We start from the raw sequence: 72,089 nt of genomic DNA on the forward strand, positions 1-72,089 counted from the left end.
AGGTCATTATTCATGGTAGCCGGGTTGACAGTGATTGTGGGGTCCGGAATAGGTGACTGAAAGGTAAAAGAAGTTGAAGCTTGGTGCGGATCATTTATTGTAGGTGGCAAGTTTGGTTCTGAAGCAGGTTTATTCTGGGACATCTCCCTCATTAGTCTCATAAGTTCTGAGACCTGATCTTTCAGCTCGGAGACTTGCCCTTGTCGATTCTGTACTTGTTCCTGGTCTTCCATTATCTTCTTTGTTCGGGATCTTGTTAAGTACACTCGCTTGGGTTGAACCGTGTGCTTGGTCAGACTTGCCTTGTTTGAAGCAATGTTGATTTTCCGAAGGGAGCAAAAAGAAATTTTTAGCGAATCTTGGTCAAAATTAAATAGGGTCGTGATGTGGACAAAGGATACGGTGGCATCTGAGAGCCAGAAATGAAATCTGCAGAAGGATAATTGCATCACTTTTATCATGGCATCATTCGATAGTCTGGCGGTAAATGACTGGACTGAACACGCCTCTATGGTACTTGTCCATATGGCGCTTTCAATTTTTCGCGTAACCCTAGCGAGGGAGTCCCTACGGGAGTCATACTATTCATTCACAATTTTGCTAAACAGTAGCCCAAAGTCATTCCATTAATTGATTAGTTCATACATGGCATTCTTTACATTGGCCTAGGCTCAGGGAGGTTCTTTATAATGAGATTACACTTTCTGAGATACTCATATAACCTTTCTTCCTATCTGGCGGGGTCGAACACTTTCAGAGCATATTCGGATTCAGGTAGGAGTTCTTGTTTCCCTTGCGCTATCGTTTTTTCCAGCTGATCAACGTTCTCTTTCAGCTCTCGATAAAGAGCAGCTTGCTTTTCTTTTTCCTTTCTTTCTTTGGCACATTCCTTCAGAACGTCGTTGATGAGCTGTGCCTGTTCCTTCAGTTCAAGCCTCTTCTTTTTGTTTTCTTATTTATGCTCCTCTATGAGTATATCCTGATATTTCATCTTCTCCTGAAGCTCGCTATTCCGTACTTCTACTTCTTTTATGACAACTTGGAGGGAACTTCTTTCCTTTTCCCACTGTGCCTCTTGTTCTTCAACTTCTATCTTCTTAGTCCTAGCCTCTTCCTTGAGCCTCCTTAATTTTCTCTTAAGGATATGCTGTTGGCCCTCCGACTGTTCTATCTGTTTTTGCAGTTGCGAGTTTTCGATGTTTGCCTTCTGTAGTGAGTCAGTCAAGCGAGCACTAGCTTCTTCCGAAGGGACGTCTTGGCGTGGGTTGATATCCTCAAATTTTGTTGGATCTGCGGTTAGGTATTCTTGATCCCTGTCAGCCCGCCATTTGAGATAATCGCTCGTGGCAGTTGGGCCTTTAGGCGACCTTTCCATCATAGTGATGTTTTCCCAGGATTTGCGAGCCATTTTCAGTCCTTCCTCATCCTTGAGCTCGTGGTAGAACTGTCCTCGGTGGTATTCCTCCATGTTGATTCTGAACTGCGTTGAGCCGAACTATCTCATTACTAATGCGGGAGTGTAGCTTGTGCATCCAGTCACTCCGATCAAGGATACTGATTGATCATCCCCTGTGTTGACCAAAATGGGTTGACCTGACGTCCACAACTTCCTCCAGCAATAATCGTGGCTGTTGAAGCTTAGAATCTGCTCCCGCCACTGCTGTTCATTCTTCGGACTGATTACTAACCGGGTCATCTTCTCGATGAGAGGCTGGTCAAGGTACCAAGTCAATCCCTTTGTCTCCACAGGACACATATAACTGGTAATCCAGAGGTGCAACAATTGAGAACAACACTTAATGGACCCCTTGCCTTGTTGTCTGCAGTAAGTAAGGGTTAAGAAAGTCTCGGCAAGAATTGCAGGTATTGGATTGACCTTCTGTTTTTCTACTACCCAGAATATTTCTACAACACCACAGGTTATGATTTTGGAAGGTCCTGGGAATAAGATCAAGCCGTAGACTGCCAAAGCGAGCATCAATGAAGCTTGGTCCCACTGTTCCTCTCGGATGTATTGATCCAGCCACTTCTCGAGGTAGGTCCAATACCATCCATGCGTGTTCCCTTTGACAGTTTCTTTTGACTTTGCTTCTTCCGGAGGAATACCCAACAAATGTGTTAATCGTTTCCAGGTCTGCCTATGCTCAAGGTGTAGGTAGATCTGATTCTGCGTCGAGTAAGGAATCTCTAGTAACGCCTGGTATTCTTCCATGGTGGGAACAGTATCGACATCGTTGAAAGAGAAAACCCCATACTTAGGATTCCATACCGCCAACATGGCCTTTAATGCCGAGGCCTGAACTCTAACTCGCATCAAGGTTGCAATCTTCCCATACTTTCCCTCAAATCGTGCCTTGACCTGATCAGGAAATGACCTCCAACCATTAGACAGACCCTCGAGATTGTTCATCCTGACCTCAACTCTGCTCAGGTCCAACGAAGGCAATGAGCTAGCATGTGCTTTGGTGACATTATTCTGTGGGGGTACTGAGCTATGAGCTAATCTGGACCATGGTTTAGCATTTTGAACCTTCTCTGCCGACTGACTCGAGGATGCCATGCTAAAAATGATGCTTATCCTTTCACAGACTTTAATTTGGTGATGCCTGCAGGAAAAATTTGTTAGCAAGGGAAGTTCGGGTAATTTTGAATTATACTGTTGACAAAGTGCCACCCGCACATTTATCAAAGTAGGAAAAGTGTGTAGGTTTTTTTCAACAGTACGATTCAAGATTACCCTTAAAGTAAAAACAAAAGAAAACAGAAGCAGAGTAGGGTAAGGATAAGCATGCCCCTTTTGTCCGAAGATAGGGAAAGTCCTGATACCGGATGGGTGCTACCTAATTGGATAGTTCTATCTTACAAGGTAGCTTACTACGGCTTCCAGCTATCGTTATAGTTTAGCTCAAGGTCTAATTTTCTAAAAGCCACAGGTTCCCAAAATTCCCCTAATGAAAACAATAGAGCCTCATTCTATCCCCATGATACTCGTCTGAAAATTCCACGTATCACAAAGAATAGAACGAGTTTCAATCTGAGCAGAAGCCTTCACGGATACTAACAGGGTAAAACCCACGGGTACCGCTACATGACCCCCTCCTATTTTCCTAAAAGGGTAAGAAAGCCCGGGTATAAGGCTGAAGTGTGTGACGACTTCGTGTGAGTGTTCAGTGTGTGAAGGGACACTTTTACCTCTTCCCAGTATGGGGGAATCTTCTCTTTTTCCTTTTTTTTTTTAAATAAAGAGCGCTGCGAGAAATAAAACAAACAAGACAAACAAAACGGTTAGCAGGAATAACAATAATTAACATATAAAATATTGCCGAGTGAGCCCACCTAACTATGATTTGATCGGAAAATTAAGTCTACTTTTGGACCTCAGGACCGGGGTTAAGTTGTTCGAAACAAATATCCCCAGTGGAGTCGCCAAGCTGTCGCAAGGTGTTTTGTGGTCGCCTGGACGATCACTCACCGAAGTGGGAAAGAGTGAGGAGTCGCCACTTTAATTTTGAGGGAAACTAAAGAAAACCATTTGTGAAGATGAATTGAAATGACACCACTTCAAAACAAAGATTCTAGGTTCGGGGTCCGTAAACGGGTGGGGAAGGTGTTAGGCACCCCACCTCGTCCCTTAATGTGGGTAAGCAGATTCAACTTTACGCTCTTTATAAATTAAAATCGATAGTTAGGGGGGATCGAATGGAATGTTAGTCCTTTAGATAAAAGGAATGTTTGATTTTTCACTAATTTGGAATGCCCAGATACACAAGTAAATGAGACAACCTTAGTGAATTGACGTCGTGTATCGTTTTTGTTTTTGGGATTATTTTGCGTACAGGTTAAAATTTGGTTTGAGAATCGGATAAGAACCCTCCTCCGATCTCTATTAAATAATTATTAAAATTCTGAGTGGAGATCGGATAAGAACCCTCCTCCGATCTCTTTTTAAGTATTTATTAGAATTTTGAATTGAGAATCGGATAAGAACTCTCCTCCGATCTATTTTAAATTATTTATTAAAATTTTAGGTGAGAATCGGATAAGAACTCTCCTCCGATCTCTTTGATATTTATTAAATTTTTTAGCTTGAGGATGGGATAAGAACTCTCCTCCGACCTCTTTTAAATTATTTGTTAAAATTTTAGGTGAGAATCGGATAAGAACTCTCCTCCGATCTCTTTAATATTTATTAAAATTTTTTAGCTTGAGGATCGGATAAGAACTCTCCTCCGACCTCTTTTAAATTATTTGTTAAAATTTTAGGGGAGAATGGGATAAGAACTCTCCTCCGATCTCTCATATTTTGATGGGGGTCGGATAAGGACTTTTACGACCAATTGAAGTTTGATTGCAGCTACACATTATGAGAGCTTAAGACCAAGGGTTCTAATATTCACGAGTGCCAGGGATCGGAAAAAGACTTCTTTTAACTCCTTGATACCTCGTGACTAGACAGAGGATACTGAACCGAATTTTATCGACCTCCTGAGTGATCGCCTAGCCAATACCTTTTGATATCCGAATTGTTCTATTCATTTAGATAATATTTAGTTTTATTTCACTCTGTGACGTTTTCCCAATCATTTTCTATGTTGACCTAATACTTTACTATTTTCCTGACTTGTTATCCAGACCTTCTATTATTTCAAAGAAACGCTTAAAACACAGTTACCTACATTTTGTCTAGTTACTTCTACGCTATTCGACCGTAACTCTCAGTATTAAGAAGTAATAAAGATTAACCAAAGAATGGACTGATTAACAAAGAAGTAAACTCGAGAATGACCGCCTTCATGTTTTTCTTAAAATACAGTATAAACTTGGTGAAAATTACAAACATAAAAAGAATGAATAAAATACGTAAATAAAGAAGAGCATTTGATAAAGTAGCAATATAAGCACTCACCTGAAGGGAGCCGAATATACTAAACTAACTACAGAATCACAGAATGTAATAGGACTGTAGGTTGATAGCTGGGGGACTAATGTTCGCCTTGAAATGAAGGATTCTTTGCTAAAATGCAGTCAGGTCAAAATAACCGAGTTTGAATGGAATTGAGCTTGGACAACAGGAGTGGAAGTAAAAGATGACACAGACAGAAAGTGAGAGTGCCACAGGATAATGAACGAACTAAAAATGAAGAGTTTCAGTATTCAAAAATCCCTTTGCAAGAAAACACTTCAGAAAACTGGTTTCAAAAGTTTTTCTTATGAAAGCTCAAAAAAAAAAAATAGCAGAGTAACGAACTGAATTAAGTTTCAGAGCTCTTCCACTATAGTCACTGCCTTTTGTATTTTTTTTCGTCGCTTTGAACAGTTTTCATGCAGGTATTTATAGGAATTGGGTGCTCCATCTGAAGGGTCAAGATCTATTTTGAGGGAGATAGAGGGTCAGGATTTCAAAGGACATGATCTGAGGCTCAGGAATTAAAGAGAATCAGATCGGACGGTCGAGATCTCCTTCAAAATATTTGTCCTTTTCCTCTTCTAATCTAACGGTCACAAATTCTCTTATTTGGGGCGATCCGATGGCTAGGAATAAAAGGCACCGGTCTTGTCATCTTCTTTTTTGATCCAAAGGCTCTGGGCTCGTCCTTGTAAGTGAGATCAACGGTGGAGATTGGGATGTACAGGACTGTCATGACATACTCTGGCACCTGTCAGCATTTGTGGGCGATTCTTAGGCGTGCGGTGGAGATTTCGTCTGCAACGCTTTAACTACCTTGGCTCTGATTCTGACGACGGTTATTGGGATTTGTCTTATTCTCTTTGCCTTCCGATCTCTCCTCTTTCCTGATCTTCTTAACACGCTCCCTTTTCGATCTTTCATACCGATCTCCCCTCTTCTGATCTCTATCATTCCGATCCTTCCCTTAATCAGGCCCGGTCCGGTCAAAACATTAATTCCCCTCGATTCCCGAAGCGTCCGCTTCATTTTCTGCTTAGCAATAAATGCCTGATTCTCCCCTATATATACCCCTGACAGAAGAAACTTTCCTCATTCGATTTTCCTCTCTTCCTTCTTACTTTCCTGTTCTAACTGTTCCGGCAATAGTTCCGGCCATGATTGTGGCTTTTGATCCCTTTCCGATGGACTTCCTTATTCCCCGACTGAAAATTTATGATCCCGGTGAACGGGAAATTATGATAACTGCACTTAATGACCGTGAGAGAACCGGACTAACTTACCGATCTGGATCGAGGACCTCAATCTTATTGACCTCGAATCGTTCGACCGATACAAACGGCAAACTGATTTTGGGCGAGAAGACTGCTAATATTCCCCTCAACACCGGTGACTGCCCCTTGGCGTTCATCTGGCTCCTCTCCGCACTGGGTGTTCCGACAATGCCTTGCTGAAGCAGTAACATCGATGACGACGTCTCTCATCTTCATGGGAGTCATAGTCACCCCATCTGAGCTGTACATCTATCCGATGTCAACAGCCGGTCTCCTGGTCAAACACATCTTTTGACTCAGCCACGAGACTAGGCTTTGACATAGGCCTTTTAGATAGGATGTTCCACCGGTCTCTAGAGATCGCCCAAATGATGTAATCTTTCAATGTAATCCGATCTCTAGAGATCGCCCAAATGATGTAGTCAGACCTTTAATGTAATCCGATCCCTAGAGATCGCCCAAATGATGTAATCCGATCTTTTGGAAATAAAAATTTTATTTTGTCAATTATCATCTTATTATTGTTGCATTGATTATTTTCCGATCTCTAATGTGTTTATCCGATCTGGTTCCTAACTGAACAACCCTTAACTGATCCGCAATTCGAAATATTTATCTTAATATGCCGCTCTCTAGTTAGCCGATCTCTTTATGGAATTTTGGAATATTCGAGAGACGTGTCAGAACAGTTGGCGAGTCCCGCTAACCGATGCATTGCCTGGAACATCGTGAACATTAAATGCTCGGACGAGTATAAATAGGGGTGGGGGTTAGCCAGTTGCTCTCTTATGCCATTTTCAGTCTCTCGCGAACAACTCCAAAATTCTCTCGTTTTCTCAAGTTCTTCCGACTCCGATCAAGCTCCGGTAAGGGTTTTGATCCTTCTTTTAGTTTAAATTCTTTATTTCCTTTGAAAATGAGCGGCGCCGAAGGTCAGAGAGCGGAGAGCCCCCTTTCCGTTCACGTCTCGTGGTCATCAGACGAAGTCGAGGTGGTTGGACCAAGCGTGCGATCAGAACCTCCTAGGGTCTCCGTTCCAGCTCGGGGGCGGACCGCGCCATCAAGGCTTGTGCCTTCTTCAGGGAGGGAGAATCTTCCTATGGACGAGCTGCCAACAATCTTGCAAGAAACCGACCTGCAGTCGTTCAGCCAAGAGTACAACATCGAGCCTGAATTATACGAGCTCATCTGGTGTCACGGCGATCTTCGTGCCGATCACTTCTTTGAGGAGGACGATATGACCATGGTGTACGAGGAACAATTAAAAGCAGGGCTGCGGTTCCCTCTCGATGACTTCTTTAAGGAAGTCCTAAAATATCACCAAGTGTGCATAGCCCAGGTTCACCCGATTCTGGCGATCCTCGGTAGCTTGTGGGCCTTTGCCGAGCCAAAGGGATCAGACCTACAGCTAAGGTATTCGCCGAACTACATCGGCTGACTCGCTGAAAAGATGACGAGTATTGGTTCTTCCAGGCGAAACCCCATTGTGGGCTTTTTACCGACCTGCCTTCCTCCCTGAAGAATTGGAAAAACCGCTTCTTTATCTTGAGGAGCAAAATACCGAATGACTTTGAGGGTTTTCTCACTGGCGTGGCACTGTGGCCCCTTACTCCCGAAGCGTATCACCCTGAATAGAGAAGAAGGATTAATAGTGATGGAGCTGAAGGACCAGGCGGGCCGAGAGAAGTTTTCTTGTTTAGATGCAGTGACGGCCGAGCTACACCATTGGACTATACAGCTGGTCACCGGCCAAGATCGCGGGCTTCAGCCCTCTGACCTCGGCATCGGTATTTTCTATATCTCAGATCTTTGGACCTTAGCGATCTCACTGACCTCTTCTTTGTGCAGGTATGGCAAGAGACGAAGCCTCCAAGGAGAACCGGAAGTGAAAGAGGGAGATCTCCCGGAAGGTACGGGACATGAAGCGAGCTGAGGAAATGCAGACACACAGGCATGAGCTCGGGGAAATACAAGAAGGCCCGCTTCAACCTTCGGGACCGCCGATCGTAGAAGCTGTCCGATCTCCTCCTCACCGAGAAGAGCCGCCTCCACCTCCTCCATTTGCTCTGAGCGCAGAAGGGGGTCCTTCTCAACCTTCTGTCAGGCCCCTTTCTCGTGGCGCTCAAGTGCTGGTCGCTTCCCTGGAGAAGAACTGGACTGTTCGGGAGAACCCAGGTTTTGCCAAAGTCTTGGGATCTTCCATCTGCCTTTGGGAGGATCGGGACAGGCTGTGCTTGGTAAGTACACTCGCTTGGGTTGAACCGTGTGCTTGGTCAGACTTGCCTTGTTTGAAGCAATGTTGATTTTCTGAAGGGAGCAAAAAGAAATTTTTAGCGAATCTTGGTCAAAATTAAATAGGGTCCTGACGTAGACAAAGGATACGGTGGCATCTGAGAGCTAGAAATGAAATCTGCAGAAGGATATTGCATCACTTTTATCATGGCATCATTCGATAGTCTGGCGGTAAATGACTGGACTGAACACGCCTCTATGGTACTTGTCCATATGGCGCTTTCAATTTTTCGCGTAACCCTAGCGAGGGAGTCCCTACGGGAGTCATACTATTCATTCACAATTTTGCTAAACAGTAGCCCAAAGTCATTCCATTAATTGATTAGTTCATACATGGCATTCTTTACATTGGCCTAGGCTCAGGGAGGTTCTTTATAATGAGATTACACTTTCTGAGATACTCATATAACCTTTCTTCCTATCTGGCAGGGTCGAACACTTTCAGAGCATATTCGATTCGTAGGAGTTCTTGTTTCCTTGCGCTTATCGCTTTTTCCGGTGATCAACGTTCTCTTTCAACTCTCGATAAAGAGCAGCTTGCTTTTCTTTTTCCTTTCTTTCTTTGGCACATTCCTTCAGAACGTCATTGATGAGCTGTGCCTGTTCCTTCAGTTCAAGCCTCTTCTTTTTGTTTTCTTGTTTATGCTCCTCTATGAGTATATCCTGATATTTCATCTTCTCCTGAAGCTCGCTATTCCGTACTTCTACTTCTTTTATGACAGCTTGGAGGGAACTTCTTTCCTTTTCCCACTGTGCCTCTTGTTCTTCAACTTCTATCTTCTTGGTCCTAGCCTCTTCCTTGAGCCTCCTTAATTTTCTCTTAAGGATATGCTATTGGCCCTCCGACTGTTCTATCTGTTTTTGCAGTTGCGAGTTTTCGATGTTTGCCTTCTGTAATGAGTCAGTCAAGCGAATACTAGCTTCTTCCGAAGGGACGTCTTGGCGTGGGTTGATATCCTCAAATTTTGTTGGATCTGCAGTTAGGTATTATTGATCCCTGTCAGCCCACCATTTGAGATAATCGCTCGTGGCAGTTGGGCCTTTAGGCGACCTTTCCATCATAGTGATGTTTTCCCAGGATTTGCGAGCCATTTTCAGTCCTTCCTCATCCTTGAGCTCGTGGTAGAACTGTCCTCGGTGGTATTCCTCCATGTTGATTCTGAACTTCGTTAAGCCGAACTGTCTCATTACTAATACGGGAGTGTAGCTTGTGCATCCAGTCACTCTGATCAAGGATACTGATTGATCATCCCCTGTGTTGACCAAAATGGGTTGACCTGACGTCCACAACTTCCTCCAGCAATAATCGTGGCTGTTGAAGCTCAGAATCCGCTCCCGCCACTGCTGTTCATTCTTCGGACTAATTACTAACCGGGTCTTCTTCTCGATGAGAGGCTGGTCAAGGTACCAAGTCAATCCCTTTGTCTCCATAGGACACATATGACTGGTAATCCAGAGGTGCAACAATTGAGAACAACACTTAATGGACCCCTTGCCTTGTTGTCTGCAGTAAGCAAGGGTTAAGAAAGTCTCGGCAAGAATTGCAGGTATTGGATTGACCTTCTGTTTTTCTACTGCCCAGAATATTTCTACAACACCGCAGGTTATGATTTCGGAAGGTCCTGGGAATAAGATCAAGCCGTAGATTGCCAAAGCGAGCATCAATGAAGCTTGGTCCCACTGTTCCTCTTAGATGTATTGATCCAACCACTTCTCGAGGTAGGTCCAATACCATCCATGCGTGTTCCCTTTGACAGTTTCTTTTGACTTTGCTTCTTCCGGAGGAATACCCAACAAATGTGTTAATCGTTTCCAAGTCTGCCTATGCTCAAGGTGTAGGTAGATCTGATTCTACGTCGAGTAAGGAATCTCTAGTAACGCCTGGTATTCTTCCATGGTGGGAACAGTATCGACATCGTTGAAAGAGAAAACCCCATACTTAGGATTCCATACCGCCAACATGGCCTTTAATGCCGAGGCCTGAACTCTAACTCGCATCAAGGTTGCAATCTTCCCATACTTTCCCTCAAATCGTGCCTTGACCTGATCAGGAAATGACCTCCAACCATTAGACAGACCCTCGAGATTGTTCATCCTGACCTCAACTCTGCTCAGGTCCAACGAAGGCAATGAGCTAGCATGTGCTTTGGTGACATTATTCTGTGGGGGTACTGAGCTATGAGCTGATCTGGACCATGGTTTAGCATTTTGAACCTTCTCTGTCGACTGACTCAAGGATGCCATGCTAAAAAAGATGCTTATCCTTTCACAGACTTTAATTTGGTGATGCCTGCAAGAAAAATTTGTTAGCAAGGGAAGTTCGGCTAATTTTGAATTATACTGTTGACAAAGTGCCACCCGCACATTTATCAAAGTAGGAAAAGTGTGTAGGTTTTTTTCAACAGTACGATTCAAGATTACCCTTAAAGTAAAAACAAAAGAAAACAGAAGCAGAGTAGGGTAAGGATAAGCATGCCCCTTTTATCCTAAGATAGGGAAAGTCCTGATACCGGATGGGTGCTACCTAATTGGATAGTTCTATCTTACAAGGTAGCTTACTACGGCTTCCAGCTATCGTGATAGTTTAGCTCAAGGTCTAATTTTCTAAAAGCCACAGGTTCCCAAATTGCCCCTCATCAGAACAAGAGAGCCTCATTCTATCCCCATGATACTGTCGGGAAAATTCCACGGGTATCACAGTAAATAGAATGAGTTTCAATCTGAGCAGAAGCCTTCACGGATACTAACGGGGTAAAACCCACGAGTACCGCTGCATGACCCCCTCCTATTTTCCTAAAAGGGTAAGAAAACCCGGGTATAAGGCTGAAGTGTGTGACGACTTCGTGTGAGTGTTCAGTGTGTGAAGGGACACCTTTACCTCTTCCCAGTATGGGGGAATCTTATCTTTTTCTTTTTCTTTTAAACAAAGAGCGTTGCGAGAAATAAAACAAACAAGACATACAAAACGGTTAGCAGGAATAACAATAATTAACATATAAAATATTGCCGAGTGAGCCCACCTAACTATGATTTGATCGGAAAATTAAATCTACTTTTGGACCTTAGGACCGGGGTTAAGTTGTTCGAAACAAATATCCCCAGTGGAGTCGCCAAGCTGTAGCAAGGTGTTTTACGGTCGCCTGGACGATCACTCACCGAAGTGGGAAAGAGTGAGGAGTCGCCACTTTAATTTTGAGGGAAACTAAAGAAAACCATTTGTGAAGATGAATTGAAATGACACCACTTCAAAACAGAGATTCTAGATTCGGGGTCCGTAAACGGGTGGGGAAGGTGTTAGGCACCCCACCTCGTCCCTTAATGTGGGTAAGCAGATTCAACTTTACGCTCTTTATAAATTAAAATCGATAGTTAGGGGGGGATCGAATGGAATGTTAGTCCTTTAGATAAAAGGAATGTTTGATTTTTCACTAATTTGGAATGCCCAGATACACAAGTAAATGAGACAACCTTAGTGAATTGACGTCGTGTATCGTTTTTGTTTTTGGGATTATTTTGCGTTTTAAAATTTGGTTTGAGAATCGGATAAGAACCCTCCTCCGATCTCTATTAAATAATTATTAAAATTCTGAGTGGAGATCGGATAAGAACCCTCCTCCGATCTCTTTTTAAGTATTTATTAGAATTTTGAATTGAGAATCGGATAAGAACTCTCCTCCGATCTATTTTAAATTATTTATTAAAATTTTAGGTGAGAATCGGATAAGAACTCTCCTCCGATCTCTTTGATATTTATTAAATTTTTTAGCTTGAGGATTGGATAAGAACTCTCCTCCGACCTCTTTTAAATTATTTGTTAAAATTTTAGGTGAGAATCGGATAAGAACTCTCCTCTGATCTCTTTAATATTTATTAAAATTTTTTAGCTTGAGGATCGGATAAGAACTCTCCTCCGACCTCTTTTAAATTATTTGTTAAAATTTTAGGTGAGAATGGGATAAGAACTCTCCTCCGATCTCTCATATTTTGATGGGGGTCGGATAAGGACTTTTACGACCAATTGAAGTTTGATTGCAGCTACACATTATGAGAGCTTAAGACCAAGGGTTCTAATATTCACGAGTGCCAGGGATCGGAATAAGACTTCTTTTAACTCCTTGATACCTCGTGACTAGACAGAGGATACTGAACCGAATTTTATCAACCTCCTGAGTGATCGCCTAGCCAATACCTTTTGATATCCGAATTGTTCTATTCATTTAGCTAATATTTAGTTTTATTTCACTCTGTGACGTTTTCCCAATCATTTTCTATGTTGACCTAATACTTTACGATTTTCCTGACTTGTTATCCAGACCTTCTATTATTTCAAAGAAACGCTTAAAACACAGTTACCTACATTTTGTCTAGTTACTTCTACGCTATTCGGGACCGTAACTCTGATAAGAAGTAATAAAGATTAACCAAAGAATGGACTGATTAACAAAGAAGTAAACTCGAGAATGACCGCCTTCATGTTTTTCTTAAAATACAGTATAAACTTGGTGAAAATTACAAACATAAAAAGAATGAATAAAATATGTAAATAAAGAAGAGCATTTGATAAAGTAGCAATATAAGCACTCACCTGAAGGGAGCCGAATCTACTAAACTAACTACAGAATCACAGAATGTAATAGGACTGTAGGTTGATAGCTGGGGGACTAATGTTCGCCTTGAAATGAAGGATTCTTTGCTAAAATGCAGTCAGGTCAAAATAACCGAGTTTGAATGGAATTGAGCTTAGACAACAGGAGTGGAAGTAAAAGATGACATGCATGTAAAGTGAGAGTGCCACAGGATAATGAACGAACTGAAAATGAAGAGTTTCAGTATTCAAAAATCCCTTTGCAAGAAAACACTTCAGAAAACTGGTTTCAAAAGTTTTTCTTATGAAAGCTAAAAAAAAAAAAAATAGCAGAGTAACGAACTGAATTAAGTTTCAGAGCTCTTCCACTATAGTCACTGCCTTTTGTATTTTTTTTCGTCTCTTTGAACAGTTTTCATGCAGGTATTTATAGGAATTGGGTGCTCCATCTGAAGGGTCAAGATCTATTTTGAGGGAGATAGAGGGTCAAGATTTCAAAGGACATGATCTGAGGCTCAGGAATTAAAGAGAATCAGATCGGATGGTCGAGATCTCCTTCAAAATATTTGTCCTTTTCCTCTTCTAATCTAACGGTCACAAATTCTCTTATTTGGGGCGATCCGATGGCTAGGAATAAAAGGCACCGGTCTTGTCATCTTCTTCTTTGATCTAAAGGCTCTGGGCTCGTCCTTGCAAGTGAGATCAACGGTGGAGATTGGGATGTACAGGACTGTCATGACATACTCGCACTACAAGCATTTGTGGGCGATTCTTAGCGTATGGTGGAGATTTCTGCTCGCAACGCTTTAACTACCTTGGCTCGATTCGATTTACGGCTATTGGGATTTGTCTTATTCTCTTTACCTTCCGATCTCTCCTCTTTCCTGATCTTCTTAACACGCTCCTTTTCGATCTTTCATACCGATCTCCCCTCTTCTGATCTCTATCATTCCGATCCTTCCTTAATCGGGCCCTGGTCAAAACATTAATTCCCCTCGATTCCCGAAGCGTCCGCTTCATTTTCTGCTTAGCAATAAATGCCTGATTCTCCCCTATATATACCCCTGACAGAAAAAACTTTCCTCATTCGATTTTCCTCTCTTCCTTCTTACTTTCCTGTTCTAACTGTTCCGGCAATAGTTCCGGCCATGATTGTGGCTTTTGATCCCTTTCCGATGGACTTCCTTATTCCCCGACTGAAAATTTATGATCCCGGTGAACGGGAAATTATGATAACTGCACTTAATGACCGTGAGAGAACCGGACTAACTTACCGATCTGGATCGAGGACCTCGATCTTATTGACCTCAAATCGTTCGACCGATACAAACGGTGAGCTGATTTCGGGCGAGAAGACTGCTAATATTCCCCTCAACACCGGTGACTGCCCCTTGGCGTTCATCTGGCTCCTCTCCACACTGGGTGTTCCGACAGCGGCTCGGTTTCGAGCGGTAACATCGATGACGACGTCTCTCATCTTCATGGGAGTCATAGTCACCCCATCTGAGCTGTACATCTGTCCGATGTCAACAGCCGGTCTCCTGGTCAAACACATCTTTTGACTCAGCCATAAGACTAGGCTTTGACATAGGCCTTTTAGATAGGATGTTCCACCGGTCTCTAGAGATCGCCCAAATGATGTAATCTTTCAATGTAATCTGATCTCTAGAGATCGCCCAAATGATTTAGTCAGACCTTTAATGTAATCCGATCCCTAGAGATCGCCCAAATGATGTAATCCGATCTTTTGGAAATAAAAATTTTATTTTGTCAATTATCATCTTATTATTATTGCATTGATTATTTTCCGATCTCTGATGTGTTTATCCGATCTGGTTCCTAACTGAACAACCCTTAACTGATCCGCAATTCGAAATATTTATCTTAATATGCCACTCTCTAGTTAGCCGATCTCTTTATGGAATTTTGGAATATTCGAGAAACGTGTCAGAACAGCTGGCGAGTCCCGCTAACCGATGCGTTGCCTGGAACATCGTGAGCATTAAATGCTCGGACGAGTATAAATAGGGGTGGGGGTTAGCCAGTTGCTCTCTTATGCCATTTTCAGTCTCTCGCGAACAACTCCAAAATTCTCTCGTTTTCTCAAGTTCTTCCGACTCCGATCAAGCTCCGGTAAGGGTTTTGATCCTTCTTTTAGTTTAAATTCTTTATTTCCTTTGAAATTGAGCGGCGTCGAAGGTCAGAGAGCGGAGAGCCCCCTTTCCGTTCACGTCTCGTGGTCATCAGACGAAGTCGAAGTGGTTGGACCAAGCGTGCGATCAGAACCTCCTAGGGTCTCCGTTCCAGCTCGGGGGCGGACTGCGCCATCAAGGCTTGTGCCTTCTTCAGGGAGGGAGAATCTTCCTATGGACGAGCTGCCATCAATCTTGCAAGAAACCGACCTGCAGTCGTTCAGCCAGGAGTACAACATCGAGCCTGATTTGTATGAGCTCATCCGGTGTCACGGCGATCTTCGTGCCAATCACTTCTTTGAGGAGGACGATATGACCATGGTGTACGAGGAACAATTAAAAGCCAGGCTGCGGTTCCCTCTCGATGACTTCTTCAAGGAAGTCCTAAAATATCACCAAGTGTGCATAGCCCAGGTTCACCCGAATTCCTGGCGGATCCTAGTAGCTTTTAGGGGCCTTTGCCGAGCCAAAGGGATCAGACCTACAGCTAAGGTATTCGCCGAACTACATCGGGCCGACTCACTAAAAGACGACGAGTATTGGTTCTTCCAGGCGAAACCCCATTGTGGGCTTTTTACCGACCTGCCTTCCTCCCTGAAGAATTGGAAGAACCGCTTCTTTATCTTGAGGAGCAAAATACCGAATGACTTTGAGGGTTTTCCTTGCAGCTGGCGGCACTAGGGCCCCTTACTCCCAAAGCGTATCACCCTGAATAGAGAAGAAGGATTAATAGTGATGGAGCTGAAGGACCAGGCGGGCCGAGAGAAGTTTTCTTGTTTAGATGCAGTGACGGCCGAGCTACACCATTGGACTATACAGCTGGTCACTGGCCAAGATCGCGGGCTTCAGCCCTCTGACCTCGGCATCGGTATTTTCTATATCTCAGATCTTTAGACCTTAGCGATCTCACTGACCTCTTCTTTGTGCAAGTATGGCAAGAGACGAAGCCTCCAAGGAGAACCGGAAGCGAAAGAGGGAGATCTCTCGGAAGGTACGGGAGATGAAGCGAGCTGAGGAAATGCAGACACCCAGGCATGAGCCCGGGGAAATACAAGAAGGCTCGCCTCAACCTTCGGGACCGCCGATCGTAGAAGCTGTCCGATCTCCTCCTCGCCGAGAAGAGCCGCCTCCACCTCCTCCAGTTGCTCTGAGCGCAGAAGGGGGTCCTTCTCAACCTTCCGCCGCCCCTTCTCGTGGCGCTCAAGTGCCGGTCGCCTCGGAGAAGAACCGGACTGTTCGAGAACCTGTGTTTGCCAAAGTCTTGGGATCTTCCATCCGCCGGGAGGATCGGACAGTCGTCTCGGACAACCTTGACGACATCCTGACCCGATCCATGAGTCTGAACGTAGAGTGCTTGGTGAATCAGCACATAGTTTGGGAAAAGGCTCACCGCCTGGGTAAGGAGGTCGAGAAGAAGAGTCAGGAAGTGGCTTCCCTCCGATCCCAACTCTCATCCGCTCAGGATTACATATCTCAAATTGAGGGGCGGATGAAGTTCTATGAAGACAAGCTGGCCGAGCAAGCTCATGTTCTGGCTGAGCGAGATCATGCTCTTAGAGAAGTTCAGGCGCTCCGAGCCGATGAAGCTGCTTAACTCGCTCACCTTGCTGAGGAGCTCAAGGCGAAAGAAGAAGAGCTGGTGACTGGAGTGGCCGGCGCTTATGTGAATGCTCACAGAGACCTCCTGGCCGAGCTCAAGAAGCGTTATCCTGAGGAGGACTTCTCCTAGATGGCCAACCTGGCTCCCGAGGATGAAGGTGAGGATAGCGAGGAGGAGGCTGAGGGTGAGAGAGGAGATGGACAAAATGTATATCAGGCTGGGGGTGATCCTCCAGCTGAATGACTTGTACAAATTCTGAAATGGAATGAAATGAAATGCTTCTTTTGTTCGGTGAATGGTTGTGATCGGAAAATTTCTAAATTATTTAAACACTTGACTGTCTAAGTTTATTGAAATAACTAAAAGTGGTTATTAATCTAAGTGTAAGAGGTCGGAAAACATAATGAGCATGAGATCGGCAGGGAACTAACGCTAAACGGGACTTGATTAAAATTGGAAATTTGGGTTTGAACTTTTAAGATCGGGATCATCATTAAACCGGGGTGGAACCTTAACTTGATTATTCCTAACCTTTTAAAAGGGAGGTCGGCAATAAAACTGGTGACATAAAGTTCTAGTGTTGGTTCGATTTTGTCTGACCAGAGAGATCGGGAATGTAGTTGACTGGTCAGGATATTTGACAATTGGCTTGAGAGATCGGTGAGTGATTTGAGAGACCGGTAAGGCTTTAACTGATATGAGGACTTAGCATTGATTCAATTCTTTGTGAAGAGAGATCGAAAACATGGTTAACTGGCAAGGAGAGATCGGAAATGTAATTGGCTGGCAAAGGGAGGCTTAATGCTGAGGATCGATTTTGAAGTTTATTGATTCTAGGGATCAGCCGAAATATGGTGTCGACAATAATCATTGTGATAGCACTTGAGATTCATTGTGAATTTCTTTCCTCTTAATTTAAAAAAAAAATTATTATAAAAAAATTAAAAAAAATGGAAATAAAAAAAAAGAATATTGGATGCACTTTGAGTTTCATGATTAATATTATTCTCATATTTTGTTTTCCTTATTCCGTTTCTTTGTTAACAACAATTTTACCTTATTTGACCCTATTACAATCCTTAAAAGAGCTAATGATTCCTTGAAAAATGCTTGTTACATTAGTGGAGTTAGATATTTTATGCTTGCATATGGGTTTGGCAATATAATCCTCCATACATTACTCACCATCTATTTGAGACACATTGGCTATCTATTTCATTTAGGTTTGTTTAGGCACAATTGACTCTTGTAGCTGGTTGGTATTTGTTGCTTGGGTTGATTGGTTAATTCTTAGCTATTCTGTAATTGTTGAGAGTGATTGCTTCATTCTTTGTGCTTTGTTGGTGGGAATTTGGAATGTTGGTGGCTAAAGGTAAGTTGGTGGTTTGAATTAGTGATTTTTTTTTTTTGTGCTTTCAAAGACTGATTCTATTCCCTTCCAAATGAGTTTTAATGAAATTTTGCTTGGGGACAAGCAAGAGTTTGAGTATGGGGGAATTTGATGCATGCATTTTATATCATCATTTAGGTATAATTTTTGCACATAATTTACCCTTGTTCATAGCTATTACTATAGATATTAGCATATATTTAGTCAATTTTGCCTTTTTACACTTCTTAGTTTAATTTTTAGAATTTATTTGTTTTGTAGGTTAAATTTAGAGAATTTTGGTTTATTTTGATCAGAGCAGCCGTTTGGAAGAAATTAGAGTTGAATTGCAAAATTTTAAAGTTGAGTTAAAGAAACCGAAAGTTGCACAACCTGTGACACAGCTTGTGTCACAGGTTTTGTCGATTGCTGTGTCACAGGTTGTGCCGATTGTCAGATATGAAGTTTTTCTTGGGCAGACAATTTCACAACCTGCGACACAAGGTGCGACACAACCGATTCAGCTTGTGTCGTTTTAATGAAAATGGCTGACGTGGCACTTTCGTCCCTCTGATTTAATACATCACTTTCTCCGATCTTACGCTTTTACCCATTCTAGGCGCACTCGAACCATATAAAAACTTCTTTTTCTCTTTCTCACCATGAGAAAAAAGAAGAGAGATTTTACAAGAGAGAGAGAGAGGAAGAGAAGCTCGTGAAATCGTTTTGCAGCAGCAGCAGATGACGTTTTCTGCAACACTCCAACAGCAGATTCTTCATCATTTTACTGAGTTTTTCTATTCCTTAGCTTAGATTTTCATTATTTCTTCATTTATATTCTTGGGTTTGTCTTAAAACCATAATTTGTGAGTAGATTTTTGAGATTCTAGAGATGGGTTTATAAATATTGCTTTGTATTGTGGTTTTTGAACTGATTTAGTCATTTAAATGAGATTTGCTGCATTTTGATTTATTGCTTGTGAGCTTGTTGCCTTGATTGATGAATGGGCCCTCATTAAGTTAAGTTTTAATCCTTAATAGATGGACTGAAAAGTGAATGTTTGGGATAGATAATCTTGCAATAAACTTAGTTTTCTTGGTGTTAGAGATAAGCTAAGAGGATTAAGGGGACTTTCAAAAATCAATTAAAGCTTTAATTGGGTTTTAATCAGGTTTGAAATACCGTGAAAACAGGGTTTGATTTGATGAATACCAGCTTTGAAATGCTTGAAAAAGGTTTTAAAGAACTAAGAATTAATTTCCCTCAAAATTGCAGTTCTCATGTGTGTGGCTAAATTGGGGATAAACCACATGCAAACAATATTGAAAACCCTATCTCTAGAATCACTTTAATTTTTATTGAATTTAGAATTAAATTCCTCCCAATTTCATAATTAGCAATTTCAATTTAAATTTTGGTAATCTAGTCTAATTAATTTAGTTAATTGTTTGATTTAGTTTAAATTCCTCAAATACCAATTTTAATTTTAAATTTCATTTTTAATATCTTTAAATTTTACCATTCTAATTAGCTTATTCCTTTAACTCCAATTTAAGCACAATTCCCTATGGGAATGATATTTTTAAAACTATAGTATTGTGACCAGTGCACTTGCGGAAGCTATTTCACAGCTAACACATCAGCATATGATGAAGTGGATCAAGAGTCGATTACTATTGATACAAAGTTGATAAATTTAGCCAAAAGTGATGAAAAACAAGAAAAAAGAAATAGCAGAAACCAAAGGAAGAAAAAATTTATAAAAATCTAAATTTTGAAGTGAAGAATTACCCTCAAAAGCAGCACAAGGAAAAGAGGGATGGAATAAGCAAATGGAAGTGTCATCTTTCTCGATCCTCTCTCTAAGCTTCTATAGAGTTCTTGTTTAGTACTGTGAGAATCCAAAAGCCATGTCTTGCTTATATAAGCCTGTAAGAGACATCAGGACGAGATTATTGGAGCCTTCTCAAAAGTATTGATGCATAAGGTTCAAATTACATTGGACTTTTTTATTTTCTCTCTCTCTCTCTTGAAAGCTAGTTGGAGTTGACTAAAAAATATGTACAATGAATTTCATCGACACAATTAACTAAAATAAAAATGACTTTCTCGTGTTTATTTTGTTCCAAATAACAAAAGTTAAATTCCATAACTTATAAATATTATCATTTACAAATTTGTATGTTTGTTATTATGGCAAAATCTATCATATGTTATATTAGTATTAGTATTTATGTATTTATAATAGGCTACATATAGAATTTAAATAAGGAAAATAAGAACAGATGGAAGAAACCCATATTAGTTTTAGTACTTCTGTTCGGTTTATTTGGTTTCTCTCTTATTTAATTTGGCTTGGTATGTTAAATTGGTAGTACAATTACCCAAGATGGTTGATTTAATTGATAAGAATGAGAATTCTCTTTCTTTATTAATCAGATTCAATTCTTTCGTGAACATTTGAGGATTATTTATCTTGATTTATTAATAAGATTAAACGAAGAAGAGAATTAGTCTCCATACATAAAAATCGACTTAAAAGTACTCTTAACAAAAGTTTTTGTATTTTTAAATTATGGCATCAAAATTAAATTTTATTTCTTAATGATTTAAAAAATAAAACTCTTTGTGTTATCGAATATATTTAAAATAAATAATTTTAAAGTATTTTCAAATAATATGCTTTTAATTTTTTTTTTAATTGTAAAAAATGAAGGCTCTCTGTGTACGATGGTCATAGCCTTCTTAGATCTAAATTCAGAGTTATTCGTTGACGTTTTTAATTTAACTCAATCATATAAGAATAGATCTATAAGTTGAGAGAAGGGAGATTGAGGTGGCTTGGTCATGTGAAGCGTAGACATACGGAGGCTCCAGTTAGACAAGTAGAGCACATTAGGTTAGAGGATAGAAAGAAAAAAAGGGGTAGACCTAAATTAACTTGGAGGAGAGTAGTACAACATGATTTAGAAGCATTACACATTTCTGAGGATTTAACCTAAAATCGTTCAGAGTGGAAAAAGAGAATCCATATAGCCGACCCCAAATTTTTGGGATAAAGGCTTAGTTGAGTTGAGTTGAGTATATAAGAATAGATCTACTACTAAATCTATGGTGACATCAAATGAGATGAACCATTAGATAATTTACTCTCTTCTTTCATAGCAATCTAAAATAAATACAATATTTAGATATTATATTAGTGTAAAGAGTCAAAATGAAAAAAAAAAAAAGAAAAACTTATTGAATCTATTTAAAAATTTAAAGTTGTAAAAATTTTTGAATTGAATCGAATATATCAAGCACCGCTTCAGTCTCTAGAAAGATCTTTACATTGATAAATTCAAATTTGCTTTCTTCCTTTTGCACCATTTGTGCCACAAATAAATAAATAAATTATAATTCTATTGGAATTTCAATAAATTTTGCAGCTAATTAACAATCTTTCACGCAGTAGCAATATCACTCAACATTTATCCTAAAGGCATGGCTTCTACTTTTAGGATATGAATCTTCATCTTCTCTAAAAGAACAAGGCTTTTCCTCATCAATTCTCCCAATCTTTCCCAATCCAACACTGTAACTTCTCCCAATATCACTACACTCGATTGCCGTTCGTCTTACCTCTAGCCTTTGCATATTATTCATATTCAATGATTCCCTTCTAGTACTTCTCTGAAAAAATTGTCCGAATTCCTCATTTTGGTTGGTTCCTTGTGATGAAGAGCCAACAAAACTGAAACTCCTAGGCAAGTACACACTTTGAGACACCGCCGGACCACCAAATACCACGGTGGTATAGCCAACCCTTCCGCCACACTCTACCATGCTCTTCATGTAGAAATCTTTGGCCTTGCTGAGAATTTTAATGGGTGCTAATATGATTTGCATCAACAGCTTGCTTTGCTTGTCTGCTTTGCTCCTCATTGTTGCACCTAGCTAGATATATATTTTTAGCCTCTTCTTGTAATCAAGCTCAGGTATAAGAATACGGAACTGGGTTTTTGAAGAAGATTACTAGCAAATTTTGAATGGATTGTAGAGATCTGTGTGTGTATATATACATGGTGGTTAGGGGTTTTAAATTATATGATTAGATTGTTTCTTCCAAGTAAATTATATATTGGCAGGTTGAATGGAACAAAAACAAGTCTGCATATGGACATTTTCAAACCAGGAAAAAAAAAAAGGAAGAGTGAATGAAAAGTTCAAATGCAAATAAACATGTATATAATTCCATAACAGTTTAACATCATTTAAAGAAAATAACTAGTTTTTATTATATGCCTACGTGTTCTTAATAAATTCAAATTTAAATAATAATAATAATAATAATGATAATAATTATTCTCATTATTATTATTATTATTATTATTATTATTATTATTATTATTATTATTATTATTATTATTATTATTATTATTATTATGTCTAAATATATTTGTGTAAAACAAAATAATTAAATAAATGAACCATGATTTCCAAAATATAATAACCCAATAATGATGGAAATAGAATCTGAAAATTTTTTATACCCAGAATTTTAGAATTGAATAGTTTAGCACCAGAAGAATTATTGACTATCTTTTCCCAATTCTCATTTAATTTTTATTTTAAAATTTATGAATATTTAGTGAATCAACATATATTTGAACTTAACACCTCTATTTAATGTTTTATTAAAAAAATTAAAAAAAAAAATCTAATTAAATTAGACCCGATTGTCACCTTAACTATTTCTCATGGTTCTCTTTCTCAAGGTTCTCTTTCTGGTGTTTCTAAAAATAAGAGAAGAATGCGTCATGCACCAAAAGTTTGACTTTTTTACGAATTTGTTGCGAGGGAATGGTCAACGGTAGCAGGAGCTGAAAATTAAATGCTGAAAATTAAAATCAATTTAGATCAAGGAACCAGAGGTTGATAACAAGAAATTTAAAATCACCTTAGATCAAGGAACCAGACGTTGATTACAGGAAATTTAAACGCTGAAAATTAAAATCAACTTAGATCAAGGAACCAGAGGTTGATTAACGGGAAATTAAATGCTGAAAATTAAAATCAACTTAGATCAAGGAACCAGAGGTTGATTAACAGGAAATTAAATACTGAAAATTAAAATCAACTTAGATCAAGGAACCAGAGGTTGATTAACAGGAAATTAAATGCTGAAAATTAAAATCAACTTACAAAGCAAGTCTAACCTGACACGAGAAGTTCTTCCGCGACGAAGTGTACTTAACAGGATCGCGAAGATAGACGATTAATGGAGGACGAGTTGCAAGACTTAACCCATTATTCTTTGTTACTTACTTACTTCTCATAATTCCCTTTCTGCTCTTGACTTCCTTATTTTGCGAAAAGTGCCCTCGCGGGTTTTCACTTTCCCTTTTGCCCATCTGACTAGAAGCGCCCTTCCAGGTTTTCACCTCTAGTTTTTTTTTTTTTTTAGGGCCATTCCCTACAAATCTCATAATAAAGTACATGAGGTTATCAATATTCAAATCCTAATCTTATGACAAAATTTTAACAGATTAATAGCGCATTAGATAAAGAGGTTGAAAAAGGACAATATTAAAGTGTGAGTATACGGGAAAGATAAAAGCAAAAAGACAAATGCGAAGAAAATATATCAAAATGACTTTATTATGGTTTGGAAAATAAAGGTACAGTTTCAAAGGAAAAAGGGGTACAGGGACATATCTCACAGATTCCTTGTAGTTAGCTTTGAAGTCCTTTAACTGCCATTATTTCAAGTATTCTACTGATGGAGAATCATGTCGTGATGGTTTATTTTCCTTCCCTGGTCCCATATCTTCTTCCTTATTTCTCCATTTTCTAGTTCTAAGGGCGCCCTTTCGGGTTTTCACCCTTAGATTTCTTTTTTTTTTTTTTTTTGCTCGCTTTTTCAGGGCGCCCTTTCGGGTTTTCACCCTTCACTCATTTTACAGAAAGCGCCCTTCCGGGTTTTCGCCTTCTTTCGCATTGCTAGGAGCGCCCTTTCGGGTTTTCACCCCCACCTCTCCTTTTTTTTCTTTTTTTTTTTTTTTTTTTTTTTTTTTTTTAGGCATAGTACCTTTTGACAGTGTCGGCATTCACGGGTCTTGGAAGTTCTTCACCGTCCATGTGGGTCAAAATCAAGGCCCCACCAGAAAATGCCCTTTTGACCACGTAGGGTCCCTCATAAGTTGGTGACCATTTACCCCGGGTATCATTTTGATTCGGGAGCACTTTCTTCAGGACTAGGTCCCCGGTTTGAAATTCGCGTGGGTGAACGCCTTTGTTAAATGCCCTGGTCATTCTTCTCTGATATAACTGCCCATGACATGCTGCCGCTAGCCTTTTCTCGTCTAGCAAATCTAATTGGTCTAACCTTGACTGGATCCATTCTGACTCATCAATCCCTGATTCCTTCAGGATCCTTAGGGAAGGAATTTCAACTTCAATAGGCAGTACAGCTTCCATCCCGTAAACCAGTGAGTATGGGGTTGCCCCAGTTGATGTCCTTACAGAAGTCCAGTATGCGTGAAGAGCGTAGGAAAGCATATCATGCTAATCCCTATAAGTGACTGTCATTTTTTGGATTATTCTCTTGAGATTTTTGTTTGCAGCTTCCACTGCTCCATTCATCTGGGGACGGTATGGTGAGGAATTGAGATGTTCGATCTTGTATTGATCACATAATCTTTGGATCTTCGGACCATTCAAATTCTTGGCATTGTCAGTGACGATTTCACTGGGGAGGCCGTGTCGGCAAATGACATTATTTCTGAGGAACTTGAGAAATGTGTTCTGCGTGATGTGGGCATATGATGTCACTTCGACCCATTTAGAAAAATAGTCGATAGCTACCAGGATAAATCTATGCCCATTGGATGCCTTAAGGTTGATGGGACCAATCACATCGATGCCCCACATTGCGAATGGCCATGGTGAGACGAGGTTGAACAATTGGTGAGGCGGGACATTTATTGGATCCGCGTAGATCTGACATTTGTGACACTTTCGAAAGTACTCAATACAATCCTTCTCCATAGTAGTCCAGAAGTATCCTCGTCGCAAGATTTGCTTAGCCATCATATGCCCATTAGCATGGGTAGCACAGTTCCCCTCATGAGTTTCGAAAAGGATTCTCTTTGCTTCTTTTGCATCCACGCATCTCAACAATTCACCGTTTGAGCTCCTTTTGTATAAGATTTCTCCACTGGGGAAATATCCCAAAGCTAATCTCCGGATCATTCTTCTTTCGTTTCTACTTGCCCCTGGAGGGAATTCTCTGGTTTTGATGTAAACCTGGATGTCATGATACCAAGGTTTACCGTCAGTTTCTTCCTCGATCATAAAGCAGTATGCTGGCTCACTCCTTGCTTTGATCTGCAGTTCCTGAGTCGTCTGCCCTTCTTCTATTTGAGCCATGACAGCCAGGGTGGCTAAGGCATCCGCGAATTGATTTTTGTCCCGACTGAGGTGAGTGAAAGAAATTTCTTCAAATTTCTTGATCAATTCCAGTAGTTACTTCTGATATGGGATTAACTTCGGATCCTTGGTTTGCCATTCTCCCTTGACTTGATAAATGATCAGGGCTGAATCTCCATATACCTCTAACTTCTTGACTCTCATTTCGATGGCAGCCTGTAATCCTATCACACAAGCTTCGTATTCTGCAACGTTGTTGGTGCAGTTAAACCTCAATTTGATAGCTATCGGGAAGTGTTTCCCATCTGGGGATACCAACACAGCCCCAATTCCATTATCGGACAAATTGACAGCTCCGTCAAAATACATTTCCCATACATCAGTGGATTCTTTTTCCTCGTTCTCTACTTCGTTAACATGCTCATCAGGGAATTCAAAATCCAAGGCTTCATAATCTTGGATAGGGTTCTCTACCAGGAGATTAGCGATTATGCTACCTTTTACTGCCTTCCGGATCATGTAGACAATATCATATTGGGAGAGTATGACCTGCCATTTGGCTATCCTTCCTGGCACAAATGGGCTTTCGAACACATACTTAATAGGATCCATCCTGGAGATGAGCCATGTCTTATGATTCAACATGTAGTGTTTAAGCCGATTTGCTATCCAGGCTAACGCGCAGCAAGTTTTCTCTAGGAAAGAGTACCTTGACTCACAATCATTGAATTTCTTGCTCAGGTAATAAATAGCCCTCTCCTTTCGGCCGGTATCATCATGCTACCCCAGAACACATCCCATTGAGCTTTGTTGGACTGCCATATACAGAATTAGCGGCCTTTCCGCCACCGGAGGAACCAATACTGGTGGGTTTGACAAGTACTGCTTAATTTTCTCGAAAGCCTCTTGACAAACGGAATCCCATTGAGTGGTGTTGTTCTTTCGAAGTAATCTAAAAATAGGCTCAGCTTTAGCAGTGAGGTTGGAAATAAATCTAGAGATGTAGTTCAACTTTCCCAGGAAACTGCGCACCTACCTTTCTGTTTTTGGGGATGGCATCTCTTGAATAGCTCGAACTTTGTCTGGATCTACTTCTATTCCCTTCTCACTCACTACGAATCCCAACAACTTCCCAGATCTAGCCCCGAATATGCATTTGGCCTGGTTCAGTTTCAGCTGATATTTCCTGAGTCTCTCGAATACTTTCCTCAGCACCTGCACATGGCTTTCTCCTCCCCTGGATTTGATGATCATATCATCCACGTACATCTCCACTTCTTTATGCATCATATCGTGGAATAATGTGACCATAGCACGTTGGTAGGTAGCGCCAGAATTCTTTAACCCAAAAGGCATGACCCGGTAACAAAATACCCCCCATTGAGTGATAAAAGCAGTTTTCTCCTTGTCTTCCTCATCCATTGGGATTTGATTGTACCCCGATACCCCATCGATACACATACATCTGCCCAATCCTGCAGCATTTTCAACTAGCACATCTATGTGTGGGAGAGGGAAATCATCTTTCAAGCTTGCTTTGTTAAGATCCCTGTAATCAACGCACACCCTGACTCTCCCGTCCTTCTTCATTACCGGGACAACGTTAGCTATCCATTGAGGATATTTGACTACTTCCAGAAACCCAGCATCATATTGCCTTTTGACTTCATCCCTAACTTTGAGCAGCGTGTCAGGGTTCATTCTTCTTAGTTTCTGCTTTACCGGGATTGTCCCCGGAATTAGGGGAATTTTGTGTGTCACTATATGAGGGTCCAAACCAGTCATATCATCATAGCTCCATGAAAACACGTCCAGGAATTCTTTGAGCAAACTGACCATATCTTCTAATTCTCCACTCTCCACAACCTTAAGTTCCCTTTTTATTTCTTCTGTGCCTAAATTCACGATGTGTGTTTCATCCCCGCAAGGTACTAGGGAAGGTTCATCTTTTTCATCCCTTTCTTCTACGAGTTCTCCCTCAGAATCACTTGAAGTAATGGCAGTTATGGGGATTTCAAAATTAACCGGAGGAATTTCTGAGTCTATTGATTTATTAGGTGTTAATTGATGAATGGTCCTGAAGAAATGAAAGCGGACCATATGATAAGAATGGATTTCAAAAAGGAAAGGAGAAGAGAATGCGCTATTAATTCATTAATATATATAACATAAGAAAAGGGTCCATTTACAGTATTACACTTGTCACCATGGACAAAATGATTAAGTGTTGATAACCAAAAGTACTTTACTCGAAATTGAGTACAGGGATGTCCTCTGCTGTCCAGTTGTCCAGTTCTTGCCCTTCAGTTATTGGTGAGACTAGAGCTTTATACAAGGAATCGAGATGGATGACATCAATGGATGGTTCATCGGGCGATTCTTTAGTTTCTGCCGACTTTTCAATAACCGGTTTGGTGAAGACCTCTGTAATTTTCAGGACTACCTTCATTTTCCTGATTTTCTGCTCAAATCTTTGATCCCGAAGCATACTTCTCATCCAGAATCATCCATCCACGAGGGCGTCTTCCTCATAACCTAAACCACAACGACCAACCTTTTGGATAGCTGGTATAGGTTCGACAATCCCCTGTAATGTAGCACCTAACCCTTTGCCCATTTCATACCCATTCTTCAGCATCACCTTGGCTACCATAGCCGTAGCCTCTTCATTTCTGGAGGTGGTTTCTTGTAATTCAAGAGCCTGGAAAGAGCTTTCCAAGGATTCCTCGGTTGCTTCCACATAAGGAAGTGATTGCGGCTTGGTGACCAGCATGGCTTCCTCCACTTTCACAGTGATGATTTTGCCGTCCATAATGTATTTAATCTTCTGGTGCAAAGTCGAAGGAACGGCATTTGCTAAATGGATCCAAGGCCTCCCTAGCAACATAGTGTATGCAAGTTCAATGTTCATCACTTGGAACGTGACGTTGAAAGTGCATGCGTCAATTTGGAGTGGCAAGTCTATGTCTCCCAGCACTTCCCTCTTTGTACCATCAAAAGCTCTTACCACCATAGCACTTTGACATATGTTTGACCGGTCAACCGGTAGCCTAGCCAAGGTGGCATTAGGCAGTAAGTTGAGCGCAGATCCATTATCAATAAGGACCTTGGCAACTATGCAACCTTTACATTTCACTGGCACATGCAGAGCCTTAGTGTGCGTTAAGCCTGCCGGGTCTATCTCTTCTTCTGAAAAAGTGACAAAGCTGGATGCCTGAATTTGTCCCACTATCTTTTCGAACTGCCCCGGTGTGATGTCGAGGTTCACGAAGGCCTGATCCAGAATTTTCTACAGGGCTTGACGGTGCACCTCTTAGCTCAGAATTAGGGACAATAGTGAAATTCGAGCAGGTGTCTTCCTTAACTGTTCAACCATGTCGTACTCACTTTGCTTCATTATTTGAAGCAACAGTTCTTCCTGTTCTTTTGGTTCCATAGGTTCTTCTTTCTCCGCTTTCTCAGCCTCCTCTTCCGTATTTTCTCGTGGCTCTCCCATTTTTACTTTCCCTCTCTTCTTTTCCCTTTCTTCACTCCCGTAACATCTCCCACTTCGGGTTATAAACTCAACTTCTTGCTCAAGTGGGGAGGATTTTGTGGCAGTGATGGGCTGGGGGTTTGATTGGGGAGTAGCATTGCTAGAAGGTCCGACGTAAGTCATCTTGAAGTGTTCATGAGGAGTGAAGCATGGTTTAGGAGGGGCTGAGGGTGAAGCTAGGCTAGGACCCGGTGTATTGCTTAATGCTCCTTGGGTGAAAACTTAGAAGTTATAGTTCCAAGGTACAGCATGGGTGTTTGTGACTGGGAGCTGGGGCGGGGTTTGGATAATTGTTACTGGTGGTGATGAAGCCGGGGCAGAGAAGGTCATTTTGTGGTTAGAGGTGGAGGCATTCTGGCCGAACCGGGCTGTATTTACTCCGCCCTCCATTTTTGACCTTGCTTGGCATCTTAAGATTTTGAGGGATAGCAAGTTCTGGACCTCTTGTTTGAATTCCTCACAATTTTGCAGCTCATGGTTAGCTGCTTCTCCATGATAGGGGCATCCCGTATTGTCTTCAGGTTCTGGCGTTTGAGGGTAGAGGTATCCTTCCTTTACTGCTGTTGTAAAAATTTCCTCAAAGTGAGGAATCAGTTGATCTACCTCCAAGGTTGACCCTTCTCCTTCCGAATCTATCATATTCGCACTATTGCCCGTACCATGATTGGGCAATGGGTTTGAGGTGACATTGGGGAGGGAGCCATTCCCTTCGATTTTCAGCCACCCGTTTCTAATTAAAGCGTGCACCCTTCCCCTGAGTGCTCCACAATTATCAGTAGAGTGTCCTTGTGCCCCTCCATAATACTCGCACCGGGCACCGGCATCATACCACCTGGGATATGGCGGCTGAATTGGGTCAAGGGGAATCGACACTATTTGATTTATACCGACGAGGTATCGGTATATTTCACTGAGTGGGAGGGGAAGAGGTGGATCAGGGTTTCTTTGGGGTCTTGGGTTGTTTTGGGGTGGTCTGGGTTGAGTGGGTTGTGGAGGAGGTCTGGGCTGGTAAGTTGACGGTGGCGGATATTGTGGGCGTGGGTGAGGATAATTTGGGAGAGGGGGTGGAATATTTGCAATGGTTGGGCCATGAGGGGGAGAATATGGCTGGTAGTTATTTGGAGGTAATGAAAATTGGGTGTTCTGTCGAGTGATGGAATGCACATCACCCTCTTTCTTTTTGCCAAAACTAGTAGTTTTCTTTGTAGGATTCTCAGTCAACTCCTACAGTCGTCCCATCCTTAGGTTAGCTTCTATCCTCTCGCCAGCTTGGATAATGTCTGAGAAGCTGTTGGAGGAATTTCCAATCATCAGATTGAAATAAGGAGCCTTCAACGTCTCAATGAACAAGGAGCATAGTTCATTGTCAGTCACTGTAGGATACACTTCTGAAGCCTTCTCTCTCCATCTCTGGGCATATTCTTTGAAGCTTTCCCTATCTCTCTGCACCAGGTTTTGGAGGTCTCTCCTTGTGGGGGCCACGTCGCAGTTGAACTTGTATTGTTTTAGGAAAGCGTCGGCCAGATCTTTCCAAGAGCGCAATTTGCTCCTGTCCAACTGAATACACCATCTCAGGGCTGCACCGGAGAGACTCTCGTGAAAGAAGTGAACCAGGAGTCTATCGTCTTCCGTCAGGGTGGACATTTTGGCAATATAAGTGGCCAAGTGAATGCGAGGGTCTGAATTCTCGGTGTATTTATCGAAGTCCGGGACCTTGAACTTAGGCGGCACCACCACATCAGGCACCAATCTTAGTAACGCCACATCAACTGAACCATACATGTTCAGTCCCTCTATTGCTCTTAATCTCTCTTCTAGAGCGGACAGCTTCTCATTTTCTCTTGTCTTATTTTCTCCTTCTGCTGCATGAGACATTCCCCTAGTTGGGAAATGATGGGCAGAATGAACCTGAGGGATCAGGATTGAAGGGTGTGGTTCGGTATTTAGGACAGCCAGGTAATAGGAGAAAGGTGGGTCATTATTCAGGGGAGCCGGATTGATGGTGATTGTCGGATCTGGGATGGGTGGCTGAAAGGTGAAAGAGGCTGAAGCATGATGAGAATCAACCGTCGTAGGAGGTGGGGGAGGTAGTGGTAAGTTAGGCTCTGAGGCAGGCTTATTTTGGGACATCTCCCTCATTAGTCTCATGAGCTCTGAGACCTGGTCTTTCAACTCAGACACTTGTCCTTGTAGGTTCTAGACTTGTTCCTGGTCTTCCATTAGCCTTCTTGTTCGTGATCTTGTTAAGTACACTCGTCTGGGTTGAACTGCGTGTCTGGTCAGGCTTGCTTTGTTTGAAGCAATATTGATTTTCTGTAGGAGTAAAAAAAGTTTTTAATAAATTTCGAATTTGTAAAAAAAAAAATTGAAGGTCCTGGTTTGGACAAAGGATACAGTGGCATCTGAGAGCCAAAAATGAAATCTGCAGAAGAATAATTGCATCAATTTTATCATGGCATCGTTCGATAGTCCGACGGTGAATGACTGGATTGAATGCGCATCTATGATACCTGTCCATATGGCGCATCCAATTTTTCGCATAACCCTAGCGAGGGGGTTCCTATGGGAGTCATACTATTCATTCACAATTTTGCTAAACAATGGCCCAAAAGTTGTTCCATTAATTGAATAATTCATACATGGCATTCTTTACATTGGTCTAGGCTCAGGGAGGTTCTTTATAATGTAATGACATTTCCTGAGATACTCATATAGCCTTTCTTCTTGTCTGGCGGGGTTGAACATCTTCAGGGCATACTCGGATTCAGGTAGGAGTTCTTGTTTCCCCTGTGCTATCATTCTTTCCAGCTGGTCAACATTTTCTTTAGCTCTTGATAGAGAGTGACTTGTTTTTCTTTTTCCTTCCTTTCTTTAGCACATTCCCTCAGGATATCATTGATAAGCTGCGCTTGTTCCTTCAGTTCGAGTTTTTTCTTTTTGCTTTCTTGTTTATACTCCTTTATAAGTATCTCCTGGTATTTCATTTTCTCTTGTAGCTTGCCATTCTGTACTTCTGCTTCTTTCATTGCAGCTTGGAGAGAGCTCTTTTCCCTTTCCCATCGTGTTTCTTGCTCTTCAAACCCCATCTTTTCGGTCCTTGCCTCTTCCCTGAGCCTTCTTACTTTTCTTTTGAGGATCTGCTGTTGGTCCTCTAACTGTTTTATTCGCTCTTGTGATTGCGAGTTTTCGGTATTCGTCTTTTGTAGAGAGTCGGCCAAACGAGTGCTAGCTTCTTCTGAAAGGATATTTTGACGGGGGTCGCTGCCTTCGAATTTGGTTGGATCTGCCGTTAGGTGTCCTTGATCCCTGCCAACCCTCCATTTAAGATAATTGCCCGTGACGCTTGGACCTTTAGGCGACCTTTCCATCATAGTGATGTTTTTCCAGGATTTGCGAGCTACTTTCAATTCTTCTTCATTATCGAGCTCATGATAGAAATGACCTCGGTGGTATTCTTCAATACTGATTGCGGACTGGGTTGAACCGAACTGCCTCATTACTAATGCTGGGATGTAATTTGTATGTCCGGTCACTCCAATTAGAGACACTGAACAATTACTCCCTGTGCTGAATAAAATGGGTTGACCCGACGTCCACAATTTCTTCCAACAGTAGTCGTGGCTGTTAAAGCTCAGAATCCGTTCTTGCCACTGCAGCTCATCCTTTGGGCTGATTACTAATCTGGTCATCTTTTCAATAAGAGGCTGGTCAAGATACCACGTTAACCCCTTTGTCTCTACAGGGCATATGTGACTGATGATCCAGAGGTACAACAATTGAGAACAACACTTGATAGTCCCCTTGCCTTATTGTCGACAGTAAGTAAGAGTCAATAGAGTCTCTGCAAGAATTGCCGGTATCGGGTTGACTTTCTGTTTCTCTACTGCCCAGAATATCTCCACAACGCTGCAGGTTATGATTCCTGGAGGCCCAGGGAACAAGATCAAGCCATAGATCCCCAAAGCAAGTGCCAATGAAGCTTCCACCCATTGTTCATCCTGGATGTATCGATCTAACCACTTCCCGAGGTAAGTCCAATACCATCCATGCGTGTTTCCTTTGACAGTTTCTCTTGCCTTCGCTTCTTCCGGGGGAATTCCCAACATATGTGCGAACCGTTTCCAGGTCTGCCTATGCTCAAGGTGTAAGTAGATCCGATTCTGCACAGCATAAGGAATTTCTAACAATGCTTAATATTCTTCCATAGTGGGAGTGGTATCGATATCGTTGAAGGAGAACACCCCATATTGGGATTCCAAACCGACAGCATGGCCTTTAATACCGGAACTTGGACTTTGACTCGTATCAAGGTCGCAATCCTCCCATATCTCTCTTCAAATCGTGCCTTGACCTAATCGGGAAATGACCTCCAACCCTTAGAGAGACCCTCGAGACTGTTCATTCTGACCTCAACTTTGCTTAGGTCCAATGGAGGTGACAAGCCAGTATGTGCCTTGGTGACATCACTTGGTGGGGGCACTGAACTATGAGGCAGTTCGGACCACAATTTAGCATTCTGTTCTGGTCTAAGAACTTTTCCGACTGACTGACTCAAGGATGCCATGTTAAAAATGATGTTTATCCTTTCACAGACCTTAATTCGGTGATGCCTATAGGAAAAACTCGTTAGCAGGGTAAATTCCGGTAATTTTAAATTATACTGTTGGCAGAGTAATACCTACACATTTATCAAAGTAGGAAAGTGTGTAGGTCTTCCTAACAGTATAATTCAAGATTACCCTCAAAATAAGAACACAAACAAAAATAGGGTAAGAGCAAGTATGTCCCTTTTGTCCTAAAATAAGGAGAGTCCTGGTACCGGATAGGTGCTACCTAATCGGATAGTTCTATCTTACGAGGTAGTTTGCTACAGCTTCCAGCTATTGTGATATTTTAGCTCAAGGTCTAATCTTCTAAAAGACACAGGTTCCCATATTGCCCCTACTGCAAACAGTAGAGCCCCATTCTATCACCATGATACTAATGGGAGAATTCCATGGGTATCACAGTAAATATAACAAGTTTCAATCTGAGCAGAAGCCTTCACGGATACTAACGGGGTAAAACCCACGGGTACCACTACATGACTCCCTCCTATTTTCCTAAAAGGGATAAGAAAACCCGAGTATAGGGCTGAAGTGTGTGAGGACATTATGTGAGTGTTCAGTGTGTGAAGGGACACCTTTACCTCTTCCCAATATGGGGGAGTTTTTCCTTTTTTTTTTTAGATGAAGGGTACTATGGTAAGACAATCAAGACAAACAAAATGGTTAGCAAAAATAACAATAATTAACATATGGAATTTTGTAAATTAAGCCCACCTAACTATGGTTTGAGCATAAAATTAAATCTACATTTGGACCTCTGAACTGGGGTTAAGGTGAAGGTTCGATTTCCCCAGTGGAGTCGCCAAGCTGTCACAAGGTATTTTGCGGTCGCCTGGACGAACACTCACTGAAGTGGGAAAGAGTGAGGAGTCGCCACTTTAATTTTGAGGGAAATTAAAGGAAACCATTTATGAAAACAAACTAACATAAAACCACTTTGAAAACAGAGATTCTAGGTTCGGGGTCCGTATACGGGCGGGGAATGTGTTAGGCACCCCGCCTCATCCCTCTATGAGGGCAAGCAGATTTAACATTATGCTTTTTATAAATTAAAATCGATAGCTAGGGGGTTGGGTTAGGATAAAGATGTTAATCCCTTTGACAAAAGGGAATATTTAATTTTTCACTAGTTTTCGGGTTACCCAGATACATAAGTAAATGAAACGACCTTAGTGAATTGATATTGTGTTGCGGTTTTCGTTTATGGGATTACTTTGCATGTTTATTAAAATTTGATTTTGAGGAACGGATAAGAACTCTCCTCTGATCTGTGTATATTTTAGTAAAATTTGATTTGAGAATCGGATAAGAACTCTCCTCCGATCTCTGTATATTCATCAAAATTTGATTAGAGAATCGGACAAGAACTCTCCTCCGATCTCTTGTATATTTATTTGATTTGATTAAAGAATCGGATAAGAACTCTCCTCCGATCTCTGTATATTTATTTGGTTTGATTTGAGAATCGGATAAGAACTCTCATCCGATCTCTGTTTAATGCTTAAAATTTGGATTGAGAATCGGATAAGAACTCTCCTCCGATCTCTTTTAATATTTAAAATTTGGATTGAAAATCGGATAAGAACTCTCCTCCGATCTCTTTTAATATTTAAAATTTGGATTGAGAATCGGATAAGAACTCTCCTCCGATCTCTTTTATTTAAGTGGGGATCGGGTAAGAACTCTCCCCCGACCTCCTGAGGTTTAGTTGCGATCGTATGTTGTAAAGACCTTAGACTAGAGGCTCTGACATCCGAAGACACTGAGAGCCCGAACAGGGCTTCTATTAATCTGTTAGTATCTCACAACTATGTAGGGGATACAGACTAAATTTCTTTTCCGATCTCCTAAGTGATTACCTCTCCAATATCTTTTAACAGGCAATATCCGATCTCTTCCGTTCACTAGTCAGGGACCCGACTTTACTTCGATCCCCCACTATGCCCAGTTATCTTCCGAGCTAGTCTAGTGGTTTGACTTCATAATTCTCCTCTGATTTATTATCCAAAACTTTTATTATTTAGAAAAAACTTTCGCGTTAAGATACATCTGCCAATATTTCGCCAAACTACCTATACGTTACTCGGAACCAGAACACCCACGTTTAAAGGTAATAAAGGCTAAGAAAAAGGTAAATGACGTGCGGATGAACAAAAGGGAAACCCTGGAGGATAACCACCTTTGTGGGGTTTTCAACATAACATAAACTTAACGAAAATTACAAACATGAATACAAAGAAAATGCATAAAATAAAAACAAGCACTAGATAAAGCAGCGGTATAGACACTCACCTGCAGGGAGTCAAATCTATAGAACTAACTATGGAGTCACAAAATATAGTAGAGCTGTGCGCTGATAGCCTGGGGACTAATGTTCCCCTTGGAATGAAGAGTACCAAGTTAAAATGCAGTCAAACTGAAATGACAACAACCGAGTTTGAATGATATTAAGCTTGGAAAATGAAAGTGGAAATGAAGACAGAACTGAAACTAAGAGAGGGTATCACAGAGTAATGAACGAACTGAAAATGGAGAGTTTCAGTATTCAATACCTCTTCAAATAAAATACTTTAGAAAACTGGTTTCTAAAGTTTTTTCTATTTTTCAAAACTTAAAAATAGCAGAGTAGCAAAACTGAATTAAGTTTCAGAGCTTTTCCACTATAGTCACCACCCTTTTCTTTCGTTCTCCTTTCAACAGTTTTCATGCAGGTATTTATAGGGAACGGGTGTTCCTAATGAAGGGTCAGGATTTTCTTTGAGGCAAATGGAAGGTTTGGATTTTAAAGGACATGATCTGATGCTTGGGAATTAAAGAGAATCAAAACGAACGACTGAGATCCTTTTCTGAATATTTGTCCTTTCTCTTTTCTAATCTGACGGCTCAAAATTTTCTTGCCAAGGGCGATCCGAGGGCTGGGAATAAAAAGTGCTGGTCTTGTCGTCTTCTTCTTTGAACCAAGGGCTCCAAACTTGTCCTTACAAGTAAGATCAACGGTGGAGATTGGGATGTACAGGACTGTCATGACATACTCTGGCACCTGTCAGTAATGTGGGCTATTCTGCAAATGAGGCGTGCGGTGGAGATCTCGTCTGCAACGCTTTAACTACCTTGGCTCTGATTATGACGACCGTTATTGGAAGTTATCTTATTCTCTTTGCTTTTCGATCTCCCCTTCCTTCTGATCTTTCTAATACGATCCTTTTTCGATCTCTCATGCCGGCCCCCCTCTTCCGATCTCTCCCACTCCAGTCTTCTCCTTTATCTGGTCCGGTTCAGTTAAAGCATTTATTCCTTCGATTTCTAAGACGTCCGCTTCGTTTTCTGGTAGCAATAAATGCTCAGACCTTCTCTGTATATATACCTTCAACAGGAAACCCTTCCGCATTTGATTTTCTCCTCTTTCCTTCTCACTTTTCCTGTTCTAGCCACTCCGGCAACAATCCCGGCCATGATAGCTGCTTTTGATCTTTTTCCGGTTGTTCACCTTATTTATCAACTGAAAATTTATGACCCCAGTGATCAGAAAATCACTATGGCCACCTCTGATGACAGTGAGAGAACTGGACTAATTTGCCGACCCAGATTGAGAATATCAATTGTGTTGACCTCGAATCGGTCGACCGATGTAATCGGCAAACCGATTTCGGGCGAGAAGACTGCTAATTTCTCTCCGATCTTTGGTGACTACCCTTCGAAGTTTATTTGGCTTCTCACCACATTGGGTGTCCCGACAGCGGCTCGGTTCCGAGCGATAACATTGATGACGATCTCTCTTATTCTCATGAGAGTCATAGTCCCCCCATCTGAGCTGTACATCTATCCGATGTTGACGGCCGGTCTCCTGATCAAACACATCTTTTGATTCAGCCACAAGACTAGGCTTTGACATAGGCCTTTACTAGGTAGGATGTATTGCCGATCTCTAGAGATCGCCTAAATGATGTAATCTGACCTTTAATGTAATCCGATGTCTAGAGAATGCCCAAATGATGTAATCTGACCTTTAATGTAATCCAATCTCTAAAGATTGCCCAAATGATGTAATCTGACCTTTTGGAAATGAAATTTTATTTTGACAATTCTCATTTTATTATTATTGCATTGGTTATTTTCTGATCTCTGATGTGTTTATCCGATCTGGTTCCTAACTGAATAGCCCTTAACCGATCCGCAATTCCAAACATCCGCCTTAATTCACCGGTCTTTAACTAGCCGATCTCCCCTTATTTAATTGTGGAGATTTCGGAACATTCGTGAGACGTGTCAGAAAAAGCTGGAGAATTCCGCTAACCGATGCGCCGCTTGGGACACCGTGAGCATTAAATGCTCAGACGGGTATAAATAGGGGATGGGTCAGCCAGTTGCTCCCTTATGTCATTTTCAGCATCTCACGAGCGATTCCAAAATTCTCTCATTTTTTCAAGTTCTTCCGACACCGATCACACTCCGGTAAGGGTTTTGATCTTTCCTTTAGTTTAAATTTTCTCTTTTCTTTGAAAATGAGCGGCGCCGAGGGTCAGAGAGCGGTGAGCCCCCCTTCCGTTCACGTCTCGTGGTCGTCAGATGAAGTTGAGGTGGTCAGACCGAGCGGGCGATCTGAACCTCCTACATCCTCCGTTCGAGCCCGTGGTCAAGCGGCACCCTCAAGACGAACGCATTCTTCAGGGAGAGAAAACCTTCCAGTGGACGAGCTGTCGTCAATCCTTCAAGAAACCGATCTGCAGTCATTTACCTAAGAATATAACCTTCGGGCTGATTCGTATGAGCTTATCAGATGTCATGGCGATCTCTGAGCCGATCACTTCTTTGAAGAAAATGATATGATCATGGTATACGAAGAGCAATTGAAAGCCGGGCTGCGGTTCCCTCTTGATGATTTCTTCAAGGAAGTCCTGAAATTCCACCAAGTATGCATAGCCCAAGTACATCCAAACTCATGGCAGATCCTAGTAGCCTTTAGAGGCCTCTGCCGAGCTAAGGGACTCTGTCCAACAGCGAAGGTGTTCGCCGAGCTGCATAGGCTAACTCGTCAAAAGGACGACGAGTATTGGTTCTTTCAGGCGAAGCCACATTACAGGCTCTTTACCGACCTACCTTCCTCCCTGAAGAATTGGAAAAATTGCATTTTTATTCTAAGGAGCAAGGTTCCGAGCGGTTTTGAGGGTTTCCCATTTAGCTGGCTGCATCAGGGCCCATTACTTCCGAAGCGCATCACCCTGAATAGGGAAGAGGGCATAATGGTGATGGAGCTGAAAGATCAGGTGGCCACTCAGAAGTTCTCCTGTTTAGATGCGGTGACGGCCGAGCTGCATCATTGGACAATGCAACTGATTACTGGGGAAGAACGCGGGCTTCAGCTCTCTGACCTCGGCTTCGGTACTTTCTATATCTCTGATCTCTGGGCCTTAGCGAACTCACTGACTTTTTCTTTGTGCAGGCATGGTGAGCGGTGAGGCTTCCAAGGAGAGCTGAAAGCGGAAGAGAGAGGTCTCCAGGAAAGTGCGGGAGATGAAGCGGGCCGAGGCCTCTCAGACGCCAAGGCACGATCCAGGGGAGACACAGGGAGGCTCGTCCTGACCCTCGCGACCGCTGATCCCTAAAGTAGAAGTGGTTCGGTCTCCTCCGCGACATGAAGAGCCGCCACCTCCAACGGTCGCTTCAAGTGCGGAAGGGGGTCCTTCCCAACCTCCTGTGAGGACCCTTTCCCGAGACGCTCAAGTCCTAATCCACTCGCTGGAGAAGAACCGCACGGTTCGAGAGAATCCGGGCTTGGCTAAGGTTTTGGGGGCCTCCATCTGCCTTCAGGAGGATCGGGATAGGCTGACCCCAAATAGTCTCGATGATATCCTGACCCGGACTATGAGCCTGAGCGTGGAGAGTTTGGTGAACCAACACATTGTCCGGGAGAAGGCTCACCGCATGAGGCAGGAGATCGAAAAGGTGGGTCATGAAGCAGCTTCCCTCCGATCCCAACTTTCATCCGCCCAAAACTACATAGCTGAAATTGAGGGGCGGATGATATTTTACGAGGATAAACTGGCCGAGCAAGCTCATGTTCTTGAAGAGGTTCGGGCGCTCCGAGCCGCTGATGTCGCTCGCCTCACTGACGAACTCAAAGCAAAAGAAGAAGAGGCTGTGACAAAGGAGGCCGGTGCTTATGTGAACGCCCATGGGGACCTTTTGGCCGAGCTCAAGAAGCATTATCCCGAGGAGGACTTTTCCTGGATGGTGGACCTGGCTCCCCAAGACGAAGAGGATAGCGAGGAGGAGGCTGAAGGTGATAGAGGGGGTGAACAAAATGTAGAACAGGCTGGGGGTGATCCTCCAGCCGAATGACTTGTATATATTTTTAATTTGAAATGAAATGAAGTTCCTTTTGTTTAATGACTGGATGAGATTGGAAAGTATCTAAGTTGCATAAACGCCTGATTGTCTGAACAGATTAGAATAACTTGAAAGCAATTATTAATCTATGTATGAGAGACCGGTAAAACATTGTAAATATGAGATCGGCCTAAACTGAGAACAAACACTGAACGGAACTTACGATTATTAAAATTGGAAACCTGATTTGAACACTTAAGATCGGAAGCACCATTAAGCCGGATTAAAACCTTAACTTTATTGAACAACTATCTACAATATTTATGAAAGGGGGATCGGATGGCATGAAGACCTAATGTTGGTTCAATTTCGTTTGACAAAAGATTGGATGTGTGATCGACTGGCAAAGAGACTTGGTAATTGATTTGAGAGATCGGTAAGGATTTAAATGATATGGAGACTTAGTATTGGTTCGATTCCTTTTGAGGAGAGATCGGAAATGTGATTGTCTGGCAAAGAGAGATCGGAAATGTGATTGACTGGCAAAGAGAGACTTGATGCTGAGGATCGGTTTCAAAGTTTATTGATTTCGGGGATCGGCCAAAATATGGTGTCGACAATAACTTATAAATATTATCATTTACAAATTTGTATGTTTGTTATTATGGCAAAATCTATCATATGTTATATTAGTATTAGTATTTATGTATTTATAATAGGCTACATATAGAATTTAAATACGGAAAATAAGAACAGATGGAAGAAACCCATATTAGTTTTAGTACTTCTGTTCGGTTTATTTGGTTTCTCTCTTATTTAATTTGGCTTGGTATGTTAAATTGGTAGTACAATTACCCAAGATGGTTGATTTAATTGATAAGAATGAGAATTTTCTTTCTTTATTACTCAGATTCAATTTTTTTGTGAACATTTTAGGATTATTTATCTTGATGTATTAATAAGATTAAACGAAGAAGAGAATTAGTCTCCATACATAAAAATCGATTTAAAAGTACTCTTAACAAAAGTTTTTGTATTTTTAAATTAGGGCATCAAAATTAAATTTTATTTGATAATGATTTAAAAAAAAAAAACTCTTTGTGTTATCGAACATATTTAAAATAAATAATTTTAAAGTATTTTCAAATAATATGTTTTTAATTTTTTTTTAATTGTAAAAAATGAAGGCTCCCTGTGTACGATGGTCATAGCCTTCTTAGATCTAAATTCAGAGTTATTCGTGGACGTTTTTAATTTAACTCAATCATATAAGAATTGATCTACTACTAAATCTACGGTGACATCAAATGAGATGAACCATTAGATAATTTACTCTCTTCTTTCATAGCAATCTAAAATAAATACAATATTTAGATATTATATTAGTGTAAAGAATCAAAATGAAAAAAAAAAAAAAAAAACTTATTGAATCTATTTAAAAATTTTAAGTTGTAAAAATTTTTCAATTGAATCGAATATATCAAGCACCGCTTCAGTCTCTGGAAAGATCTTTACATTGATAAATTCAAATTTGCTTTCTTCCTTTTGCACCATTTGTGCCACAAATAAATAAATAAATTATAATTCTATTGCAATTTCAATAAATTTTGCAGCTAATTAACAATCTTTCACGCACTAGCAATATTACGCAACATTTATCCTAAAGGCATGGCTTCTACTTTTAGGATATGAATCTTCATCTTCTCTAAAAGAACAAGGCTTTTCCTCATCAATTCTCCCAATCTTTCCCAATCCAACACTGTAACTTCTCCCAATATCACTACACTCGATTGCCGTTCGTCTTACCTCTAGCCTTTGCATATTATTCATATTCAATGATTCCCTTCTAGTACTTCTTTGCAAAAATTGTCCGAATTCCTCATTTTGGTTGGTTCCTTGTGATGAAGAGCCAACAAAACTGAAACTCCTAGGCAAGTACACACTTTGAGACACCGCCGGACCACCAAATACCACGGTGGTATAGCCAACCCTTCCGCCACACTCTACCATGCTCTTCATGTAGAAATCTTTGGCCTTGCTGAGAATTTTAATGGGTGCTAATATGATTTGCATCAACAGCTTGCATTGCTTGTCTGCTTTGCTCCTCATTGTTGCACCTAGCTAGATATATATTTTCAGCCTGTTCTTGTAATGAAGCTCAGGTACAAGGGAATACGGAACTGGGTTTTTGAAGAAGATTACTTGCAAATTTTGGATGGATTGTAGAGATCTGTGTGTGTATATATACATGGTGGTTAGGGGTTTTAAATTATATGATTAGATTGTTTCTTCCAAGTAAATTATATATTGGCAGGTTGAATGGAACAACAACAAGTCTGCATATGGACATTTTCAAACCAGGAAAAAATAAAAGGGAGAGTGAATGAAAAGTTCAAATGCAAATAAACATGTATATAATTCCATAACAGTTTAACATCATTTAAAGAAAATAACTAGTTTTTATTATATGCCTACGTGTTCTTAATAAATTCAAATTTAAATAATAATAATAATAATAATAATAATAATTATTATTATTATTATTATTATTATTATTATTATTATTATTATTATTATTATTATTATTATGACAATGTCTAAATATATTTGTGTAAAACAAAATAATTAAGTAAATGAACCATGATTTCCAAAATATAATAACCCAATAATGATGGAAATAGAATCTGAAAATTTTTTATACCCAGAATTTTAGAATTGAATAGTTTAGTACCAGAAGAATTATTGACTATCTTTTCCCAATTCTCATTTAATTTTTATTTTAAAATTTATGAATATTTAGTGAATCAACATATATTTGAACTTAGCACCTCTATTTAATGTTTTATTAAAAAAAATTTAAAAAAAATCTAATTAAATTAGACCCGATTGTCACCTTAACTATTTCTCAAGGTTCTCTTTCTCAAGGTTCTCTTTCTGGTGTTTCTAAAAATAAGAGAGGAATGCGTCATGCACCAAAAGTTTGACTTTTTTACGAATTTGTTGCGAGGGAATGGTCAACGGTAGCAGGAGCTTCTCAATTTGTCCTATTCAAAACCAGAAGCAAATTTGCTCAAAAAAAAAAAAAAAAAACACATAAATTTCATTGAAATGTTATGTGCTGATTTTATAAGGTAATGCCTAAAAGCAACCTAATGAAAAAACTATATAAATAATTGGAGAATTTTCCAAAATTTTTGAATTTATCATTTGTTTATGAGAAAATAATTTAACATTATATATTAATTAAAATATTAATATTTGTAATTAAAGCTTTAAGAATTTCTACTTTTTCATATGATTAAATATGAAAAACAAGTAGAGAGATAAAAAAAAATTGACTAATTGATATATTGAATGAGAAAAAAATGAGAATTTTTACTTGTCATTCAAGATGGGAATAATTAAAATTAAATATTTTATTTAGAATTATCAATAATTAAATTAAATCGCATATTTTTATCATTTTAAGTTTTCGTAAATGTAATAAATAATTAAAATATAATTTTCATAAAATAAACAGGGTCTGAATTTCTGCACCACCTCCAATAGAAAATTTAATATATATGTGAGAAAAGATATTCAACTACAACTTTATATATTAACAATCACCGAAAGGGGAAACAGTCTCAAATTCATTGTTTCAGGCGAATCTTTATTTATTTATTTATTTCTCTCTGAAAAACTAGGACTTTTGAAACTTGAAAGAACAAGTCCAGTGAACAAGTCATGAGCCACCAAGAAAATTAAGAATAAAATAAAACAAAAGACCTTGTAAACAACAGAGTTCTAAATTTTAAAGATTGAATATATTATGTCAGATCATTCATTAAAAATGCTTATATTTATTTTAATTCTAAATCTAATTAACATTGCAAAATTTCATTACAAGCTACCAATATTTTAAAATTGCAAATTATATTGAGTACTAGAATTCTCATTAATGATTACTCATACAAATGCTTAAAATTGATTCTTTGAAAAGACAGTATATTCGAATTGAAATTATAGAATACACTGTAATTGTTGGAAAAGAAAGAAAAAATTTTATTTTGTATTCCACACATACTAATTTTCAAGTATAAGGAAAATATATAGGAGTTTAGGCAACTCTTCAAATTTTAGTTACACGAACCTAAATTAATATCCATTCATGAACCATCTAAAAAACTCAAAAGACATATACTTTGAACTATTACATTAATTATATTTAACCACCAAGGAAAAATTAAAAGACAAATGAACCAAGTCATGTATATAGGAAATTGCAAATTATTTTTTCAACACTCCTTCTTAATTTGCAATTTTCTTTTTCACTCTAAGACTAGCACGTAATGTTTGAAAAACCTCAAACTTGAGTGGCTTACTAAAGATATCTGCAATTTGATCTTGAGACTTCACATACTTGAGCTCTACTTCCTTTTTAGCAATGCATTCTCTAATAAAATATGCTTGCTTCAATCATGAAATACCGGATTCTTAGCGAGAGCTTGTGCGGACTTATTGTTAATACAAATCTCTGTGGCTGCCTCTTGAGTTAAATGAAGTTCTTTTAACAATCTTCTAAGCCAAATAGCATGACAAGTGCAAGAAGTTGCTGCCACATATTCCGACTCACAAGTTGACAATGTAACAATGGATTGCTTTTTAGAACTCCATGTAATTGCACAATCACCCATAAAAAAATACAAAACTAGTTGTACTTTTTCTACCATCAACATCTCTAGCAAAATTACTAAAAATCCCACAAGCTTGATCGTATTAGATGAAGAATAAAATAACCCAAAATCAATTGTACCTTTAAGGTAACGTAGAATTCTTTTAGCAACATTCATGTGAGAGGAGGCAGAGCTTCCATAAAATGACTTACTAATATAACTGCAAAGAGAATATCGAGTCTTGAAAATGTCAAGTATCTCAAGCTACCCACAAGACTTTTAAAGAGAGTGGGATCTACCTTTTCCCCACTATCAAACTTTGACAACTTAACTTCACATTCCATAGGTGTGTTCACAGGATTGCAGTCAAGCATTTTGAAATTTTCTTAAATTTTCTTTGCATAGCCTTCTTGAGAAATAAAAATGCCATCTTCCGTTTGCTTCACCTCTAGGCCTAAATAGTAAGTCATGAGGCCAATATCGGTCATCTCAAACTCATGTGTCATTGTTTTCTTGAATTCTTCAAACAAGTTTGAATTGTTGTTCGTGAAATGAGATCATCCACATATAGACAAACAAGCAAAATATTACCATTAGCATGCAACTTCACATAAAGAGCATATTCATGAAGACAATGTACAAATCCATTATCTTAAAAGTACTTGTCAATCTGGCTATTCCATACTCTTAGTGCTTGTTTTAGCCCATACAAAGCTTTCTTCAATCTCAACACTTTATCTTCATGCCCTTCAACCACGAAACCCAATTGTTGTTCTACATAAACCTCCTCTTTAAGATAGCCATTGAGAAAAGCTGACTTCATATCAAGTTAAAAGATTTTCCACATTATTTGAGCTGAAATAGCTATGAGTAAGTGAATAGTCTCTATGCGTACAACTGGTGCATACACCTCTTCATAATCAACTCCATGCTTTTGCTTGTATCCTTTAGCAACAAGCCTTGCCTTGTATCTTTTCACCTCTCCTTGAGAATTCTTCTTTGCCTTGTGCACCCATTTGACGCCAATAGCTTCATGTTCTTTGGGAACATTTGTTAGCTCTCATGTGTTGTTTTTCTTTATGGAATTGATCTCTTCTTCCATGGCTTGTCTCCATCTTGTATCTCTCATGGCTTCATCAAAATTCATATTGTCAAGGAAAAAACAAAACAAATCATTTATGTCAAAGTTAATGATGTCCTCAGTTTCATCATAAAGTTCTTGAATGCTCTTCATCTTTTGTGGCCTTTCACTTGAACTTTTTTTAGAGGTAGATGATGTAACATGATTTGGAGAAGAAGGTGGAGTTATCTCTTGCAAAGGCACCATGGTCTCTTTATCTTCTTTTCCAAAGTATGAAAAGAAATCGTAGACACCTTCTTCTTATTGCTCCCATTTTCAAGCCACTTCTTCATTAAACTCTGCATCTCTACTCACCAGAATCTTGCCATTACTTGGGTTGTACAATTTGTAGCCTTTTGGATTTGCATCATAGCCAATGAAGACATGCTTGAGACTTCGATCATTAAGCTTGGATCTCTCTTGTTGTGGAACATGAGCATATGCAATGCTTCCAAAAACTCGCAAATGTTCGACACAAGGCTTCTTTTTGCTCCATACTTCTTGGGGAGTCTTGTCTTTCACACTTCTTGTTGGAGATCTGTTGGACAAATACACTGCACAAGAGATAGCTTCAGCCCAAAATTCCTTGGGCATACATTTGGCTTTTAACATACATCTAGCTAGGTTAAGAATTGTTCTATTTTTCCTCTCTGTAACACCATTTTGTTGTGGTGATCTTGGAACTGTTAAAGAACGATGAATTCTATGAGATTCACAAAAATTATGGAATTCTTTGGAAGTGAATTCACCTCTTTTATTGGTTCTCAAAGATTTAATCTTATAGCCACTATCTTTTTCTACAAGTGGCTTAAAATTTTTAAAAGCAACAAATGCATTCGACTTTTGCTTCAGAAAATAAACCCAAGTCTTCCTACTATAATCATCAATAAAAAGTAGGAAATATTTGTTTTTACCAAATGAAAGTGGATTGATTGGCCTACAAATATCAGTATGCACAAGTTACAGCGGCTTGGATGCTCTTATAGTGGCTTCTTTTGGAAAACTCCTTCTTGAATGCTTTCCAAGGAGACATGTTTTACATAGTTAATTTGGATGGTTGATCAAAAGCATCCTCTTCACCAATTTTTTTTCTACCATCACCTTGAGTGAGGCAAAGTTTAAATGGCCAAATATCATATGCCAACACCATGCTTCATCTTCCACACTAGCCTTTAAGTATCTTGCTTCAATAGTTTTAAGATTCAACACAAACATTCTATTCTTTGACATTTGCACCTTAGCAATCAAATTAGCACTTTGATCTCTAAGCCAAAGACAACAATCTTTCATATAAATCTCATACCCTTTTTTAAGAAGTTGGCCCAAACTGAAAATATTACTCTTCAATTTTGGCACATAATAAACATTGATAATAAGTACATGGCCACCATCCTTTGAAGAAATTAGAATTGTACCTCTCCCTTGAATTTGTACTTTTAAAGAGTCTACAAAAGAAACATTTTCATTGATCAGATCATTAAGTTCCATAAATTTTTCTTTATAGCCATACATGTGATTGCTTGCTCCATTATCTAAGCACCACGAACTAAGGTCATCATGATCTTCATCTTTGAGTGCTAGCAATAAGCTTGGTTCCCCTCCGTCTTGTTTATCATCAACAAGATTGACTTTCTCCTCCCTATCATTTAAAGTGCCACGACATTCCCAAGAATAATGATCATATTTGTGACAACTGTAACATTCAATGTTAGACTTTTTAAACCTTCTTTCATTTGATCTATAATAGTTGCCTCTTCCTCTTCCTCTTCCTCTTCCTCTTCCTTTTCCATGACCTCTACTTGATTGTTGGCTTTTATCTTCATTGTTAGCATGGTCTTGATTGCTTCTTCTTTTAGGTAATTGACCACAACCACGATCGCGACCGCATCCTTTACTTCTTCCTCATCCTCTTTGGCTTCCATTATCATTCAAAGAAACCTTGGTTTTGAGGATTTACTCTAAAGGCTCTTCTTGTCTTCTCTTCATTTTGTCTTCATGAGCTTACAAAGACCCCTCTAACTCCTCAATTGTCATAGAGTCTAAATCTTTTGATTCTTCAATGGCACACACCACATAATTAAATTTTGGAGTCAAAGATCAAAGAGTTTTCTCTACCACATGAACATCTTCTACCTTCTCACCAAATCTCTTCAATTGGCTCACTATAGACTTCACTCTTGTGCAAAAATCCAAAATGGATTCAACATCCTTCGTTCGTAAAACTTCAAATTCACCTCTTAACGTTTGGAGTTACACTTTCTTCACTCTATCAACTCCTTGGAGGGAATTTTTCAAAATCTCCCAAGCTTGCTTTGCATTAGTAGCATTGGCCACCTTTAAGAACATAGATTCATCCAAACCTTGATGGATGAGAGCAAGGGCTTATTGATCCCTCTTCCTTGCTTTTGCTAAAGCATCCTTCTCATTTTGAGATAACAATGCTTCATCTTCGGGTGGAGTAAAGCCTTTATCAACAATATCCCACACATCTTGTGAGCCAAGCAAGGCTTTCATACGAATATACCAACTTTCATAATTTTCTTTTGTAAGGTAAGGGAATTGAAAAGAAAGAAGACCACTGCTAGCCATTTCTCAAATTGTTCAAGATTAATGAAAGAGGCTCTGATACCACTTTGTTGGAAAAGAAATATGAGAGAAAACACTATTTTGTATTCTACACATACTAACTTTTAAGTACAAGGGATATATATATCCATTCATGAACCATCTAAGAAACCCAAAAGACACATACTTTGAACTATTATATTTATTATATTTAACCACCAAGGAAAAACTAAAAGACAAATGAACCTAGACATATATATAAGAAATTGCAAATTATTTTGTCAACAGTGATTTTGTTGGACATTGCTATACTTTTATTGGAGGCCATCTGTATAAATGAACTCCCCAATTTAGTTTCAAAATGAGATGTCAATACTAAAAATCTCTCAAAATTTCAGTCATATAAATCCTTTAAGATAAGTCTTAAGATTGCAGTTCGTAAGCATGACTAAATATTGGGAGTTAATAATAATTGAGACTGCACATTGAGATGATAACCTTACAGTTAATAAAGAAGGGGAGGATAATGATGTTACTGGGGCTATAATAAGGATATGATATGGAATCATGGTAAATGAGATTAAGCATGACTAACAGTTTGAATTTTGTAACAATGGAGGTTAACTAAAAATGGTGGATACTGTAACCAGGAAATGATAGTTAATAAAAAAATAAATAAATAATTGAAGGTAATGATGTTATTGGGGTTGTAATAAGTGAAATGGAATCATGGTGAATGAGATTAAGCATGAGTAACTATTTGGATTAAGTAATAATGGAGGTTACTACAAAAATAGTGACATTGGTAGATATTTTAACCAAAAAATGATAGTTAATAAAAGAAAAATGGAAGGTAAAAGTGTTATTGGGTTAATAAGGAGATAGTATGAAATTGTAGTGAATAAATTGATGCATGACTTACTATTTGGATTTAATAATAATGGAGGTTATTATAAAAATAATGACATTGATGGATATTGTAAACAGAAAATGATAGTTAATAAAAAAGTGGGCAAGTAAGGTTGCATGACCAAATGATTGAGCTTGGTAATGGAGGGTGCAGAAATGGTGATATTAGCTGCTTCAAAATAGAAGTGGACTAAAGTAGAGGGTAATGTTGTTATCGGAACTGTAATAAAGAGATGACAGTTCCACCATCAAGGACCAACGAGCAGCTCAGGACTGCTTTTCATTCCAACAATAATAAAATATGCTTTGAAGTGCCTTGTCACTTCCCCACACAAATCCCTTCCATAACTAGTATAGTTGAGTTATAATAAGGAGATGATATGAAGTCACATGAAGAACCAACAATTGTTTGGGTTTAGTAATGGAGGATGTAAACATGGTGACATTGGATGTAGGAAAACTGACAAAAACAAATTAATAGTGTTATTGGGATTGCAATAAGGAGATGATAAGTGTGCAAAGGCAATGAAATTTTACTTGCAAACATGAGTATTGTAAGGGGAACATAGTCATTGATAAGCTTGAATGAAGACAAGGATTATTTGGAAAGATAATTTTTGGATTTTAGGAATGGTGAGGCTTGGTTTTTAATTCTTTATCTAAACATATATACACTGACAGGAGAGAGAGCAGAAGCATGAGAAGTCCATTATAGATGAGGTTATGAGCTCCTTGTGCGTGAATTCAGTAGTTTGATCATGCGGATGAATAGTTTTTTTTTCGCAATTAAATACGAATGAACGAAATGTGAATATGCATAGAAAGGAGAACACCTTGATTGTGTGGGGTGTTTTTTATATATATATATTAATAGATTCTAAATTTTTAAAGAGGAGATCAGGCCATTATTTTAATTAAAATTATTAGTTGATTATAAAAGATAATATATTTTAATTAAATTAATAGTATTATACCAAGATAAGCTGGAAGCCCTTATCATGCATATAATGTACTCATGCTATGCCTATTCCCTCTTCATAGGTGCTCTCTGGCTGTGCCCTTTTGTACATTATGCGTATAATAATGAGACCATCGCACCTAATATGATAACAAAGATATTTCTGATACACAGGATCCTCTAGAGAGGCAAGTGTAGAGCATACGTATCTCTGATTATAAGAGTATGATACACGTTCAAAGGTTTTCGGAGAGAAAGAAAAGAATTTAGAAAGCCATATGAGAAAGAACTCAAGATATTATTTTAGAGGAGGCTCAAGTCTGATTACAAGTGAAGAGAGCAACTCCTTATATAGACTTAGAGGCTCTTAAGATTACAGGTAACCGGTTAGAAACTGACTACCGACACAAGCACACTACTTAATAAAGTAAAAGCAGTTATTACATTTTTGACCGACAGACTTTAGCTTTTATCATGGCGTGGTGGACAGATTCATAGTGTCATAGTCAGAGTCGTCTGAATCACTTATTCCAAAAAAGTCCTTTGGCCACTGTCGGTGCACAGGTGATGGTGGATCAGCACTGTCAATGGCTTCTCGTGTTTCGATGTCCATTGGGTCTTGGGAATCTTGCCAGATAGGATGGGTCCAATCTATTTCATAAGTGAGGGACCGGATGGGTCCAAGGGACATACAGTTCATGTGGGGAAGTGTCAGAGGTTAATAGCCGTTGATTTTGCAGAGATGCTCTGCCAGTTGTCTCCTTAGTGGTCCCATGGTGTTTTTTTCTGTAATGGACCCGTCATAGGTCCTCCATTCATATTTAGTGTTCTGAGTCCAGAGAAGTCCATCGGGCCTTCTTGAGAAAGGCCTATGCATGATGAACATGGTTCTGATGTTGGGCTGTGTCCTGATGGGCCTGTCTTCAATCCCATGCGTGTCCATGAGACGCTTCAGGCTGTATCGCCATGCTGAGATGGGCTTGAACCATTCCAGGAATCTAAACAGGAGAGTCCTATTTGTGTTTTCTAACATGCTGGTACAGGGCCATAAGCGGGAATTCTATCCCTGTAGAATACAGAGTAACCATGCACCAGAGGAACCATAGTTCTTCTAAGATCAGATCCCTGTTAGGATGAATGGTGAAACAGGTGAGGAAGGGGTTATCAGGGATAAAGATGGATGAGGATGGGAGCAATCCCCTTAGGGTATTCCTGGAACTCAGGTAATGAAATAGGTAGTCTTTTGCGAACTGGGCTATCTTTGTGATAGGCTAGTTAGGTGAGCATCCTGGAGGGAAATTGTCCGAGGAAGGGACAAGGAAACTAGGAGTATGTGGAGAAGATGATGATGCCATGAGGATCAGAGGAAGTGTAGAACAAGACCTTATGAGGTGAAGGTCCTTGGGTCTGGATAGTAGGTCAGGAACCAAGTTGTGCTTCCCTTTGATGTGCTGCACTGTGAATTTATACTTGGCAAACCAGTCCTTTAACCTCAGTAATTGTGGTTCAGGAATAGACTTATTTTTGAAATCTAGAACCTTTGGGAAGGATGAGCTGTCCATGACCACAGTGAAATGGTGGCCAATTAGATGGAATTCGAATTTCTTTATCCCATTTTTGACAGCTAATATTTCTTTGTAGACTGAATGATAATATTTCTGAGGTTTTGGGAATTCTCCACTAGCATATCCGCAGATATGCTTTTCTCCTTGTATCTCTTCGATGAGGACTATACCCCAGTGGGTGTCACTAGCATCAGTCTGAAGGATGCGATGTCCTATGCTGGGAATCTTTAGAGGTGGCAGATTCAAAGCCACTTCTTTTAATGCCTTGACTGCATTTATTTGTTCCTCCTTCCAAGGTGGGGCAGTCTTCTTTAGCATTTTTGACAGCTGGCTGGTGTGGGTGGCCACATGGGGAATAAACTTCCTGATGTAGTTGATAATACCAAAGAACTATTGTATTTGTTTTACTGATAGGTCCTTGTCAGGGAACTTCGGTAATTCCTCTGCAATGTGAGGTCCCGGTTGGTATTTTCCATCCTTGAATTTCATTCCGAGGAAGTCAATATTTTTCTGACAGCATAATTTCATAGGAATCCACTAAGTGTTGGAAAGTGGAGAGGAGTTCCTTATGGGTTGAAACATCTTTGGAGAAGAGGAGGATATCATCTATATAGATGAGAGCACTATGGAGTATGGGCTCGAATATCCTTGTCATGGCCTTTTGAAAAACAAATGGGGCCATTTTGAGACCGAATGGGAGGACTGTCCATTGGTACTGGGCCGTAGGAATGCAGAAAGTGGTTTTGGGCCTGTCAGAGGGGTTAATACCCAATTTCCAAAATCCGGCTTTGAGGTCGAATTTTGAGAAGACATGGGCCTCGTGGAGCTGGGTGAAAAGGGCTTCAGGTTTAGGTAATGGGAACTTGTCATCCTGAAGAAAATGGTTAAGAGGCTTGTAATCAATGACAAGTCTTTTTTTTCCCCTGAGTCGTTCAGATCTTTTTTCAACATAAAAGGCCTGGCAAGGCCACTGAGAAGAAGTGGGTTCTATGAGACCTTGTTGGAGAAGCTGTTTGCACTCTTCTTGGGCCAGAGCCAAGTCTGTAGGATTCATCCCCGGATGTGATGCTTTTGTCGGGTTGATATCTTCATTGAGTTTGAACGGAAGACTGACAAAGAATTCTGAGTTCTTCCACAGAGGATGGTAATAGTGAAAATGTGCATGAGAATCAGCACAGGATCTTAAGAGAAGCTCCTTGTGCTCTTAGAACTCAGGTGAGGCATCAGCCAAAGAATATAACCTTGGGACAGAGGTGAATGGTTGAAAATTCCTCTTATACTTCAGTCCTGTTGGTAGGATCTTCAAATGCCTTGCTTGTTGGTATAGGTCGAAACCTATCAGTAAATCCTTGTCAGGAAGATCCGACCCAATGACTTTAGTCCCGAAGATACAGTTGGGGAAGAACTGAATTCCAATAAGTTACTTGGTGATGAGGCTGGTCTTGAAAATATTTCCATCTGCTGCCTTGAAGTACTCTGTATGAGGGACCCAGTATTCTGAAGGCAAGATGGCTGGGTTCATCATGCTTTTATGAGCCCCTGTATCAAGGAATCTAATAACACTAATGGGCTGCTCATATTTGCTGGGAAGGATGTGTAGCGGAACTAGGGGTATTGGAATAGTGTCTGGGCTGTGGGCTGGATGTGAGGATTGGATATGTTGGGCCAGGTAAGAAGGATAATGAGCCTCAGATTCTGACTCTGAGTCTTCTGAGGATAGGGAATGATCTTGGCTCGAATCAGCATCTGCTCCAAGGGCAAAAACTGTCTCTTCATTTGGTTCATCTTGCTCAGAGAATAAGGACTCAACATCATCATGTTCCAGGGAGATGTGAGAAGCCTGCTGAATATGCTGTAAAAGCTTAACAGCTTTATTAGGGTTCTTGGGGCAATTCTTAGCATAGTGACCCCGATTGCCGCAAATTTAGCATCGATCAGACTTCTTTGTATTTGTTCTTTTCTTCCGAAAATACCTGACTGGTCTTTTCCCTTTTTTTTGTTTGAAAGGGGGTTTGAATCCGGAAGAATACTTCTTGTAGTTTCCCTTCTTCTTTGGTTTGCATTCACAATTCTTTTCCTTGCATTTGATGGCAAGGTGGGACTTCTGGCAGACGTTCTTCAAGGCTTTACTATTGTCAATGATGTCCTTGAATAACTTCTGCTGCTCGCACATCTTATCTAAGCAAGCCAGAGTCATCTGGTGGATTTCTCCAATAGTGATGGCATTCATTGCCCTTCTAGTAGCAGCAATGCTTCTGTGGAGTTTAGGTTGTAATGCTTCTGAGAAAGAGGCAATGTATGTGTGCCTGAGGTTGATATCATTATAACCATTCAGTAAGTAATAGCGCTGAGCCATGCCCTGGTAGTGCTTTTCAATATATATTCTCTTTAAAGAGCAACAATGCATATCAAAGTACTCTTGGCGTAACTGCTTGTTGTACAAAGAGGCATCTCCAAGAAACTCAGCAAAAATAGCATTGACAGCTTGTATAGTGTTTAAGTGGCAAAACTGGGCTTTATGATACTCTCCAATGGAGGCAAACCAGTCTTGTAATGTCCCAACAGTTTGGGATATAAATTCTCTAAGAACAGTATGAGAATCGGCACCTTCTCGAAGCATCTAAACATCAAGCCAAGCCTTAAATTCTGCGAGACGATCTCTCCATTTTGAGGGAGGAACATCGTCTAATGTAAACCATGGGCCTGAGCTGGGCCTGGATTGCTGTTGGGCTTGGAAATTAAAATCCATAGGTGGGTCATCCTTTGGAATTTCTACATGCAGGTCTTGGGCTTGAGGAGGCCCAGGGGTAGGGCCTGTAGTGCTGCTAGTAGAATCCGTGGTTGGCGAAGGACCTGTTTAGGACGCAGTTGGCTGTGGATCGGCCATGAGCAATGTCGTGATATCCATTTGTCCATCCTCGCTATCATCAAATGAATCATCTTCTGGTTCAGAGGGTATTGATAACATGTGCTGAGGAGGAGGATCAAGATACATTTTATCCTTGCCTTTATCAATCTTCCTTTTTGGAGGGTGAGATTCTTCGGAAAAAGATGAGCTTTTTGGCTCATATCTGGTAGGTGTTGGAGTTGGTCTGAATAAAGGAGATGGATGGTATGTGGTCGGAGGGGGTTCATATGAATAATTGAAAGGGCCGAACGGAGAGTAAGCAGGTTCAGGAGTGGGAAGGAAAGGGTTATGAGACATCTGAGTGGAGAATGGGTTGTAAGAAATAGGAGCTTCTATTGGTTTGTACAGGTCTGCTTCAACTTGGGCTAACTGTTTTCTTAGCCTTCTGATTTCCTGTTCTTTCTGGTCGAACTCCACGCCAAATCTCCGTTGCTGGATTGAAGATCTTAAATCTTTGTCAAGCTGAGCAATTTTTCTTTGTAAGTCTTTATACATGTTCTGGGCAAATGCAGTGAAAGAATCGACCTTTTGATCAATCTGTTGAGTCCTGGTGAGGACTTGATCAATCTTGGAGTCAATTCGTTGTAGTGTCTTATTCTGGACAGCTGCATTCTTTGTCTGCCAATTCAGAACTTCTTCAGCTTGAGTGATCGGGGTTATTTGGCCTTCACTATCAACCTTAGTTGAGTGAATGAAAGGTCTGGTGGAGATTTTGATTTGCTGGTCTATCTGTTGTGCTAGTGGGGGAAAATCTGCTTCATAAGAGACAGGAGAGAACATCATACAGGGTTGTACCAATGGTAGTGTAGGAGGAGGAGAAGAAACTGGTTTAGAAGGAGGAGGTAGTCTCTTTCCTTCTTTTCTGATGATCTCAAGGGCAAGCTTTTAAATGGGAAGAGGTTTTCTTTGTTTGGTTTCCTCATGGATTCCAATCCATGGGCTATTATCTGGATAATCTCTTCTGAGAACTTGCTGAGGTTTACAAGAGGCTTTCTTCGTCTTCTTAGTAAGCTTCCTCCAGTGTTTATTAGATAAAGGATGGTCATATTCATTTTCCTAGTAGTTATCACAATAGTCACAGTCTTCATCACACTTTCCAGATCCTAGAAGATCCTAGGGACAGTGACTATCTATCTTCTGAGGATAGATATAATGATTATCAGGAGTTACTGCTCCGATGGGAAAATCTTCTTGCTCCTTTTCTAATGGCTGGACCATCATGGTCTGGAATATAGGTAAAGATCCTGTTGAATGCTGAGGCGGCTGGAAGGAAGTCTGCACTATTCCATCAGGGTTTCTTCTGAATGAAGATTCTGTAATTTGGATCAGTTGAGAGGTTGAGTGAAGCCTTCATAGTTGGTTAACCAATCCTTCGGAATGAGCTGCTTTAGCTCACTTCTAGGCAATTGCCTAGGTACTTGGACTATCGTCGGGGTAGTCTCAGTGTCTACTAATACGAGCAAAGCGTCATTTGATACTGATAGCTGGGATAGGTCTATTGCATGATCTTGCAGCCTATAGATGATCTGATGGTGTAACGTAGCCATCATGGAGGATGTGACCTGTGCTGCACCAGTGAGTTGGACTTGGACTTTTAGGACAGTGCTAAGATGTGGATCTCTGAGTGAGAGATTATAGTTTGAGAAAAACGTTAATACCACACTCCCAGCATGCAAGGTGGTAAGACATGTCCCAATCACTGCATGTTCATACTGTAAGAACCTTGTGTCAAGGAGAGACACTCTCATTGTAACTGGAAGCCCACGCCTTCCATGTAAACTGAGGATAAGTCTTACAGTTCCGAAGTGAAGATGAGAAAATCCCTCTTGTCTCCATCTAGGGATTAATTGAGGTGGGATTTCTAAAGTCACATACTGTTCAGCTGATGAGCTCTGCAGAGAGCATTGATCCATTCTGGAAGCCTGAACATACTCTTTAGACAAAGATCTTCTGGAGGAAATGAGAGATCTGATAGATCTAGTTAAAGATCCAGATCGTCTGTAGATATTATAAGGGCTGAGAAGAGGTAGGAGTGATTCTCCAACCTGTGCATCTTCAGGTAAAATGGCTATCTCTATGAGATTATCAATTCGGGAAGACAATGTTCTTCTTAGGGGTGAAGAGAATGAGAGAGATGAGGTGAGCTTAACAATCTCAGAAGGAGAAGGGGACTGAAGGTGGGTTTCAGTAGTAGGGTTGGGTATTTGGCAAGCCATGCTTGGTACGTGGCGTTGTGCCTAGAGGTCTCTCTACCTTCTAGGAAGGATTCAAGCAGTTACTAGTTTCCAGCCACACCATATTTTGGCCGATCCCCGAAATCAATAGACTTTGAAATTGATCCCCAGCATCAAGTCTCCATATCGTTCAATTCATTTTCGATCTCTCCTCATAGGGATCAAACCAACACCAAGTCTCCTTGCCAGTCAATCACATTTCCGATCTCTCTTCATAGGGATCAAACCAACACCAAGTCTCCTTGCCAATCAATCACATTTCCGATCTCTCTTCAAAGAAATCAAACCAATACCAAGTCTCCATATCGTTCAAATCCTTACCGATCTCTCAAACTAATTATCAAGTCTCCTGGCCAGTCAATCACATTTCCGATCTCTTGTCAAACGAAATCAAACATTAGGTCTTCGTGCCATCCAGTCTTATTTCCGATCTCCCTTTTATAAATATTATGGATAATTGTTTAATAAAGTTAAGGTTTTAATCCCGCTTAATGTTGCTTCCGATCTTAAGTGTTCAAATCAGGTTTCCAATTTTAATAATCTTAAGTTTCGTTCAGTGTTTGTTCTCGGCCGATCTCATGCTTACAATACTTTTCCGACCTCTCATACATAGAGTAATAACTGCTTTCAAGTTTGGTGTTCTAATATGTTCAAACTATCAGGCGCTTGTACAACTTAGAGACTTTCTGATCTCATCAACTAATTGAACAAAAGAGAGAACTTCATTTCATTTCAAAGTAAAAAATACAAGTCATTCCGCTGGAAGATCACCCTCAGTCTGTTCTACATTTCGCTCACCCTCTCTATCTCCTTCGGCCTCCTCTTCGCTCTCCTCTTCATCTTGGGGAGCTAGGTCCACCATCCGGGAAAAGTCCTCTTCAAGATAACGCTTCTTGAGCTCGGCCAAAAGATCCCCATGGGCGTTCACATAAGCACCGGCCTTCCTCGTCACTGCCTCTTCTTCTTTCACTCTAAGTTCTTCAGTGAGGCGAGCGACATCAGCAGCTCGGAGAGCCCGAGCTTCTTCAAGATTATGAGCCTGCTCGGCCAATTTATCCTCATAGAATTTCATCCGCCCCTCAATTTCAGCTATATATTCTCGGGTGGATGAAAGTTGGGCTCGGGCGAAAGCTGCTTCCTAACCCACCTTCTGGATCTCCTGCCTCAAATGATGAGCCTTTTCCCTGATGATGTGCTGGTTCACTAAGCTCTCCATGCTCAAGCTCATCGTCTGGGCTAAGAGATCATCAATGTTGCCCTGGGTCAGCCTATGCCGATCCTCCTGGAGGCATATGGAAGCTCCCAGAACCTTTGCCAAACCCGAATTCTCCCGAACAGATCGGTTCTTCTCCAAGGAGTGAATCAGGACCTGAGCACCGCGGGAAAGGGTCCTCTAAGTAGGATGGGAAGGACCCCTTTCCGCACTCGAAGCAACTGGTGGAGGTGGCGGTTCTTCTTGTCGAGGAGGAGATCGGACTACCTCTATCTCAGGGACCGGCTGTCCCGAGGGTCGGGACGAGCCTCCCGCCGCTTCTCCTGGATCATGCCTTAGTGTCTGTGAGGCCTCGGCGTGCTTCATTTCTCACACTTTCCTAGAGACCTCTCTCTTCCACTTTCGGCTCTCTTTGGAAGCCTCGCCGCTCGCCATACCTGCACAAAGAAAAGTCAGTGAGTTCGCTAAGGCTTAGAGATCAGAGATATAGAAAGTACCGAGGCCGAGGTCAGAGAGCTGAAGCCCGCGTTCTTCGCCGGTAACCAGCCGCATCATCCAATGATGTAGTTCGGCCATCACCGCATCTAAACAGGAGAACTTCTGATTGGCCACCTGATCCTTTAGCTCCATCACCATTGCGCCCTCTTCCCTACTCAGAGCAATGTGCTTCGGAAGTGAAGGGCCCAAATGCAGCCAGCTACGGGGGAAACCCTCAAAACCGTTCGGAATCTTGCTCCTCAGAATAAAGAAGCGATTCTTCCAATTCTTCAGTGAGGAGGGCAGATCGGTAAAGAGCCCACAATGCGGTTTCGCTTGAAAGAACCAGCACTCATCGTCCTTTCGGCGAGTTAGTTTATGTAGCTCGGCGAACACCTTCGCTGTAGGACTGAGTCCTTTAGCTCGGCAGAGGCCTCTGAAGGCTACCAGGATCTGCCATGAGTTCGGATGTACTTGGGCTATACATACTTGGTGGAATTTCAGAACTTCCTTGAAGAAGTCATCAAGACGAAACCGCAGCCCAGCTTTTAATTGCTCTTCGTATATCATGATCATATCATTTTCTTCGAAGAAGTGATCGGCTCGGAGATCGCCATGACACCTGATAAGCTCGTATGAATCGGTCCGAAGGTTGTATTCTTGGCTAATCGACTCCAGATCAGTTTCTTGAAGGATTGACGGCAGCTCATCCACGGGAAGGTTTTCTCTCCCTAAGGAATGCGTTTGTCTTGAGGGTGCCGCTTGACCACGGGCTGAAACAGAGGTTGTAGGAGGTTCAGATCGCCCGCTTGGTCTGACCACTTCGACTTCATCTGACGACCATGAGACATGGACGGAAGGGGGGCTCGCTGCTCTCTGACCCTCGACGCCGCTCATTTTCAAAGAAAAGAGAGAAATTTAACTAAGAGAAAGATCAAAACCCTTACCAGAGTGTGATCGGTGTCGGAAGAACTTGAAGAAACGAGAGAATTTTGGAATCGCTCACGAGATGCTGAAAATGACATAAGGGAGCGACTGGCTGACCCATCCCCTATTTATACCCATCTGAGCATTCAATGCTCACAGTGTCCCAAGCGACGCATTGGTTAGCGGAATTCGCCAGCTTTTCTGACACGTCGCAAGAACATTCTAGAAACTCTATAAATAAATAAGGGGAGATCGGCTGGTTAAAGATCGGCAGATTAAAGTAGATGTTTAGAATTACAGATCGGCTAAGGGCTATTCAGTTAGGAATCGGATCGGATAAACACATTAGAGATTGGAAAATTACCAATGCAATAATAATAAAATGATAATTGTCAAAATAAGATTTCATTTCCAAAAGGTCAGATTACATCATTTGGGCGATCTCAAGAGATCGGATTACATTAAAGGTCAGATCACATCATTTGGGTGATCTCTAGAGATCGGATTACATTAAAGGTCATATTACATTATTTGGGCAATCTCTAAAGATCGGCGGTACATCCTACCTAGTAAAGACCTATGTCAAAGCCTAGTCTCGTGGCTGAATCAAAAGATGTGTTTGATCAGGAAACTAGCCATCGACATCGGATAGATGTACAGCTCAGATGGGGTGACTATGACTCTCATGGTGATAGGAGAGGTCATCGTCAATGTTATCGCTCGGAACCGAGCCGCGGTCGGGACACCCGATGTGGTGAGGAGCCAAGTGAGCTTCAAAGGGCAGTCACCAATGTTAAGAGGGAAATTAGCAGTCTTCTCGCCCGAAATCGGTTCGCCGATTAGATCGGTCGACCGAGTTGAGATTGACACGATCGATGTTCTCGATCTGGATCGGTGAATTAGTCCGGTTCTCTCACTGTCATCAGATGCGGTTATCATGATTTTTTGATCACCGGGGTCATAAATTTTCAGCCGGGGAGCTAAAAGAATAGTCGGAAAAAGGTCAAAAGCAGTCACCATGGCCAGAATGTTACCGGAGAAATTTGAACGGAAGAAGAGAGAAATGGAAGGAGGAAGGAATGAAATGTGGGAGAAATTCCCTGATTGAGGCATATATATATATATATATATATATATATATATATATATATATATATAGGGGGGGTCTGAGCATTTATTGCTAGCGGAAAACGAAGCGGATACCTCGATAACCGAAGGAATAAATGCTTTGACTGAATCAGCCCGGATAGAGGAGAAGATTCTGGAATGGGAGAGATCGGGAGAGGAGCTCGGCATGAGAGATCGAAAAAGGATCGTATTAGAAAGATCGGAAGGAATGGGAGATCGAAAAGCAAAGAGAGAATAAGACAATTTCCAATAACTATCGTCATAATCAGGGCCGAGGTAGTTAAAGCATTGCAGACGAGATCAAATCTCCACCGCACGCCTCATTCGCAGAACCGCCCACATTGCTGACAGGTGCCAGGATATGTCATGACAGTCCTGTACATCTCGATCTCCACCGTTGATCTTACTTGTAAGGACAAGCTCAGAGCCCTTGGATCAAAAAGAAGACGACAAGACCGGCGCCTTTTACTCCCGGCCCTCAGATCTCCCTTGATAAGAAAATTTTGAGCCGTTGGATTAGAAAAGAGAAAGGACAAATATTCTGAATAGGATCTCAGCCATTCATTTTGATTCTCTTCGATTCTCAGGCATCAGATCATGTCCTCTAAAATCCAAACCTTCCATCTCCCTCAAAGAAAATCCTGACCCTTTATTGGGAGCACCCGTTCCCTATAAATACCTGCATGAAAACTGTTGAAGAGGAGGGAGAAGAAAAGGGTGGTGATTATAGTGGAAAAGCTCTGAAATTTGATTCAGTCTTGCTACTCTGCTATATTTAAGCTTTCAAAATAGGGAAACTTCATTAACCAGTTTTCTAAAGTATCCTCGTTAAAGGAGTGTTGAACACTGAAACTCTTTATTTTCAGTTTGTTCATTACTCTGAGATCCCATCTCTCAGTTTCAGTTTCGTCTTCATATCCACTTTTACTTTTCCAAGCTCAATCTCATTCAAACCCGGTTACTGTCATTTCGGTTCAACTGCATTTTAACTTGGTATTCTTTATTTCAAGGCAAGCATTAGTCCCCAGACTATTAGCGCGCAGCTCTACCATATTTGTGACTCCATAGTTAGCTCAATAGATTCAACTCCCCATAGGTGAGCATCTGAACCGTTGTTTTATTAAGCTTTTTTTATTTTTTATTTTTCTTTGTTTTCATGCTCGTAATTTTCGTCAAGCTTATGTCATGTTAAAGAGTTCCACGCGGGTGGTTATCCTCTTGAGTTTACCTTTTTGTTCATCAATTCATGTTATTTATTTTTAGCCTTTATTAACTTCAAATGTAGGTGTTTTGGTCACGGGTAACGTATAGGTAGTTTGATAAAATGTTGGTAGCTGTATCTTAACATGAGAGTTTCTTTAAAATAATAAAAGTTTGGATAATAAATCAGAGGAAAATTATGAAGTCGAACCACTAGGGTAGCTCAGAAGATAACTGGGTATAGTGGGGGATCGAAGTAAGATCGGATCCCAGACTAGCAAACGAAAGAGATCGAATATTGCCTGTTGAAAGGTACTGGTAAGGCGATCACATAGAAGATCGGTAAAAATTCAGTCTAGTATCCCCTACCTAGTTATAAGGTGCCAATGAGTTAAGAGAAGCCTTATTCGGGTTCTCAGCGTCTTCGAATGCCAGAACCCTTAGTCTAAGGTCCTTGCGATATACGATCGTAATTAAATCTCAAGAGGTCGGAGGAGAGTTCTTATCCGAGATCCTTTATTAAAACTCTAAAATTGCATATTAAAAGAGGTCGGAGGAGAGTTCTTATCCGATTCTCAATCAAAAATTTCAATAAATATTAAAGAGATCAGAGGAGAGTTCTTATCCGATTTTCAATCAAAATTTCAATAAATATTAGAGATCGGAGGAGAGTTCTTATCTGATTCTCAATCAAATTATAAATAATTAAAGAGATCTGAGGAGAGTTCTTATCCGGTCCTCAATAAAAAATTTTAATAATTATTTAAGGAGATCGGAAGAGAGTTCTTATCCGATTCTCAACCAAAATTTTAATAAATATGTGGAGATCGGAGGAGAGTTCTTATCCGGGATCCCTTACTCAAACTTTAAATAGATCACCCCTAGAGATCGGGAAAGGTTTTTACCCGAACTCTCTTAAATTCAAACAACACGATACGCAAAGTAATCCCTTAAACCAAAAACCGCTGCGCAACACCAACTCACTAAGGGTCGTCTCATGTACTTACGTATTTGGGTAACCCAAAACAGTGAAAAATTAAATATTTCCTTTTATCAAAGGGATTAACATCTTCATTCTAACCCCTCCCCCCTAACTATTGATTTTAATTTATAAAAGTATAATATTAAATCTGTTTGCCCTCATAGAGGGACGAGGCGGGGTGCCTAACACCTTCTCCGCCCATATATGGACCCCGAACCTAGAATCTCTGTTTTCGAAGTGGTTCCATTTTAATTTATTTTCACAAATGGTTTTTTTTAATTTCCCTCAAAATTAAAGTGGCGACTCCTCACTCTTTCCCACTTCGGTGAGTGTTCATCCAGGCGACCGCAAAACACCTTGCGACACTATATACCAATGGATAGAAGAAGATGGCAGAAAATAGAGAAACAGTAGTTAAGTGAAGTACCAAGAGTTATAAGTTTTCTCCCCTACTCACCAATGAAGCATGTATAATAAGATGACGGATAACTGAAAAGGGATTGGAATGGAGAATGAGACTAAAGTAAAAACAATTAAAATTATATTTATATTTAAATTAGGAAGGACCTTTTTTCAAAAAATATATATAGATATATATATACACGTGGGTTGCCCATAATGTAATTATTTTATAGTATAATTTAAGGTAGGGACTAGAGAGCTATTTTATTAAATAGCAGGCTGACAACCAAGTATTTTAAAATCTTAATTTATTTAAATTTTTATAATAAAAAATTAAATTTTATATGATTTTATCATTGTAATTTATCAAAATCAACTATCTAAGTTTTAGTTTAGTTTACACAGAATTTGCTAGCTTAGAAACAATAGGGATGAAAGAAGAAATTAAATTACAGAATGAAGGAGCGAAAGCGTGAAAAACACAAATTTATACCATTGAATTCAAAAATTTTCACCTAGGGTCACATGCATCATGCAAGATTTATTTTTATCTATTTGATTTCAATGATAAACAATATATTAAAACACTTTTAATATGTTTTTGGATCTGTATTTGCCATTTAAGATTTTAAAAATAATCAGATTAATTTTAGAACCCTAGATTAAATCAAGAATAAATACACTAACCTCTTGATGCACTGCAGTGTATTTGTGCCTTTCAGATGCGTCTTCAGGACACCAGATGTTATCTCTCTAGCTTGTCCACACCAAGAACACCTATGGCAGCCCTTGAACACCTCTTAAAGCTTTTACTATTAATTAGAAAATCAAGTTCTGCCTTTTAAGAGATTAAAGATGTAAACAGGACACTAGAAACGATTTCTAGTATTTTTAATTCAAGAGATTGTTTGCTAATCTCTTGGAATAGATGAGAGATGAAGAAGAAGAGAGGGAGAGCTTCAAAATGGCGTCACAAAGGAGGAGTAGCTGCTGGTTGTATTTTTTCTCTTCATAACAACACTTATATAGCTAGGTTAACACATTAAACCCTTGCCACATGTCACCCTCTGATTGGTTCTAGGTTTAATTGACCCAATCACATTGTGCCAAGTGTCAAACCTATATTTAATCTTAATTTTAATCATCTTACATGATTAAAAGACATTTGACAAGCTTATGTGTAATGCCATGTGTCACCATCTCATGGTGCCACCTGTCACCCTGTGAAATGACCAAAATGCCCATGTATCTTAATTTTGAGTTCTTAACCCAAAATAATTATTTCTCTTCTTCTAAATAATTTATATTAAATATAAATTAATTAATTAATTAATCTTTATTAATTAATTTCTCATTAATTAAATTCATATTTAAATACTTTAAATATAAATTTAACTTATACTGTACATCCAATAATCTAGATTTGGTTTTAAGTTATGCTAGAGACTTTGCAATCTAATTGCAAACCAAACCTATTTAATTAATCAATTAAACTCTTTAATTAATTAATTAAATCATATTTAATTAGATGATAACTTGTGTATGTGTGTGACTTACTAGGCTCATCACTAATTGGCAATGAGATATGATATCAACTCTTAATATCATCAGAACTCTTTCTTACCATAAATGATTTCTCTAAATCATTTTATGCACCTCATAGACCATGGTTAACACCTAGCATAGCATGTCATGGCCACCCAATTAATAATAAGGTTTACCTTAAATGAACCTATAATCATATGTTACCATGCACTAGAATCTCTCTGTTACAAAATCCCAACTCAAGCTGGAGTCATGGTTTATGTCAAACTCCATTTGCTATGAATATTATGTTCTCTTTTAATTCCAGTTCTTGATTAAAAAGATTTTCTCATCAGAAACTCTTTTCTGATTAAATCTATTTGTCCTAGCCAGGAACTTGAAACATCAAGAACAATTAAATGAACATAGGATTTTATCTCTATTTACTTAGAGGAACAGATTCCATCTTGATCAACACCTACCTCCATATATAACTAGTAGAAGCCAACACATGCCCATATACCCATACATAGTACAAGTATGAAAGCAGTATCAAACTCAAACTACCTATATACAAGATAACTGTGCTATCTCAGGTCTAAAGATTATATGCACTGATATGATTTATGACAAAACATTGACAAGAGTAAACTCCATGTGCTTGTCATAAGTGTCACTGGTTCGGCCTACTTATCATTTATAAGTGCCTATCATGTTTGTCATATGGCATGAGACTCACCATTCCATCTTATTATATCTCATATAAATAACTTGAGAACAAACATGAATATAATCTTTCTGGATTAGTCATGTCCTTATTATGAAGTATCCTCGATTGTGAACCTATTTATGATACTTTATACTAGAAATACTGTTACTCATATTCTTAACAACTTAAGAATAGAATTTCTAACAAAATATCAATGGACCTTTTCTATTACACATAAATATATTATGTAAACAGAAAAGTGAAAATGCCTTTTATTAATAAACATGTACAAGATACATACTAAATGATATGCTCTAGGGCATACTACTAACAATCTCCCACTAGCACTAGAGCCATTCATTACAATACCTTAGACCCATCTTCTCAAGATGTTGGTCTAACTGAGCTTGTGACAAAGGCTTAATGAATGGATCAGCTGGATTTTTCAGCTGATGTTATTTTTCTGCATGGCTATATCGCCTTGCCCAACTATATCTTTGATAATGTGGTAGTGCCTTTCTATGTGTTTGGATTTCTAGTGAGATCGGGGTTTCTTATATCCAAACATCTTCTTTTGCAGCATTTTATGCAGCAATATACTCGACCTTTGTAGTGGAATCTGCAGTCGTACTCTGTTTGGAACTCTTCCAACTAACTGCACTTCCTTTACAAATGAACACAAACCTAGAGGTAAACTTTCTATCATTGATATCTGATTGAAAATCAGAATCAGTATAACCATCCAATTGCAAGTCTCCACCTCCATATATCAAGAATAAATCCTTAGTTCTTCTCAAGTACTTAAGGATATTCTTGACAGTTATCCAGTGTTCCAAACCTGGATTAGATTGATACCTGCTAGTCAAACTAACAGCGTATGCGATATCCAGCCTAGTACACAATATTGCATACATTAAACTTCCAATAGCAGAAGCATATGGAATCCTAGCCATCTTATCTCTTTCTTCAGGTGTCTTTGGAGACATCTTTTTAGAAAGGTGGATACCATGTCTCACTAGTAACAATCCTCTCTTGGAATCAAGCATGTTAAACCTCTTTAACACCTTTCCAAGTATAGACTTTGGGATAGACCAATTATTCTTTTTGCTCTATCTCTATAAATGCGAATCCCAAGAATATAGGTTGCCTCCCCTAAGTCTTTCATGGAGAATGTATTTGACAACCATACCTTTACAGTTGTCAACATACCTGTGTCATTACCCATCAACAATATGTCATCCACATATAAGACAAGGAAAGTGATAGCATTGTCACTAACCTTCTTATATACACATGGCTCATTCTCATTTTTGATAAAACCAAAGGATTTAATGGCTTCATCAAAACGGATGTTTCAACTCCTCGAAGCTTGCTTCAACCCATAGATGGATCGCTTTAGCTTGCATACCTTGGAACCATCTTGGGATTCAAAACCCCTAGGTTGTTCCATGAAAATGTTTTCTTCAATGTATCCATTGAGAAAAGCTATTTTGACATCCATCTGCCAAATCTCATAATCATAGTATGTAGCTATTGCTAATAAAATCCTAATTGATTTAAGCATGGCAATAGGCGAGAAAGTCTCCTCATAGTCGATTCCTTGCCTTTGGCGAAACTCTTTCGCTACTAGCCTTGCCTTATAGGTCTCTACCTTTCCATCAGAACTAATTTTCTTCTTGAAAACCCATTTGTTCCCTATAGGTACAATACCTTCAGGTGGGTCAACAAGATCCCAAACTTTATTCTTATACATGGAATCAATTTCAGATTTCATAGCATCAATCCATTTTGAATAGTCTATATCTGATATAGCTTCTTCATAGGTAAATGGATCATCTCCATGATCTACTTCTTCATGAGTAGACAACTCTTATTCTTCTTCATGAAGGAAACCATATCTCAGTGGTGGGTGAGATACCCTGGTTGTTCTACGAGGAACAGCTGTAGATGTTTCATCAACGGGTGTAGGTTGACTAGATGGATCTATATCCATCTGATTTGTTGGTTGGTCAGAATTCTCCAATTTCAACTCTATTTGCCTTCCTTTGCCTCCTTCTTGAACAAACTGTTGTTCAAGAAATGTGGCATCTCTACTCACCACAACCTTTTATGATGTAGGCAAATAAAAATAATATCCAAAACTATCTTTTGGATATCCAACAAATCGAACCTTTTCTGATCTGGTTTCCAATTTATCAGTGTTTAGCTTTTTGATATAAGCTGGACAACCCCAAATCTTAACATGCTTAAGACTTGGTTTTCTTCCATGCCATATCTCATAAGGTGTTGAAGAAACTGATTTTGATGGAATCCTATTCAGAATATACAAAACTGATTCTAATGCAAATCCCCAAAAAGAGATTGGCATATCAGTATAGCTCATCATACTACGTACCATATCCAATAGGGTACGATTTCTCCTTTCAGATACACCATTCAGCTGTGGCATTCCTGGAGGAGTCAGCTGAGAAACAATGCCATGCTCTCTCAAGTATTTATCAAATTCAGTACTCAAATATTCACCTCCACGATCTGATCGAAGAGCTTTAATACTCTTTCCTGTTTGATTTTCTACTTCAAATTTAAATTCTTTGAACTTTTCAAAGGATTCATGTTTGTTTTTCATCAAATACAAATACCCAAACCTTGATTTATCATCAGTAAAGGTAATAAAGTAATGAATACCGCCTCTAGCCATTTCTTTAAATGGACCACATGCATCACTATGTATTAGCTCCAAAATATTTTCAGCCCTTAGCCCTTGTCCAACAAAGGGTGATCTAGTCATTTTGCCCTGAAGGCAAGATTCACAAGTTGGAGTAGGCTTAGAGCCCAATGAGGATAGAATCCCCATTTTCTCCAATTTTGCAATCCTATCTTCTGCAACATGACATAACCTTAAGTGCTAAATATATTTTGAACTTGAGTTGGTTTTCACCATGGCATTGCATTCTTTTAGATTGCTATACTCTGGGCAGTTCCTTTTCCAATGCCCATCCTTCTGGCAGTGGAAACACTTTCCTTTGCCTCTATCAGCTTTAGTCTTCCCTTTCTGTTTAGCTATTTTTTTGGAAGGACCGGGAATCTGAGGTTTCTTTTTCTTATTGCCCTTCTTCTTGTTGGACTTTCCAGCAGAAGAAGATGCAATCAAAGCTACCTCTTTTCCTTTATTGCCTGACATATTCTTTTGGCCAATAACCAGCATGTTGAGTAAACCAGCTAAGGTGCATTCCTGTTTAGTCATATGAAAATTTGTCACAAAATTCCCAAAAGACTCAGGAAGGGACTGAAGGATCAAATCCGTCTGTAGTTCGAAATCCATGTTGAAGTCAAGATGTTCCAACTGCTCAATCAGCCGAATCATCTTGTGGACATGATCCCCAACATTCTGTCCCTTAGACATCCTCATGCGGAATAGCTGCCTAGATATCTCATACCTAGCATTCCTATTGTGCTCACCATACAACTCTTGTAGGTGAAGGAGGATCTCACTCACACTCTGCATGTTCTCATGCTGCTTCTGTAACTCATTACTCATGGAAGCAAGCATGTAACACTTAGCTCTCATATCATGCTCCTTCCACTTGTCCAAAGTTTCATGTTCCTCTTGAGTGGCCTTTGGAGGTAAGGGACCATAAACATTTGAATCTATAACATATCCTATATGTTCAAGATTCAGGACAAGTTTCAAATTTCTTAGCCAATCAGAGAGATTAGGTCCTGTCAACCTATTGCGATCAAGTATGCTTGCAAGGATATTGGATGGTGGTGGTTGTTCTGTGCTCATTATTATCAGAAAATTAACTTCAGAAAATAACCAGATTAATTAGTAAATGTATCAAGTAATTAACCAAAATGATTATGGTATTTTAATCAAATTGGTCCTCCCACTAACTCAGCGAATCCTACACTTCCAAAGTAGAAAATGGAAATCCTAGTTGGATGGATTTCTAGTAGGTGATTGAATTCTTATAATTCTATTAATCATCCTCAGGTACATCCGTTATTGGAATTACAATAAACTATAAGTGAGCAACTCCTTGCCCATCACATCTCATGTGAGGTTCAATCCTTTACCTAGCCCCTAATGCTCAAAATCTCAGGTACATCCATTATTGACTTATCTTGCATCAGTTAAGTTGATCCCATTGAGCCAGTAATTATGCAAATAATTTTAATGTCATCAGTTACATCCAATATTGGCTACCAAACCATTTACATATTTACAACATCTCATGCTTAACAATTATTCTTAAGAAAATCTCTTAAATTAATTGCATCTTATGCAACTATTTAAAATTTCTTAAAATAATTGCCCCAATGGAGGGCCCATGTTATAATTACTTTAATTATAGCATTTCCAACTTAATCATTTGTTTGGAAGATTTTATGGTCATCCTAATTACTATTAAGGTCTCACTTTGCACATTATCAATTTAGCATGCATATATCATATAATTGCATACATTCCCATAAATCTCATGCATTAATGGATAAGCAGTAAATATGGTATGATCATGGACTTTCTAAGGGATTCAATTCTGAGCCACCAAGAATTGAATCAGGGCATTCCTAGGTGCATTTCATTCATTGATTTTACAAGAGTTGCTGAAGGAGTACATAATCAACACTTGATCTTGAATTCCTCCCACTGGTCCCACCAATGCTCTTGACCTCCTTGAACTTCTTGCAATCCAATATTACATAGTAATCCTTGGCATACCAAGGCGAATTTACAAGAACTTAAATAAATGAAATTACAACCCAAAATTATTACAAACTTAATAATACATGCCCAAAATAAATTAAAATAAATTAATTAATTTAAAATCCCAAAGAAACATAAAAGAAATAATCCAATCACATTGGTCTTTTATAGTCCATGATCATCCATCATGCATATCACTATTTAACAATTAAATAAAACATACATACTTAAATTAAATTGAATATCTCATATTCAACTTAAAAATCCAGATTTGAATATGATTCAAATAAATTTAAAAATTCAGATTTGAATCTCATTCAAACAAAATTAAAAATTCAGATGTGAATCACATTCAAACAACCTTAAAAATTCATATTTGAATCACATTCAAACAATTTTTAAAAAATCAGATTTGAATCACATTCAAACAATTTTTAAAAATTCAGATCTGAATATTATTCAAACAACTTTAAAAAATCATATTCAAATATGATTCAAACAACTTTAAAAAATTCAGATTTGAATCACATTCAAACAACTTTTAAAATTCAGATTTGAATCACATTCAAACAATTTTTAAAATTCTGATTTGAATCAAAATTTAATTGTGTGATTGAAATTCTAATTAAACAATTTAATTAGACATAGGATGAGCTTTTAGATCATACAACAATTGCAAATTAAAAAGCCAAACCATGCACACCCATGAAGCCCAACAATGCGCACCATGTTAGTGTTCTTCAAGCAAGCCGCCACATATCCATTGCAATCAGCAATGGATAAATCATCTCATGATCAAACACATAATTAAATCATATAATCAACAATCTAAATGGCAAATATAGTGGCTCTGGTACCAATTGAAGGAGCAGAAGCTTGAAAAACACAAGTTTATACCATTGAATTCAAAAATTTTCACCTAGGGTCACATGCATCATGCAAGATTTATTTTTATCTATTTGATTTCAATGATAAACAATATATTAAAACACTTTTAATATGTTTTTGGATCTGTATTTGCCATTTAAGATTTTAAAATTAATCAGATTAATTTTAGAACCCTAGATTAAATCAAGAATAAATACACTAACCTCTTGATGTACTGCAGTGTATTTGTGCCTTTCAGATGCGTCTTCAGGACACCAGATGTTGTCCCTTTAGCTTGCCACACCAAGAACACCTATGGCAGCCCTTGAACAGCTTCTAAAGCTTTTTCTATTAATTAGAAAATCAAGTTCTACCTTTTAAGAGATTAAAGATGTAAACAGGACACTAGAAACGATTTCTAGTATTTTTAATTCAAGAGATTGTTTGCTAATCTCTTGGAATAGATGAGAGATGAAGAAGAAGAGAGGGAGAGCTTCAAAATGGCGTCACAAAGGAGGAGTAGCTGCTGGTTGTATTTTTTCTCTTCATAACAACACTTATATAGCTAGGTTAACACATTAAACCCTTGCCACATGTCACCCTCTGATTGGTTCTAGGTTTAATTGACCCAATCACATTATGCCAAGTGTCAAACCTATATTTAATCTTAATTTTAATCATCTTACATGATTAAAAGACATTTGGCAAGCTTATGTGTAATGTCAGTGCCACATGTCACCATCTCATGGTGCCACATGTCACCCTGTGAAATGACCAAAATGCCCCTGTGTCTTAATTTTGAGTTCTTAACCCAAAATAATTATTTCTCTTCTTCTAATCAATTTATATCAAATATAAATTAATTAATTAATCTTTATTAATTAATTTCTCATTAATTAAATTCATATTTAAACTCTTTAAATATAAATTTAACTTA

The 72,089-nt window shown here is 39.5% G+C and overlaps 1 protein-coding gene across 1 annotated transcript; it reads right to left on the minus strand.

Annotated features, from left to right (window-relative positions):
* Window positions 1–28,135: 28,135 nt before the first annotated feature.
* On the minus strand, window positions 28,136–29,128 carry LOC131182074 (uncharacterized). Its single transcript, XM_058150710.1, has 2 exons — window positions 29,006–29,128; window positions 28,136–28,333 (listed from the first exon to the last, which is right to left on the minus strand). The coding sequence occupies exons 1-2, from the start codon at window positions 29,126–29,128 to the stop codon at window positions 28,136–28,138; spliced, it is 321 nt and encodes a 106-aa protein (XP_058006693.1).
* Window positions 29,129–72,089: the final 42,961 nt, after the last annotated feature.

Source organism: Hevea brasiliensis, chromosome 8 (genome assembly GCF_030052815.1).
Source record: "Hevea brasiliensis isolate MT/VB/25A 57/8 chromosome 8, ASM3005281v1, whole genome shotgun sequence".
Taxonomy (NCBI): Eukaryota; Viridiplantae; Streptophyta; class Magnoliopsida; order Malpighiales; family Euphorbiaceae; genus Hevea; species Hevea brasiliensis.

Bases quoted from the DNA above. Each gene is read 5' to 3' on its own strand.
- LOC131182074 (XM_058150710.1), bottom strand. From the start codon at position 29,128: ATGGGAGAGCCACGAGAAAATACGGAAGAGGAGGCTGAGAAAGCGGAG. The intron at 28,334-29,005 runs GTTGAACAGTTA...AGCTCTTTCCAG, and splicing joins AGCAAAGTGAGTACGACATG to GCTCTTGAATTACAAGAAAC.